The sequence below is a fragment of the Erinaceus europaeus genome, chromosome 9 (assembly GCF_950295315.1).
Source record: "Erinaceus europaeus chromosome 9, mEriEur2.1, whole genome shotgun sequence".
NCBI classification, from domain to species: Eukaryota; Metazoa; Chordata; class Mammalia; order Eulipotyphla; family Erinaceidae; genus Erinaceus; species Erinaceus europaeus.
Genome location: NC_080170.1, coordinates 103,300,942 through 103,373,030, shown reverse-complemented (window position 1 = coordinate 103,373,030; position 72,089 = coordinate 103,300,942). Strand labels below are relative to the sequence as shown.

General features: G+C 42.0%; 1 pseudogene; it reads right to left on the bottom strand.

Annotated features, from left to right (window-relative positions):
- Positions 1-54,031: 54,031 nt before the first annotated feature.
- Positions 54,032-54,170, bottom strand: LOC132540518 (U1 spliceosomal RNA; annotated as a pseudogene).
- Between the last annotated feature and the right edge of the window lie 17,919 nt (positions 54,171-72,089).

Below are 72,089 nucleotides of genomic sequence, written 5' to 3'. Positions count from 1 at the left end.
CCAGAAGGACAGAAATCACTAAAATTAGAGCAGAAATAAACAACATCGAAAAGAAGAGAACCATACAAAAGATCAATGAAGCCAAATGTTGGTTCTTTGAAAGATTAAACAAAATTGACAAACCCCTAGCTAGACTCACCAAACAAAAAAGAGAGAAGACTCAAATTAATAGAATTGTAAACAAAGGAGGAGATATCACAACTGACACCACAGAAATCCAGAGAATCATGTGAAACTTCTATGAAGAACTATACGCCACCAAGCTAGAGAATCTGGAAGAAATGGAACAATTCCTAGAAACATATGCCCTTCCAAAACTGAACCAAGAAGAACTACAAAACCTAAATGCACCAATCATGGACAAAGAAATTGAAACCATTATTAAGAATCTCCCCAACAACAAAAGTCCTGGACCAGATGGCTTCACAAATGAATTCTACAAAACTTTCAGGAAACAGTTAGTACCCATATTTCTTAAGCTTTTCCATAAAATTGAAGAAACAGGAATACTCCCTTCCACCTTCTATGAAGCCAACATCACCCTGATACCAAAAGCTGACAGGGACACAACAAAAAAAGGAAAACTACAGACCAATATCTCTGATGAACATAGAGGCCAAAATATTAAACAATATCTTGGCCAACCAGATACAGCAGCACATCAAAAAGATTGTTCATCACGACCAAGAGGGATTCATCCCAGGAATGCAAGGCTGGTTCAACATCCATAAGTCAATCAATGTCATTCACCACATCAATAAAAGCAAAGCCAAAAACCACATGATTATCTCAATAGATGCAGAGAAAGCCTTTGACAAAATCCAACTCCCATTCATGCTCAAAACTCTACAAAAAAGGGGAATAGATGGGAAATTCCTCAAGATAGTGGAATCTCTTTATAGCAAACCTACAGCCAACATCATACTCAATGGACAGAAGCTGAAAGCATTCCTCCTCAGATCGGGGACTAGACAAGGCTGTCCTGAACTGTCACCATTACTTTTCAACATAGTATTGGAAGTTCTTGCCATAGCAATCAGGCAAGAGAAAGAAATCAAAGGAATACAGATTGGAAGGGAAGATGTCAAGCTCTCACTATTTGCAGATGATATGATAGTATACATAGAAAAACCTAAAGGATCCAGCAGAAAACTACTGGAAGTTATTAGACAATATAGCAAGGTGTCAGGCTACAAAATCAATGTACAAAAATCAGTGGCATTTCTTTATGCAAATACTAAATCTGAAGAAGAAGACATCCAGAAATCACTCCCATTTACTGTTTCAGCAAAATCAATCAAATACCTAGGAATAAAGTTGACCAAAGAAGTGAAAGACTTGTATACTGAAAACTATGAGTCACTACTCAAGGAAATAGAAACTGATACCAAGAAATGGAAAGATATCCCATGCTCATGGATTGGAAGAATAAATATCATCAAAATGAATATTCTCCCCAGAGCCATATACAAATTTAATGCAATACCCATAAAAGTTCCACCAAGCTTCTTTAAGAGAATAGAACAAACACTACAGTCATTTATCTGGAACCTGAAAAAACCTAGAATTGCCAAAACCATCTTGAGGAAAAGAAACAGAAATGGAGGCATCACACTTCCAGATCTCAAACTATATTATAAAGCCATCATCATCAAAACAGCATGGTACTGGAACAAAAATAGGCACACAGACCAGTGGAACAGAATTGAAAGCCCAGAAATAAATCCCCACACCTATGGACATCTAATCTTTGATAGGGGGGCCCAAAGCATTAAATGGAAGAAGGAGGCTCTCTTCAATAAATGGTGCTGGGAAAACTGGGTTGTAACATGCAGAAGAATGAAATTAAACCACTTTATCTCATCAGAAACAAAAATCAACTCCAAATGGATCAAAGACCTGGATGTTAGACCAGAAACAATCAAATATTAGAGGAAAACATTGGTAAAACACTTTCCCACCTACACCTCAAGGACATCTTTGATGAAATAAACCCAATTGCAATAAAGACTAAAGCAGAAACAAACCAATGGAACTACATCAAATTGAAAAGCTTCTGCACATCCAAAGAAACTATTAAACAAACAGAGAGACCCCTCACAGAATGGGAGAAGATCTTCACATGCCATACATCAGACAAGAAACTAATCACCAAAATATGTAAAGAGCTCAGCGAACTTAGCAACAAAAAAGCAAATGACCCCATCCAAAAATGGGCAGAGGATATGAACAAACCATTCACTTCAGAGGAGATCCAAAAGGCTAACAAACATATAAAAAACTGCTCTAGGTCACTGATTGTCAAAGAAATGCAAATTAAGACAACATTGAGATACCACCTCACTCCTGTAAGAATGGCATACATCAAAAAGGACAGCAGCAACAAATGCTGGAGAGGCTGTGGGGACAGAGGAACCCTTTTGCATTGCTGGTGGGAATGTAAATTGGTCCAGCCTCTGGACCAATGTAAATTGGTCCTGCTGTGGAGAGCAGTCTGGAAAACTCTCACATGGCTAGACATGGACCTTCCATATGATCCAGTAATTCCTCTCCTGGGGTTATACCCCAAGGACTCCATAACACCCAACCAAAAAGAGGTGTGTACTCCTATGTTCATAGCAGCACAATTCATAATAGCTAAAACCTGGAAGCAACCCAGGTGCCCAACAACAGATGAGTGGCTGAGAAAGCTGTGGTATATATACACAATGGAATACTATACAGCTATCAAGAACAGTGAACCCACCTTCTCTGACCCATCTTGGACAGACCTAGAAGGAATTATGTTAAGTGAGCTAAGTCAGAAAGATAAAGATGAGTATGGGATGATCCCACTCATCAACAGAAGTTGAGAAAGAAGTTCTGAAAAGGAAACTAAAAGCAGGATCTGACTAAATTGAAAGTAGGGCGCCAAAGTAAAAACCCTGTGGTGAGGGGTATTCTGATCTACAATTGTATGTCTCGAAGTTTTAAAAACACAGACTGAGTTATTTTTAATATATAGTCTGTGTATTTGATATGCGGACTCTCTCAAAAGCCTAGACCAAGTAGATCAGAAGCTATCTATGGCACAGCTACATACAAGATACTGGGTACTATGCAGCAAACCCTAACAAAAGGACTTTTCAAAGTTAACCCAATTACCAAATAACGTGATGATGGCATTAACTATCCATTGTCTTTTTGAACCCTAAGACAGCAGGAACCTCACATCTCCACTATAGAGTCTATATTTCCCCCAGTCCTGGATCCTTAGGATAGGGCCCACTTTCCCGCATGCCTCTCCCAATCCATATCAAATAATATTGCATCAGCTGATCACAACCTAATCAACGCAACGATTGCCACCTCAACATGCTTCAGCTCAGACTGTGTCCAGAGACTTCAGGTGTGGAATGACAACCCTTCAGCTTCATTACTCGGGTGAGACCTTTCCTTTCATAGCATTCTCTAATTCCATCCCAGGTGGATCACTTTCTAACAAAGTCCCAAAACCTAGATATATACCAGGTTCTGTGAGAGAGAGCATATGTTCACACGTATCCATAAACAAGTGCAAAATATATACCTGAAAGCAGTAGTACACTAGAGTTTGCAGTGAGTACCCCCCCCAACACTTCCTCTCCACTATTCCAACCTATGGGTCCATGATTGCTCAACAATTTGTTTGGATTTGTATGTTAGCTCTCTTTTCAGCCACCAGGTTCCAGATGCCATCAGGATGCCAGCCAGGCTTCCCTGGACTGAAGACCCCACCAATGTGTCCTGGAGCTCCGCTTCCCCAGAGACTCACCTTACTAGGGAAAGAGAGAGGCAGACTGGGTGTATACCGATCAGTCAAGTCCATGTTCAGCGGGGAAACAATTACAGAAGCCAGACCTTCCACCCTCTGCAACCCACAACGACCCTGGGTCCATGCTCCCAGAGGGATAGAGAGTGGGAAAGCTATAAGGGGAGGGGATGGGATATGGAGATTGGGTGGTGGGAACTGTGTGGAGTTGTACCCCTCCTACCCTATGGTTTTGTTAATTATCCTTTCTTAAATAAATAAATAAATTAAAAAAACAAATATGATGTTGAATAAAGCCAGACACAAATGATTATATTATTCATGTTTCTTTTATTCACAATAGGGAAATAGACTAAGTTTTTCACTTAATAGAAATCAGGTTACAAAGGGTGTGATAACTGGAATTGGGTACTTTGGAAGTTGAACATCTCAGGAATGATGATATTTTACTTATTTATTTATTCATTGCCACCACAGTTATTGCTGGAACTTGATGGTTGTCATGCCAATTTTCTTACTTTTTTGATAAAGAAAAGGATAAAGAGAGAGAGAGAGAGAGAGAGAGAGAGAGAAATAGCACTACTCCACAACTTGTAAAGTTCCCCCTACCCCTGAAGGTGGGGCCTGGGGATTTGAACTAATTTTCTGGTGCATGATAACGTGTACATTCTACTGGGTGTGCCACCATCCAAAGCCTGTTTATTTTTCAAATATGTATTGATTTATTCTATGAGAGAAAGAGAAAAACAGATAAAGACACCAGGGATCTGCTTGACTCTACATAGTACCCAAGACTGAACCTAAGGGTTTCTTCATGCATGCAAAGCATGTACTCTCCCTACTAAGTTATTTCCCACCACCTCCTCAGCTGCAACCACCACTTCCTCTTTTTAAGTGTTATTTAATAAGCAAGAGAGAGAGAACTAGAGCATTAATCTGGTACAAGCAGTACTGGAGATCAAACTCGGGACCTCACATTTGCAAGTCCTATGCTCTATAACTGTGCCACCTCCCACATCACACAACATTCTCTTTATTGATATTATGACTGGCAGCAAGCATGTATTTATTTCGTGAAAATGTACAATTCTATGTGCTTATTGTATCAGTTAGCTAGTGCCATAAAAAAAAAATCTCAGAATTCAATGACAGACATTAAGTATTCATTCCCTACTAGCTGGTTGTAGGTAGGTTCAAGGCTGGGCTCTGCTGGTCTCAAAGCTATGCTGTGACTTAGCCCAGGGTTGCTCCTCATGTCTCTCATCCTTCAACTGGCAGCTCTCTAAATCATGTTCTTTTAAGGTGATAGGCTGGATTCTGAGTGGAGTGAAAGGACATACATTTTCTCAAGATTAAGATTTAGAATCAGTATCCCTAGTCTCTGCTCACATTCCACTGGTCAAAGCAAGTCACATGATCAGGTCCAACATCTGTGAGGTAGAGAAATGTGCTCTCCTCAAGGAGGTCAAGACAAGGAGTGGATATTTAACATACACAAATGTCATACAACATATTTATGATAGTTGCAACTTTCTTTGTGTACAATGGGTCCTCAAATAATGTCTCATTCATCATGGTTTCATGACACCCGTGATGAGAAAAAAGAAAATCCTGCCAAAGCTGAGTGAAATGTTACTACTTGAGGACCTGAAATCATTATGTGCTGTTTTGCTTGGAGTTTCTGTTTCCAAGAACTGCATTTCATTCAGAGATAGAGAGAGATAGAGATAGAGACAGAGACTGAGATATATCAAAGCACCTAAAATAAGACACAGGAATAGCTTTGTTCCTACATCTCGGCTTCTACCTGTCTGCAGCTGTATTGGAGAAGCCAAGTGTTTATGCTTCACCATACTTCCCAGTACAAGCAGAGGTAAGAAAGAAAGAATGGGAGTTTCCTAACACACAATGCATTTCCTGTCAGCTGTCCTAGAGAGAGAGAGAGACAGAGAGAGAGAGACAGAGAGATTTCCATGGTTTGCCAGCCAGCCCTATGGGAGGCTTGGCAGCAACAATCCAGTCTTTCCTGCACCTGCCATTGATGGGATTGCTCACAAATCCAGCCTGGGCTTTCCCAGGTCCTACTCTGTACCTCCAAAGTGCCTCCTATTATATCAGATAATACTAAATGAAACCTCTGCCATAGTCAAACTGCTCAACAAATGCCAAACATTTCTTCCATGAGAAGGAAGGGGCAGAATATTAAAAAATCTCAAGATTTCTGTAAGACTGAGGAAGCATTTTGTCTTATTAGTAGTTCTGAACCAGTTTCTTTTCTTCAAAGCAAAGGCTGCAGGTTCTTGAAGTGGCAACAGGCAGCCACAAGGACAGTATCCCAGCTTTGTGATCTCCTGTCACTGATAGACTGATGGGGAGACATGAGCCTTCCGAAAGGTCTGGCTCCCACAACACTGAAGAGGGGGGAAGTCTGGGGCAGGTGTTTCTCTGCTGCCTTTGTGAATGAGCTGACACTTAACACCTTCAAACCTCATCATCTTCCTCTTACCCCATACTTTCTAATCCACCTGGTCCTAAAAACTATGGTTTTTCCTTTTGTCCCCAAGAAAATAAAATGCACTTGATCTCCTAGTTCTCCTTGGTAGGTAGATACCAAGTAGGTAGATAGAATCTAAATGTATTCAGTGATAAGTTATCTAGCCCTCCAAGCTCTTCATCTTAGCCTGGTGTCAAGTACTGGCTCCATTATCTGTTTGTTGTGTGGCCTTGGACAAGTTACTTGGCCACTCCAGTCCCCTGTTTCTCCATCTCTTAAGAAATACAGGAATTTGCTTATGGATTCAATAAATCTTTCTCCCACTCTGTGTCAGGATAGGGTCTAGCAATTAAGTGACAGATAAGAAGGACACGGTTCTTCTTCCCAGAGTTTGTATGTGGGAAGGTAAAAAGTCAAATGTAGATCCACATGAACTCAAACACAGTCATGAAGAAAACAGTGGAAATGAACCTTGAATTGAGATCAAAAATAGTTAAGGAGTCAAGGAGGGTGTGCTGAGGTGAACCTCAAGGGAAGAGGAGGTAGCCAGGGAGGGTTTGTCAGGTAAGGACATATGCAAAGACCCAGGGGACTAGAGATTGCTGTGCACTGTCAAGACACTGAAGGAAAACCAGTGATGAGAGTCAGAGCTTGAGAGTATTTGAGCAACTGGAGAGTTAGACAAGAGTCATATTCTGCAGGAGTTGGTTGTTAGAAAGAATTTGGGCTGTATTCTAAGGACAATAGATAATTGTTGAGGTGTAAGATGCTCATACTAGCCCGTGTATGGAGGTTGTATGGGGGGGTTAAAAGTGAAATGGGGAGATCAGTCAGGAAGCTCCTGTGAGAGTCCCAGAGAGTAGAGATGGCAGAAAAGCACAGGGTTGAGCATGTTTGTGGGGATAGAGTCCCCAGGTCTTGTTAGTGGACTGAAAACTACTGAGCTTATAAGTGTGGGGGGCATTTGGCTGAGTCACTGAGTGGTTGTGGATGCTTACTGATATGGGACAGAACTGCTGGAGAACAGTTTGGGGGCAATCAGGATTTCTGACTAATAGTGTAATTTTTAGGATACTGGTAAGACAAGCAAACGAAGATACGATGACTAGAGTAGATATGAGTTGGCAAAGGTCGAATCTGGAGATTGCTGTGTGGGAGCTAGGGACTTATAAGCAGGAGCTTATGTACTGTCCTAGACTGTTCAGGCTGCTGTGACAAAATATCATGGATCCGATGACTCAAACAACAAGTTCTTCTTCATAGTTCAGGAGAACAGGAAGTGGAAAATCAAGGCACCAGCAGATTGGGTGTCTGGTGAGGTCCCACTCCCTGGGTCAAAGGCACTAAAAGGGTAAGAGAAAGCAGGTTGAGGGGAGAGGGAGAGTTCATTCATGAGGTCTTTACCCTAATGATCCATCTGACTCCCAAAAGTCCCATCTCTATATACGTTTACATAGATGTTCAGGTTCCACACAAGAATTTATTTAATTTTGGGGGGGGGAGGAAACAAATAATCATATTCATAGTTACAATGCTTTAGGAGATAAGCGCTTCCATCCTAGGACTAACAGCAACCAAGTACCATAAACTGGGTGGCTTGGAACAACAGAAATACATTCTCTTCCAGCTCTGGAGGCAGAAAGTCAGGTCAAGATGTTGGGGGAGGGGAGTCATGTCACACTCCCCTCAGGGCTCAAGGGAGCCTTCTTTGGCCCGGTGGCTGAACCCTTCTCTGGCTCTCTGTGGCTCTGTCACTTGCAGTTGTGTCACTCTCATATCTGCCTTGACCAGAACATGACCTTCTTCTCCTGTGTAAGTGTCTCCATGTGACCTTTTTAAAATTAGGACTTTGGTCATAGTGCTTAGGGCCCACAGCTTAACCTCAACTGCAGACATTTCTGCTGTTCTTCACCAACAGGACTTCATTGAGTTATCTGACCTGGGTGATGGTACCACTCTCAAGGCAAATCCTTTAGTTTTTTTCCTTTCCATTACAGATATAAACAGAGAAGTAGTGAGAGAGAGGAGAGGTGCCATTATGTGTGAAAAATCCAGTGCTCCCAAGGGGTGTGCTCTCCTGGGTGAGCTCCCAGGAGAGCACACCCCTTGTCCCATAAAAGACTTCTTTTTAACTATGTCCACATTCTCCTGTACCAATGGACATATGTGGGAGCTGGAAGCATGCCACTCAACCTAATATTACTGGGTAGGTGAAATTTTCACAACTACACACTTTTCTCTCACCCAGGTCTAGCCACTGACCCCCTCCCAACTCCCCATAAAGTGAAGGGTGGCCCTAGAGGCATGCTGAGCCCCCTCCAGTCCAAACATGCTGGATTTCCTTAGCAACTCCCAGGACACGCTCAGGCAGGGAGTAAGGCAGCAGGAGCAGGGCCTGAGACCCTTTGGAAACCCCTCACACCCATACAGACCAAGCCATGTTTGAACAACTCTGACATAATGGACTGCTAGGCCTCCAGGAGGGCCAAGAGTTGGGTCTTCATGAAGAGTAGGCTCAGGGCAAGTCACAGTGACTATAAGAATCATCACAAACAATCCTGGTTCTACCCAGCTTTTTCTGTCACCAAATTCAGAGGGTGTGTACAACCCCACACTCCTGCTGAAAGAGGAGTTAAGCAAACCAGATTTGGCACAGCAGAATCCGAGGGACATCTGAGGTCATGAACAAGCAAAGTGTGTCCCTGAAATTTGTTCCAGAGTTGCCTGGGAGGGGTAGAGGAAGAGGGGAAGAAGCAGAGAGTGGGTGGGGGGTGGGGGTTGTGGTAAAGAGTGGATTAAAGAACAGAGGAACTTTCTTCTGTATAAGCAGGTGGCAATAAAAGCAACAGTGACACTGTCCTCTATTCAGAACTTGCTTCTTCACAAATGGCTTTTGTGTTGTATCTTACTTGATATGATTGTCAAGATGATGAGAGGGCCCAGAAATGGCCTCAGCTTTGCAGATGAGGAGACTGAAGTCTCAGCACTGCCTGAGGATGCAGCTAGGTGCTTAGAGCTGTTCTTTGGGGACCATCAAACATAGTGGCTTTCCCAGCATCCTTTAGGGGAGACCCACTAGATCACTCTTCTTCAGCTCTGATTTATGGTAATGCTAGAGATTAAATTTAGGACCTTGCAGCCTCAGGCATGAAAATCTTTTTGTATAACTTTCTTTCCTTCTCTCTCTCTCTCTCTCTCTCTTTCTTTCTTCTTTACTTGTTCCTTTCTCTTTTGTTCTTTCTTTTATTTCTTCCATAGAGTTAGGTAAGAAGGGTTAGATAGATAGATTGATTGACAGATAGATATGTAGCCACAACTTCAGATTCCCTTCAATTTGGTGGGAGCTGGGCTCAAACCTGGGTCTCACACATGGCAAACAGTTACTATCCAAGTACACTATTTCACCATTTTTTGCATAACTCTATACTACCTTCCCAACCACATTCACATTTCCATACCCTCCAGCCACCCAACCACATGCTAAGGCAAGTTCCTTATCTCTCTGTGGACAACCTGCTTCCTCACCCTCATGTGACATGTGAGTTCATTAGTCTGGTCTGCACAGATACTGCTCTTTATTAATTGAAAATATGTGTGCTTACTGTGCAAACAAGATATAAGACAAGTCTAGAAGACCCCTTCTTATTCCCTGACCACTCCAGGTGAGCCTGACTTTAAGGAGGCAGATTATGTAGCCACAAGTACTGATTCTGCCAGAGAGGTCCCTGCAGGAGAGCATGGTCTGTGAAAAACAGTCTTATTCCTCCAAGACGAGCTCAGGCTCAGAGTGCTGCTGAGGACACCGTCCTGGGAACAACCCTGCCTGGGGAAGCACAGGGAACATGTCAGACTCCTGTTGGACTGGTTCACAGTGGGTGGAGCGGGTGCTGTGGCTGGCTGGTGAGTGGTTTGAGGATTTAGCCAATGAGGCAAATTAAGTCACTGCAGGGCCAGCAGGTAAATGTTTGGGTTTTCTTTGGGCTCTGCTTTAAACATAGAAAAGTCAGTAAATTTGATTTAGGAAAGTGGTACTTAATCCTCATAGGAGGAGTTAGGCATTGAGTCTGATCACCCCTGAGCTAAAACTAAAACAAAACAGTCCTATCTCTGTGGCATGAAGGCCTTGGACAGCAGGGACTCAAGCAAAACAAATCACAGACAGAGAAATCTGGATGTCAAAGAAACAAATAGAAAAAAGGAAAGGGATCCAGAGGCAGGGATTTGCCCAACTCATACAGGATGATTACACCATTAGGAGCAGAGACCATGTCTGTGCAGGACACCATTTTCACCACCCCCATGAAGCTGCCTGGCAGACAGGTGAGTGAAGGTGGGGGGTGGGGGGAGGTGTGAGCCACAGCCAAATGACTACTCAGGCCTTTTTCTGGCCCAGCTGTTAAATTCCTATGGGTCACCATAGGAATTTAACAAGAAAAAGGAAGTGGGGAGAGAGTCTGAGAGAAGCCCAGCCCCTTCCCCCTGTGTACATGAGACCAGGGGACATGGGGTCAGACCAGTCTCCAGACATCCTGGAACTCTTCTAGCTGAACTCTGAGTCCTGAGCATAGGTGTCCCTTGTGGACATAATGGTGTGGGCGCTAGAGTGAAGACCCACAGGGAGCATGTCTCACTGACCAAGGCTTCCTGGCAGGATATGCAAGAAATATTCAATATTCATATCAGAAACCCAAGATGTGTCATGGCTCTTTGGGTCTTATGGAAGGAAAATAATTTTCTCTCTACTTGTCTAAATTATTGACCAAGACAATCCTTTAATTTTTTTAAAATTATCTTTATTTATTTATTGGGTAAAGACAGCCAGGAATAGAGAGGAGATAGAGAGGGAAAGAGACACCTGCAGCACTGCTTCACCACTTGTAAAGCTTCCCCCCTGCAGGTGGGGACTGGGAGCTTGAACCCGTGTCCCTGCACATTGTAACATGTGTGTTCAACCAGGTGTGACACACCCCCCCAGCACTCCTTTAATAAAAGATTTATGGGAAACAAAACTAAATAAACAGAAGTTCAACAATGGTTTATCTCCTATATGCATACAAGGAACTCAGAAAAACTGATTAACACCCTAAAATTATCCAAGTCACTACCTAAAAAAACACACTATCTTTAACTGAAAACAAAGATGATTCTGGGGCAGGGTTGAGAGGTGGAGGGAGTGTATCCTGGAAAACCACTAGAAAAGCATAGTAAACAAGAATATGGTTGTTGACTTCTGGAGGTGTGGGCTACAGAGTAGCAGCAGCTGCATCTCTCTCCTCTCCCTGGTCAACTAAGAAAAACAAAGAAGATCACCTGAGAACACAACAAGACAAGACTCAGAATACTTTGGGAACCCACCAAGTCATGGGTGAGTGCAAACACATGTGGCTCATGGACAGAGAGGGGCCTAAGGAGAGATTCCTGGGGCTGAAAGCCCATATCTACTCGAGAGCAATAGGTAATAGTCTGGCAGTTTGCCAGTTGAGGCACCACCTCTGGGCTGAGTTTTATCAACAAATAAACTGCTGACAGGAGGAGAGGATCCCCTAAGCCTCACCAAATGTAGCTGTGAGTCTCCATTGCTACTGTCCCTTGGAGGCTGGAACAACATCAGGGAGGCTCTGTGTTGGCATGGGGTCAGAAACCTCATTGGGCAACTCAGGAGAAGACATACACTCCCAGTGGTCTGGAAGTGGGGTTGTATAGTGGCAGCCTTTCCATATTGTTCTCCTAATGAATTCAGAGACACACTGAATAATTGTCTCAGAACCCATAGAGTACAAACAGGATTTGTTTAGAAACTCACAGAGCCTAGGAGTGTTGCCCAGCTTGGTTCTAGCTGCTGACAAAGAAGCTGAATTATGCCTGGGGCTTTGGACCCTTAGGGCATGGGAGTCTCTTTGCATAACCACTGTGCTATTTCTCCCCCACCTTGTTTTATCTCTAGGTTAACAGTGAGTAATTAAGCTAAAAAAAAAAAACTACTTATAGTTAAAAAGTTCACAGGCTCCCATTGCCTACAGGGGAGATTAAGAACAAAAGAGGCTTTAACAGCCACCATGCTTCACCTCAAGGATTGAGACAACATTGAACCAACTGTTAATTTCCATAACTGTGAACCCTTTAAGTACCTTACTTAGATACAAGTCAATCCAGGCAAGTGGATTAATGGATTGAATAGTACTAAGAGAGGGACCTCATAACACACCATATACAATGGTTAAACCAAGACGAAACATTGGAGAAATGAACCAGAACAAAAGCCCAGATAAAAGCCCCACAAAAGTGGAGCACATAAGAATGAGGACAAGATCCAAACACTAATTGAGGCATTAGTCACAGGAGTGAGGAAGGAGTTTGCAAGCAATATCGTCAGAAATGGGGAAACAGCAAATGAGACTCTGAAAGAAAACACTCACTATCTCAAGGTAACTGGAGAGCTGAAAGATGAAATAGCTAAGAACACAACTAGCTGAACAAGATAATACAGTATCAGAATAGGGTAACAAAATAGCTGAGCTACAGAAAACAGAGGGAAGAGAGAATAGAATAAGTGGGGCAGAAAACAGAATTAGCAAGATCGAGGGTGAACAACTAAAAAAGAAGTATGAGATCTCAAAAATAGATTAAGAGATACTGAAAACAACAACAGAGACATGTAGGATGACTTTAAAAGAAGTAATATATGCATTATTGGATTTCCAGAGGAAGAAAAAGAGGGAGGGGAAGAAAGCATTCTATAAGATATAATAGATAAGAACTTCCCTACTTTAGACAACATAAAAGACATAAAGGTTCAAGAAGCCTAGAGGGTCCAAAACATAATTAACCCAGACTTAAAGACACCAAGATACATCATATTTAGAATGAAAAGGATAAATAAAGGATTCTGAAAGCTGCAAGTGAAAAACAAAGAGTCACCTACAGAGGAAAACACATAAAATTAGCAGCATATGGCAAGATATCTATTTAGCTCTCAATGATAAAGGTTTTCAACCAAGACTACTGTACCCTGCTAGACTGTCATTCAAACTTGACGAAGGAATAAAAACCTCCTCAGACAAGCAACATCTGAAGGAATCAACTATCATCAAGCCTTCCCTGAAAGATGTTCTGAAAGGTCTCATAAACAATCACATCATCATAAACATGTCATATATCAGAACACTCTAAAATGTTAGTATAATGGTGTTAAAATATCTTCATTCTATAATATCAGTAAGTCTCAATGGCTTTAATTTACCGATTAAAAGGCATAGAATAGGAAGATGGATCAGAAAAGACAACACAACCATATGTTGTCTGCAGGAATTCCTCCTAACTCAAACAAGACAAACACAGATTCAAAGTGAAAGGACGGAAAATTACTATTCAAGCCAGTGGGCCACAATAAAGGGCAGGAATAGCTGTTCCCAATCTGATGTGATAGACCTTACAATAAATAAAATTTAAAGAGATAGGGATGGATATTACTTAATGCCCAGAGGATCAGTCAATCAAAAGGTCTTAACTATTATTAACATTTATGCACCCAATGAGAGGCCATCTAAACATATCAAACATCTACTGAAAGGGCTATAGCAATATATTAACAACAACACAGTAGTAGTAGGGGATTTCAATATCCCTTGAATGTTAGACTAGAACTATCAAATACTTAGAAGAAAATATTGGTAGAACTCTTTTCCATCTAAATTTTAAAGGTACTGTCAATGAAACAAATCTAATTTCCAAAAAAAAAAAAAAAGTGAATAATAAACACAAAGCAGAATCTGGACTGGGTCTGTTGTATTGCACCAAAGTAAAGGACTCTGGGGTTGGGGTAAGTGGGAGGATTCAGGTCCTGGAAAATGATGGCAAAGGAGGACCTAGAGGGGCATTGAATTGTTATGTGGGAAACTGAGAAATGTTGCACATATACAAACTGCTACATTTTACAGTTGACTACAAACCATTAATCCCCCAATAAAGGGAAAACAAAACTAGATTAAGAAAGAAGAACTTAGTACTGGAGCTTGGTGGTGACCATATTGATTTATGAAATTATAAGGTAACATGGGTATGATTCCTGACTGTTCCCACTACCAGAGTTCTGTATCCCCATTCCTCCCATTGGAAGCTACAGTAGTTCTACCAAGGTTGTAGCTATGGGTTGACTATAATTTCTATGGCTGTCTATATTTATACATACTTGCCCATTTTTTCCTATGGTTCTGCCTTCTCTTCCTCTCTAAATCACATCTAATCCTGATGCAGTTGGAGTTTCTTCCCCTATGATTTCTCCCCTTCTGAGAGTATGTACCAAAATTATTTTTGAACTGCAGAAGATAGGAGTTCTGGCTTCTTTGATAGCTTCTTCACTTTTAATCTTTTTTTCAAGGCTTAGCCTTCGGATATATAGCAATGTTCTTGAGCTCAGAACATTGTCCCTTCATTGATTGAGCTTTCTATATTGTGCACTGGAGTAGCTGATATCCACACAGTTCTTATTCAAAGGAAATGAAAATGCCCAACGTGGCAATGAGAATTCTACCTCACCTAGGCAGTAAGATCTGCAAAGGGCACGAGTGAATAATATAGAGACAGTGTTTCATACTGCTTATCTGTGAATTTACATATACTATTTGGGGAAACAGAGTAACTCATGCTATAAATTTTCAGTTTTTTCTTTTCTCTTTGGGTTCCATTCCTGAATGCTAGTGAAACAGGAACTCCTTAGTACAGTTAAGAGAGGTCTGAGTGTTGGATTTTGGGCTTTGAACACTACTCCCCTTCTAGGGGACAGAAAGAACACATCAGCAATCTAATTCAAATTCCAGAGGTTGAAATTCACTTCTCTGTTTCATTTGAACTAGGTCAAAGGGCTTTGACAATGGTCAAGAAGTAATTGTTTTAAGAAGTCAGTAAGCAAACAACTTTGGTTTGAGAAGCCATTCCAGATCACGAGGACTGATGATTATGAGGGCTTTTTGCATAAACTCAGGGGCAGATGGTGGCGCACCTGGTTAAGTGCATGTATTACAATGTACAAGGACCTGGGTTCGAGCCCCCGGTCCCCACCTATAATAGGAAAGCTTTACGAGTGGTGAAGCAGGGCTGCAGGGGTCTCTTTGTCTTTCTCACTCTCTATCACCCCCTTCCTTCTTGATTTCTGGCTGTCTCTATCCAATAAATAAAGATAAGAAGAATTTAAAAAAAAGAAAGACTCAGTAACCAATTATATGTAGGCAATAATTATTTTTGCAGGGTTGGGACAGTGGCACACTCAGTTAAATGCACATATAACCATGTGCAAGGGTCTAGGTTTGAGCCCCCGCTCCCCACCTGTTTCCAGAAACTAGAGGCCAGGACAGAGGATCTGGCATCAGCAGGACCCTCTGCCCTGCACCTGAGGTCTCTTCTGCTATAACAAACCTTCTCCATCTCATACACTCCCACCCAAGGGCAGCCCAGAGAGTTCAGCAGCTCAGACCTCGAGGTTCAAACTATCATGGGTCTCCCCAGAAAACAGAAACTGCTGTTTCCATGGCTTCCCAGCTCCTCCAAATTGTCTGGGTTCTTATTTATTTATTCATTCATTCATTCATTCATTCACTCATTCATTCATTTATCTCCAGGGCTATTGCTTGGTTCGGTGCCTACACTATGAACCCACTGCTCCTGAAGGCCATTTTCCCCATTTTGTTGCCTTTTTGTGCTTATTGTAGTTGTTATTGCTATCATAGCTGCTGCTGTTCTTGGATAGAACAGAGAGAAGTGGAGAGAGGAGGGGAAGACAGGAGGAAAGATAGACACTTGCAGACCTGCTTCACTGCTTGCAAAGTGATCCCCTGCAGGTGGGGAGCTGGGGGCTCGAACCGGGATCCTTATGCCTGTCCTTGCGCTTTGCACCATGTGCACTTAACCCTCTGTGCTACCACCCAGCACCCTGTCTGGGTTCTGAGTGGCAGAAGGGTGAGGGAAAACAAAGGCAGAGAAGGGGCCTAGCTCTGCTCTCCCTCAGCCTCACTTATTAACCCAGGGAGTATGAAGGCTTTTACAGCTGCTGAAAACATTTCTCACCTTGACAGAACCCAGATGGCCAAAATCCATCCAAGGAAAACACAAGTGACTGATGATCAAGCCAAACATGTGCCTGTTTCTGCTATTCCCAAGGTAGAGAGAAGGAGAGACTCTAAAAAGCTGATATTTAAGCATGCTTCTGAGAAGATTCAATTTCACATTCTTACTGTTGTTTATTTACTACTTGTTTTCCTTTTTGTTTTCCTCATCTCCTAAGTAGTATTTTCGCACAGCTTAAGTTCCTGTATTGAAACTCTTAGGGAAAAAAAATAGGCAGTAACTAATTGTTTCTCTTTGCTGTACATGTGTGTGCATATGTATATATTTTGAAACTCATAGTCAACTTGGCTGAAGATAAACATTTGGTGAAAGAAGCACAGAACTTCCCAGAGAAACACTGAAGGGGATTGTAAAAGTCCAAGTCCTAGAGGCCAGCCTCCTTTCCCCCCACAAGTCCACCATGCTCTACATTCTCCTACACAGACCTGACACACTTGATAATAGGGGTCTGCGAGCCAGCAGGGTGAGCCCCTTCTCATGCCTCCCGCCTTCTGCCTGCAGCAGGCACAGGAACACGTAAACAGAGCCAGGGTGGGGGCGAGAGGCCTGGAGGGTGTGACCTGCAGTGTGAGTCTCTCTCTCTCTCTCTTTTTCCTTTAGATTTTACTTATTGAATAGAAACAGAGACAAATCAAGAGAGGTGGGAAAGGTAGCCAGGAAGAGAGACAGAGAGACACCTACAGCACTGCTTCATCTCTTGCAAAACTTTCCTCCTATAGGTGGGGACCAGGGAGTCCTTGTGCATTGTAACATGTGAGCTCAGCCAGGTGCATCACTGCCCAGCCTCTGATGTGTCCTCCATGAGGCACCAGGACTGACTCTCCATCCATGGCCTGTGACATGCTTCTGGCCTGCTCTTTCAAATTCTTGAGTCCTGGGGCCCCTCCCCACTCCAGCTCACACCCCATCCTTCATACCTTCCTCACCCCCTTGTGTTCCAGCCACAGCAGCCCACATGCCAGAGCTCTTTCCCTGCCAGTCCTTCACCTGCCTAAGATCAAGCCTGGTTCCCTGTCCAGTTCCCGAGTGGAGCCTCATCAGATCTTCTTTCCTCCAAGGGAGAATCTGGTGAGGCATCATCTGCTAGCCTCTCCTCCTCACCGGGCTTTTCAAGTGTTAGCGGTTTTTTGTTTGTTTGCTTGTTTCTTTTCTTTAATTTTTAAAATTTTATTTATTTTCCCTTTTGTTGCCCTTGTTGTTTTTCATTGTTGTTGTAGTTATTATTGTTGTCGTTGTTAGATAGGACAGAGAGAAATGGAGAGAGGAGGGGAAGACAGAGAAGGGGAGAGAAAGAAAGACACCTGCAGACCTGCCTCACCGCCTGTGAAGCGACTCCCCTGCAGGTGGGGAGCCGGGGGCTCGAACCGGGATCCTTATGGCGGTCCCTGTGCTTCACGCCACGTGCGCTTAACCCGCTGCGCTACAGCCGGACTCCCTCTTTTTGTTTTTTAAGAGGACAGATCCTGATAGCTGAAAGCATTTTTAAGCTTATTTTAAAAATATTTATTATTGAATAGAGGCAGAGAGAAATTGAGAGGAGAGGGGAAATAGGGAGAGAGACAGAGAGATACCTGCAGCCCTGCTTCACCACTTAGGAAGCTTTCCCCCTGCAGCTGGGGAGCAGGGGCTTGAATCTGGGGTCCTGCACGCTGTAACTCGAGCACTAAACCAGTTGTGCCACTACTGGGTCCTGTCAAGTGTTACCAAGTTTAACTGTTTGGCGTTTTATGTTTTTAAAAAATATATGCTGCTCTTTTCTTATTACAAAAGATGAAACCTTCATAAAGTATAACATGTAGCCACAGTAGCCAAAGATCTATGGGGAAAGGAGGAAGCACATCACACATAGCTGCAGGGTCAGGCAGGGAATGGCATGAGGAAGAGGCATGCTCCCCCCAGCCTTGGCACATGTCGTCAGTTCGACATTCCCTGCCTGATATTGTAGCTGTGTGTTACCCGTTCTCCACAGGTCTTTGGGTTCTGTGACCGTAATAGTTTCTAAAAATTCTACCACATATTAATTTTCTTGATTAAATGACCCACTGAGAGTATGAGACTCAGAACTGATGTAGTGAAGCATTTTCAGATCCACACAGAAGACTAGTTTTTTTTGTTTTGTTTTTTTTAATTTCACATGAAGGTCTGATGTCTTCTCTCTTTTTCAATTTTTTTTTCATTTTTTATTTGTAAAATGGAAATATTAACAAAACTATAGGGTAAGAGGGGTACATTTCCACACAGTGCCCACCCTCAGAGCTCCCTATCCAACCCCCTCCCTTCATAGCTTCCTTATTCTTTATTCCTCTGTGAGTATGGACCCAAGATCACTGCGGGGTGCAGAAGGTGGGGAGGTCTGGCTTCAGTAATTGCTTCTCCACTGAACATGGGCGTTGACAGGTCAATCCAAACTCCCAGCCTGTCTCTCTCTTTCCTTAAGTGGGTCAGGGACCTGGGGGAGGTGGGCTCCAAGAGACATGGTGGGGTCCTCTGCCCAAGGAAGTCTGGTTGGCATTATGGTATCATCTGAAACCTGGTGGCAGTGATTTGGTGGATTTCTGAAGTCATTCTAGTCCTGCCTTGTTGTGGTCCCAAATGATCTCCTTTGGTATTCCTAGTTGATAGTTGACCCGGGAGAGGAGAGGAGAGGAGAGGAGAGGAGAGGAGAGGAGAGGAGAGGAGAGGAGAGGAGAGGAGAGGAGAGGAGAGGAGAGGAGAGGAGAGGAGAGGAACACAGATGCTGCTGTTCCATAGCCCCACCTCCGAAGTCTCTGTCTTCTTTCATTTTTTTCTTCATTTCTTTGTTTGTGATTAATCGTGGATTACAAGACTGGAAGTTACAGTGTATAGTTCCACACCACACCCGCCACCAAAGTTCTGTGTCCATATCTTTCCACCTCCCAAATATAACCACCGTAGTTCTCACAAAGTCTGAAAACAGTTTGCCTGCTTCTTTTTTGTTTGTTTGTTTACAAGTTTGTGTGTACTAGTTCTCTAAAGTCCACACGTGAGTAAAACCATCCGGTAGTTGTCTTTCATCTCTTTACTTATTTTGCTGAGCATAATTACCTCTAGTTCCATCCATTTTGTCCCAAAGGACACAAAATCATTTTACTTGACTTAAAAGTGATGTGAACTCAGCTCACATATCCTCATCAGCCCCACCTCCTTTCAGGACCAACAATGATTATCACAACCCCACAGGTATACGTGCCACTGATCAGCTTATAGCCCAGTTCATGGACACCCTGGGAGTTATCCTTTTAAGAGATGAAGGAATGAGCTGGCAAGGTAGCCAATTTCTTTGCCATGCATGTAACTCAGGTTTCAACTCAGCCCCCACCACACTGAAGGAAGCGTCGTCGGTGCCATGGTGTCTTTCCCTTTCTCTCCCTTTCTCTCTGTTCCTGCTTCCATCTTTATATCTGAAAAAGGTGGTTCATATTGGCAGGGTCTGAGCTTGACAGCAGAGTGTAATGTCAAGGCCCATGCTTACACACAGGAACATAGACGCAACCTTTAAGTATGTATGCACTCCCTTTATATCCCAAGCACACCTAATCTAATTGAGTCTCACTCCTGAATCGTGTGTGTGTGTGGGGGTGGGGGGGAGGTGTTAATCTAATTGCAGTAAGGGAGAGAGTTGAACCTATTAGAGCACCAGTTACTGGCCTGTGGACTCCTGGTCACAGGTTCCATCCCTGGCACCATCTTATGCCAGAGCTTAGCTGTACACTGGTGACTTTCTCTCCCTTTCCTTCATCTCTCAATCTCTGTTCATATATGTAAGTAACTATTAAAATGGAATTTCCCCTAAGAGAGTGCTAGAAATTTATATCAGGGAATGGCAGTGTGGGGTCAGAGTAGGTGAAGGAAGTGTCTCCTTGAACCCTGATCACATTTCCTATTATTCTTTGTTGCTCCCCATGGTCTGGATAGTATTTATATGTACTAATAAGATTAATAAAATGTGTTTACATAATACTTCTATGCATTAACAAAAAAAATTGCTCACTGGCAGGACTGTGCTTAAAAAAAAACAAAAGTTTCAAAGTTAAGTGAAAATGGGTTCGAGCCCCCACTCCCCACCTGTAGGGGGGGGAACTTTCCCGAGTGGAGAAGCAGATCTGCAGGTGGCTCTCTTCCTCTCTCCCTCTCAGTCTCCCTCTCCTCTCTCAATTTATCTCTGTCTTATCTAATAAAATAGAAAAAAAGAAAAATGGCCACCAGGAGCAGTGGATTGTAGTGCTGGCACAGAGTCCCACCAAAATAACTTTGGTGACAATTTAAAAAATCATTTAAAGAAAAAGTTGAATGGAAATGACAAACCCTTTGCTCTTCAAGGCATTAGGAACCTTTGTTTTATCAAGTGCCCTGGCTGGTGGGGAGCTTTCCAATTCACACTGGATTGGAGCCTGTGTTTCCTGATTTCCCCAGCCCCAGAGTTCAGCTTTAGTGCCAAGCAAGCCCAGCCCCTTCCTGTGGTTTCCAGCCCAGCCTGCATGGTTGGGGGGGGGGGGGGGGAGAAGGGAGACTGAAGGCAGGGGGGGTGGGGGGAGAAAGAGAGAAGGAGAGGTGGAAATAGAGAGAAGGAGGGAGGGAAGGATGACGAGGGCAGGGAGGAAGATGGAAGGAGGGCTAAGGCTGGACTTCTCCATAGCCAGCCTCAACCCCACCAGCAGTGTTTTCTCTACTTTTCTCCTAGGGCCCAGAGGAGTTCAAAGGTCAGGAGTCTTCCAGGGCAGCATCTGAGCACAGGCTGCTTCCATCTTGCAGCCAGCTTTTTAATTAAGTTTCTGAAGGAGCACAAACAAATGCTCATGCATTATTCCCTCAGAGCAGAAGGTGGAGGGAGGCCCTCGTGTCCTGCGTACCCACTGTGTACCCACTTAGCAATGTCACTTTCATTCCTCCAAGCCACTCCCAGACAGCCTCACATAACCCTGCTCTAGATGCTTGGCCCCGCTAATAGACCAGCCAGAAGGCAGCTGGAACCCGTCTGCCCTGTGCTGGGAGAGAATTCATTAACCAGCTTCCAGCTTTTGTGTTCCCAAAGACCTGGACACAGTGGTACCCAGGCCTCGTGTGCTGAGTTGAACATACAGAATAGTCCTTGTGGTTCTATCAGAGAATCCCCCAGTACTGAGCCCATGCTCACTGTGCCATTTCCTCTGCAAACAAGCAGTCAGAGCATTTGGCTTTCTTCTCTGGCCACCTCCAGGGCATTATCAGGGCTGGGCCCTTGCCCGGTACATGTTTGCCTGGCTGGAGGGTGTTTGCTCATTTTGTCCAGGAAGCAAAAGCCTTTCTGCTCCCAGGTTAGATATCACCCCAAAAACAGCCTCTGAAATGCTATCTGCTCAGAAACCTCAGGCATCTAAATATTTACCGAGAATGTGACTGACAGTCGGTCCTTTGACACGCTAAGTGTTGGGAGGAGGGGTGCCCATGCAGACTCCTGTGCAGAAGGATCCCCCCAGAGATGGCAGTGCCTCTCTAGCCTCCAGCTCCCTCCTAGAAACACCTACTACGGGGGTCGCGAGCCTCAGTCACCTCATCCTTGCATGTGCTTTCGGCTGGCCTCTCCAACTACACCCCCACGTGGGTTTCCAGCCTCTGGCCTTGGAAGGTTTTTGGGAGCCCTTTCTCCAGATTGACTGCCTTGCCTGACATGGTCTCTTCAGGTGGTGTCTTTGGGTCACTGAGTCCCCTTGCCAATCAAGGGTCTATAATGGACATCCAGGTTCTACTGAGTGTGCACCCATGACAGGGGCACTGGGGTATGAGCACCATAGACTTGTTCTTAGTCTAGTCAACTATAACTGCCACTTCCTCTATGATCCCTTCTACTCCTCCAGGCTGAGTCTCCAAAGTCAGTGTGAGCTCTACCACCCTGAGTTCCTTTGCAGTCAAATCATGTCTCATTTTCCACTTCATGTTACAGTGATTTGAACAGCTGGTTCTCTCCATTGAACTGCTGGTCTCTGGTTTCCTTGGGGTGGTGACCAGCTTACTTATCTCTGAATACAACTAATCATGTGTTGAAAGTCAATGTAGACAAGGTGGCCAATGAAAGTTCTTTCTTTTATTTTTAATTTATGTATTTATTATTGGATAAGGACAGGGATATTGAGAGGGGAGGGGAGACAGAAAGGGAAAGGAACAGAGATACACCTGCAGCTCTTGTGCATTGTAGTATGTGCATTTAACCAGTTGTGCCACCACCTGACCCCATGAAAGTTCTTTCCTGGAGATGGCAGTAGACAGCAAATCACCTGGAATCCAGCAACCTGCCTGGCATAGTTTGCCAGGGTGTTGATTGATTCTAGACTCCAAGTTAAGGTGAGGAGACTGCTTCAAAGCAGGTACTGACTGGACCACTGGGGATCCAGGTGACTGGCAGGGGTGAGAGTAGATAGAAATAGTAGGGTTGCCCACTCACCTGTATAAACAGCCACAAATATAGATACCTGTTAAGATTACTCTAAGTGTGTTCTAAAGATGACATGGGCCATGCTTATGTTAAAGCTTTGTTTCTACTTAACTGAAATGCAAATCTGGGCATTTAGTATTTTAGTTTGTTAGATGTGGTGAGTCTAGATCATTATCTTGATGAGGACCTGACCTGTTTCCTTCATCATTGGACCCCCAGGGCTTTTGCACAGTTCTTAACGTAAAGTATATGCTTTATAGTTACTAAATAAGGAAAGAGCTTGTTGCTGCTGTGCTTTGTCCACTGTGGTTGGACTTAGCTCACTTACAGGGATAAACAGGAGTTGGCATCCAGCCTTTCCTTTGCAGAAGTCATCACAAATTTCCATTACCCAGCAAAATGCACAAGTGCATTAGGCTGGTTTAGACTGCAAATCAATTAATGCTCCTTCAGGGAATCTGGCTATTCCCTACTCCCAAAGTAAAATGAAACAGCAACTTCTTAAGTTAATTTATTTCCATTTAAAGAGTAATTAATACTCTCATCGATGTGTATTTAGAAATCCAAGGGAAGTACCATGAGAGGAGAGAGGGAGAAGAGTGCCCTCATAGGGTTCAAGTGGAGTTAGTGTGGTGACAGTCACACATGTGCCTTGTGGGACCTTACTGCTCTCTGTCCCTCTCCACTCAGTTGCTGAACACCTCTCTCCTTTTTGTCCTTAACAACCCCAAGTGGAGAATACAGCCTGACCCTAGATTGAGAGATCTGATCACAAGTAAGGGACTGTTGTCAAAAAGACTCTGTAGGATCATTTAAGTATGTGTGTGAGTAGGGGCAGACAGCAGGGATAAACACATATATCAAGGGCCTGGCTGGGGCCAGTAGTAGGTGCAAAGAGGTAACATCACAGAGCAGGAGGAGAGGACCCCAGTGCTATGGTATGAGAACCATAATGGCTCAGGCAGGAAAGATACTCAACTTTTTACATTTATTGTATTATTTATTGATTTAGGCACCAGGGTTATCACTGGGGCATATTTCTGGGACATAGTTAAAAGTAAGTATATAGTTAAAAGTAAGTCATAGAGAGGGAGAGAAAGAGAGGCAAGCTACTAAAGCACAAATTCACCATTTGTGAAGCTTCCCTCCTACAGATGGACTCTGGAGTCTTGGACCCCGATCCTTATGCATGGTAACATGTGTGTTCTACTGTGTGAGCTACTAGCTGGCCCTGATACTCAGCTTCTTGTCTCAGTAATTGGGATGATGGTGTAGATATCAAGTAGGACTCTGTTGCTAATCACAGAAACTTACTTTAGAGCTCTAAGAAGACAAGGGGGTCATTAAATGTATATTTGTTAGAATTTTATTGAACCAATGGGAAGCCTGGAAAACCAAGTCCAGGAAACTAGCTGGTTCAAGAAAGTCTGGGACCTATAACACACCACAGGAGCATCCTGGCCAAGTCATAGGCCGAGTATCCCATCTTCCACTGGGTGCTTTCTGATGAGATCAGGCGTGTTCAGGGTGGTATGGTCATAGACTACTGGGTATTTTCTGTACTTCCCCTCCTCCTTGGCTGCAGTGAATAACATTAGCCCCATGTAACTCTTAAGAATTCAAATCCATTTTGCATAAGTCATATGTGCATGCCTTACTCACTAGGAGCTAGTATGTGGGGGAATGTTTGATCCTTTTCAGATTCAAACTTAGTATAATTTCCTCCAAATGGTATAAGGGACCATGGAATAGGAAAGTCAACCCCCCTCTACACCTAAATCACCCCCAAAGTGGTCAGTATGGCAGTATTAAAACAAAAAGTTCTGCAGGAGGAAGAACAAATTTGCATAGGACAATGGGTTCAGATAGGGACACACTGAGAAGGAGACACAGATATCCATGCAGAGCTATGGAGAGGAGCTGACATTGAAGATGCTGATGTGTTTTCAAAGCTGGTCATCATCTTTGAAATGAAGATCATTGGTATAATATCTTGCCCACATTATACTGTGACTTCTCCAACCATCCTTGCATTCCTTATCTTTAACAATTGAAGTCTTCTGAGAAATTCAGAATACAAATCTGCTGGAAGAAAAGGTTTAATTGGGATCTCTATTCCCAGAGACCCAATTTTATTGAACTTCCAGGCACTAAAATTACTAGAAAATGAAAGAAGTTGAGTTCTGGGGTCAAGATATAAGGGCAGCTTTGACTACAGCTCATGAGAAATAAGCTCGAGTCACTTCTCTTTTTTAGGTTGATATAATTTAATTTCCAGGTTCATCTTATGCTTCAAAACCAAAAAAATTATCTAGTATTTTATAGAAGTTCTGGAATGTTTGAGGTCTTGGAGCATAGACGTTGCAAAGAGATGAAGATCATTTTGCTCAACTCCTAGTTGGACAAGGGCCCCAAGGCTCAGGGGACCCTATAATATCCAATATTTTTTCAAGTTTTCTGACTATGAAATAATGACACTACCTTTCACCCACACCTCAACCCCATCCTGCTGACCCTGGTGGCCACCTGAGAGGAAGGGAGGTCTCCTGTAGGATGCAGCTGGATGGAACACCTCCTCTTCCCCTGGAGGCAGTGACGTCTATCACTCCTAGGAGATGATTAAAATGTTGCTATTGTTAAATTTTGGCAAGTAGATTCTGGATTATTCTCCCTTGAGGACTGATCCTGAGTCACTACAGCACATCCTCAGGAAGAGTCTGGCTATTTCCGAAATAACCAGATTCTTCAGTGAATTTGGGGCCCAACAAACTTGGTGTATGAACTAGAGGCTGATGTGGTTGATCCTATAATGTGTGTGTGTGTGTGTGTGTGTGTGTGTGTGTGTGTGTGTGTGGTGATATCAAGGAGAGACCAGAAATCCACTTTTGGTGTTGACATCACAGAGTCCTCCTTTAACAGGTGAAGTTCTTAGTGTCACAGTGAAAGACTAAATGCAGATGTGGTGGGGGGAGGCATCACAGGTGCCTGTACAGAGAAGTTATCAGCAAAAGCCTATTGGCTTTTCTTTTTCTTTCTTTTTCTCCTCCAGGGTTATCACTGGGGTTCAGTGCTGGCACTATGAATCTACTGCTCCTGGAAACCATTTTTTACCCATTTTATTGGATAGGACAGAGAGAAATTGAGAGAAAATGGGGAGATAGAGAGGGAGAGAGAAAGATAGACACTCGCAGACTTGCTTCACCACTTGTGAAGGTCCACCCTAAAGGTGGGAAGCCAGGGACTCAAACCCAATCCCTGAACACCTTGACCATTCCCTAAGTTCAGTTTTTTCTTTTTCTTTCTTTCTCTTTCTCTCTTTTTTTAATAGAAGGTGAAAGACAGAGAGAAGAGACACCTGTAGCACTGCTCCACAGCTAGTGAAGCTCAACAGCTAGTGAAGCTTTTTACATGTAGGTGGGGGTCTGAGGCTTGAATATGGTAATGTTTGCACTCTACCAAGTGAGCCACCACCTAACCCCAGGTGCTTACTATCTCTTTGCCCTTTGAAGATGCCCAAATTCCTGCCTTATTTGTATAAGATTGCTTGAGTGATGTTGGTAACAAAAAAGTCTGTTTAGAAATGGAATGATCATTTTATGGAATAATCAGGGCCTCAGAGTGAAAAGTAGTCTTAGAATGGGAGCTGCCTTCTTAGGCTGAGGAAAAGTGGAATAGAATCAAATGGAAATGAATGAAAAAAAACCAGTCTAGGGCCCAGGATGAGGCTAAAGGGGCAGGGAGACTTGTCCTTGGCTATGTGCTGGGGATAAAGAAATAACCCAAAAAGGAGAGAAAGAGAGAGAATAGAGAGGCAGAAATAATCAGTTTAAGCAGTTCCCCTAGAATTGAAACACATAAATTTATATATTAGAAGTGCTCACTAAATAACCAGTAAAACAGAAAAAAAGTTACACTCATGACAGATACATCACCGTGAAATTTCAGAATGATGAAGATAAGAGAAGCTCTTATCAATACAAGCTTACAGGTTAAAGGTGGGACTGATTCTGTTCAAAGATACAAAAATTAGAATCAAATACATTGAAACTCACAAACACTAAACTGGCATCATGACAAGAGAATAACAGCTTTATAATGGAAAGCCCTGGGGAGGTGGCTCAGTGGAGCATTACCTGTATGTCCCATATTGGAGGCTTCGGGGTCAATCCCTAGTATCACACCCCCACTACAAAATTAAAAAAAAATGATCCCAAATTGAGGGACAATATTTTGTCATTTGAATCTATACATTAAGTAAGTGTGAGAATAAACAATAAACTTCAGAGGTACAAGGGCCAAAATAAGAAATGATTCCTATGTATACGCTTTCTTAGAAAAGTCAAGTATGCACTCTACCCAAATGATTGAACAAACTGAAAAAGAAGAGTATGTGAAACTTGAAACAAAGAAAATCTATTTCTTTTTTATTTTTTATATTTATTTATTTATCCCCTTTTATTGCCCTTGTTGTTTTATTGTTTTTAGTAATTATTATTTCTGTTGTTGTTGTTGGATAAGACAGAGAGAAATGGAGAGAGGAGGGGAAAAGAAAGATAGACACCTGCAGACCTGCTTCACTGCTTGTGAAGCGACTCCCCGACAGGTGGGGAGCCAGGGGCTTGAACCGGAATCGTTACACCGTTCCTTGCACTTTGTGCCACGTGCGTTCAACCCACTGCGCTACCACCAGACTCCCAAGAATCTATTTCTAGGGAAAGATAAAGGGACTCTGGGGGTGATTGAGAAGGAAGTTTCCCAGACTGGATCAGGTCACTAAACAATTTAATCAGGAAAATGAAATTGACAGAACACATTGTGTTTGAATGTATTGAAAGAAAATTCACACTCAGGAGAGAGTTTAAATTAGTGTGAGTACATAGAAAACTCAGCAAATTAAAAAAAAAGGTAATTATTAACTTCAGGATAAACAAAAAGTTGAGTGAGAAAGGAAAAGGGACCATGGCACACAGCATGGTTCAGCTATAAATAGCATTTACAAGTCAGAACAGTGTACACAGTGGAGATGGGTCTCATCTAAGCCACTTCTGCCTGTGGCGGTGCCTCTGTCCTCATCATTAACTGGTTCCAGAAGACTTGATGAGTGGTGGAAGAGATGAGAACTGAACACATTTTTCCCATAAGGAAGTTGTGAAAATTGACACGACCTATTTCTGAATTCAAGAAATTTACCTGGCAATTTAAAAATTGGTGGATATATATACATATATATACATATATATAATGCATGACTGATATTGAACATATATATGTTTAAGGATATACATTTATGAATGTTCAAAGATATATGTTTATATATAAATATGTTTAAGGAGGTATATGTCCTTTATATATGGTGTAAAAAGGACATATATATTTATATAATCATGTAATATATACAATTATACAATATATTATTTAATATATATTTATATATAAATATATTTAAGGATATATAAATATATATCCATAAAACTAGACAGACATAAATTAAAAACCAGTATTTAGATAAAATGGAATTTAACTTCACTTTACTTGGACTGAAATAAGGCTGATGCGGTGGTGACAAGTAACTTTTTTTTTTTTTTTGGACAGGTAACTATTTTAACACTATCCAAGGTGGTAACATTGGCTAGCTATGAAATGATTTGAGGTTATTGCAACACAAACACATAAATAAACAATAATACTTTTTTTTGCTATTTAAATCAATTTGGTTTGAAAAGTATGCATTAAAAAAGATATTTTACCAACTGTGATTAAACCAGCAAGCAAATGCTCAGAGAATGCAAAACCTTTTTTTTTTTCAATTTGTGATTAATAGTAGGTTACAAGATTGGAAGACTACAGTCCCACAGCACAAACACCACCAAAGTTCTGTATCCTCACCCTCTACCTCCCAAAGATAACTGCTATAGTTCTTACAAGTCTTAGAAACAGTTTTCTTATTTTTTTTTAAGTTCACGTGTATCAGATCTCTAGATTCCATATATGAGTGAGACCATTCAGTAGTTATGGTATTGCAGGATCATAAGCTAATTCTATTTTTATTTGTTTGAGGGTTCTCCATACCGACTTCTAGAAGGGCTGTGCTAGTTTGCGTTCCCACCGGCAGTGATGCTGAGTTCCTTTTTGTCCACAACCTCCTCAATACCTACCATTTCCTGATTTGCTGATGAAAGCTATTTTCTCAGCTGTGAGATGATATCTCAGTGTAATTTTAATGTGCATTTCTCTAATAATAAATGGAGTATTTATTCATGTGTCTGTGGGCCATGTGTATCTTCTCTTAAAAATTGTTTAGTTCCTTGGCTCAATTTTTTATTGGTTTATTTATTTATTTTTGCCTCCAGGGTTATTGCTGGGGCTCAGTGCCTGCACCATGAATCCACTGCTCCTGGAGGCCATTTTTCCCCCTTTTGTTGCCCTTGTTGTTGTAGCCTTGTTGTGATTATTATTGTTATTGTTGATGTCGTTCGTTCATTGTTGGGTAGGACAGAGAGAAATGGAGAGAGGAGGGGAAGACAGGGGGAGAGAAAGGCAGACACCTGCAGACCTGCTTCACCACCTGTGAAGTGACTCCCCTGCAGTTGGGGAGCCGGGGGCTCTAACCAGGATCATTACTCTGGTCCTTGTGCTTTGTGCCACACGTGCTTAAACCGCTGCGCTAACGCCCAACACCCATTGGGTTATTTTTGCTTCTTTTGTAGATCTGTACTAATTCTGTATAGATGTTCAATATCAGTCACTGATAAGTGACTTACAGATATCTTCTTCCATTTGCTGGGTTGCCTGTTATCTTTGTGTAGTCTGCTTTCAATATGTAGAAGCTTTTCCATTTAGTGTAATCCCATTTATTTACTCTTGTTTTCATTTCCATGGAGTTGAATCTTCAAATACATTTTTGACATGAAGATCCTGCAAAGTTCCATTAATGTTTTCTTCTAAAAATTTTAGGGTTTATGATCTAATATCTAGATGTTTGTTCATTTTGATTTGACTTTGGTGTATGGTGTATGGTCTAGATTCAGTTTTCTACATGTGGCTGTCCATTTGTTGAAGAGAACTTCTTTACTCCAGTGAATGATTCTGACCCTTTCGTCATATACTTGGTGGTTGTATATGTGCAAGCTCATTTCTAGGCTTTTGACTCTCCCACCGATCTAAGTATTTTTATTTCAGTATTGTGGTGTTTTGATTATATTGCTTTGTAGTATAAACCCAAACTGGGGAGTGTGGTACCTCCATATTTTCCTTATTTTCTCAAAATTGCTTTGACAATTTGTGTTTTTTTAAAGACACTTTATTTATTTATTTTGGATACAGACTGAACACCGAAATAAACTGAGAAAGGAGGGGAGGTAAAGAAGGAGAGAGAAAGAGACCCACATGTGCCATTGCTTCACCACTGGTGAAGCTTACCCTCTGTAGCTTACCCAGGGGCTTGAACCTGGGTCCTTGCAAACTGTAATGTGGGTGCTCAACTAGTGTGCAGCCACCTGGCCCTGACAATTTGTGGTGTGTGTGTGTGTGTGTGTGTGTGTGTGAGAGAGAGAGAGAGAGAGAGAGAGAGAAAGGGAGAGAGATTCTACACAATATTTTGAACAAGTTGTTCAATTTTCTTGAAAAATGGTGTCTTGGTAGAAATTGCACTGAAATTGTTTATTATTTGGTAAAATGGCCATAAAAGACTTCATTCGGCTGGTTTTGGGTCATCATTTAAACAAATGGGAGGTTTATTACATCGCTGTTACATAGGTGCAGCAAAATAGGCAAAGGGGCAAATGTCTGTTAGTTATTATGGCAGAAGAGAGTCTTTTAAGCTAAGTTTACCAGAGCTTTGTTGCACGTATTCAGGTCCTGGGAGACATAGCAAGGAGGTCTTGGGAGAGCTCACAGGAATAGCTAGCTGCATCTTAATTTGGAGGAACAGATAGTTCCAGCAGGCAGGAGTTTAAATCACTTCTGACACACTCACAACCCCTTGTGGGTTTTAGTAAGTCTGTCAACCTGAAGTCAGCCATATGCTAATTATGTTTGTCGGTCATATGCTAATTATGCTTGTCAGTCATATGCTAATTATGTTTGTGTTCCAACAATTCCCCACTTCTAGTATAAACATGGACAAGATGCTCAGAGTCTGTGTTGGAGTCCCAACAGCCATGTTAATGTTTATTCTTCTAATCCAAGATCAAGTAATTTCTTTCATTTTTGTGTATCCTTTTCTATTTTCTCTTAACATTGTCCTTTGCTTTAAATTGTAGAGGTCCTTCACTTCCTTTTTGAAATTTACCTCAAGATTATTTTGGGTTTGATTGTAAATGAATTTGAGTCTTTTATTTCTCTTTCCTCTGACTTTTTGTTTGTACTTTGATATCTATTTCTTGTCTGATTGTAGTGTCAAGGACCTAGAGGATTATATTGAATATTTGTGGAGATAGTAGACATCCTGTCTGGTCCCCAATTTTGGGGTGAAAGCTTTCAGCTTTTCCCCATTGAAAATTATATTAGCTGTGGGTCTGCTGTAAACGCTGTAAACGTTCTTTATTATACTGAGGAATTGACCTTCTATTCCCAGTTTCTGGAGGACCTTTATCATAAATGGGCATTGGGTTTTGTCAAATGCTATCTTGACATCAATTGATATGACCAAGTGAATTTTTATCTTTTTGTTCATTTATATGATGAATTACATTGACTGACTTGCAGATGTTGAACCAACTCTGCTTCCCAGGGATGAATTCCACTTGGTCTCAGTGAATTATTCTCTTGATACATGTGGATTCAGTTTTCCAAGATCTTTTTCAGGATGCTTGCACCAGTGTTCATCAGGGGTATAAGTCTGTAGTTTTTCCTGGTAGAGTCATTTCCTGCTTTGGGGATCAAAGTAATCTTCGCTTCATAGAACATGTTTGGTAGTGCTTTCCCCTCTTTAATTGTCTGGAAGAGGTGGAGGAGAATCAGTGTTAATTCTTTAAAAGTGTTCTAGAAGTCATTAGTAAAGGGCTGGACTAGAGGTCTATTTAACTATTTTTCTGCTCTTCTCTTACCTTGTTTTCCCTTGCAATCATTACATTCAATTTCTCCATTAGATTCTGCACCCCAAAGTATACACTAGTTTATTCAAGGGACAGGTAGCAGTGACAACCCAGATCTCCTCCCTGCCCTAGACCTTAATGCCTGGGACTCTGAGTACCACCTTTCCTATCCCCCAGCAACTGCACCCCAGAGCTGAACAGGTACCCAGAGGGGCCCCTGCAGTAACTCTACTGCTCCGGTACTCAGTGCATCCTCCCAACCAAGCTGAAGTGGTAGATGAACATTCTGGAAATAATGTAGCTTAAACTATATGAGAAAAAATGCCTATAAATAAAATTGGATAGAGCCCCAGTAAACCAGTGTAAGTAATTATATCAGCTTGATGATGGTAATTATTTTTCATAGGACTTGGTTACTTTCCACCTCCAATAAATCTACCCTGTGATAATTCTATAATATGTATTCATTGTGCATAAACCAGGAATCATTACCAAGTGTGCTATGAATATGCACAGAATTGCATGCCTTCTCCAAAGGCCTTGAATAGCTTGTAGTTCATGCAGGTCTCTGGCACATACTGAGGCCTCTTTGGCAGGGGCCAGGATTTGTGGCATGGGGTGGTACTAACCATATGTATATATATATGGTTTATTTACTGGATAAAGACAGAGAGAAATCAAGAGGGGAGGGGATTATAAAGAGAAACCTACAACATTGCTTTAGTACTCATGAGGTTTCCCCTCTGCAACTGGCAACTGGGGCTTGAATCTGGATCCCTGTGTACTATAACCTGTGCCCAACCAAGTGTGCCACCTCCCAGCCCACTACTTACCTTTTAATACCTCTGGGCTATGCTAAGAACTGATGGTATGAAAGGAGAATAGCTTCATATGGTATATTAGTCACACACAGTACAATGGGGACTTGTAGGAAGTAGGCCAAATCAAGTACTCTTCCATTCTCTCCTTGACTTCCCCGCTCAGGGACAGGGGAAGTTGCCCCTTTGCCTAGAGCAACATTGCTGCTGCATCCTGGCCCCATCCTTTCCTGTCAGTGCTGTGTAGCCTTGAGAAGTTTCACCTCTAGTTCTTGATCTGTAAAGATAAGGACTAGACCATTTTACTTTTTAATTTCCACATTTACTTTTTTTACTTTTTTATTAGTGATTTAATAATAATGAACACTGTTGTAAGATAACAAAGATATAATTCCATACAGTTTCCACCAGTGTCGACCCAGGTCCCATCCCCTCCATTGGAAACGTCCCTATTCTTTATCCTCCCTGGGAATATGGAGCAGAATTCTTTATGGGGTACAGAAGGTGGGAGTTCTGGTTTCTGTAATTTCTTCTCTGCTGGACATGGACATTGGCATGTTGATCCATATTCCAGCCTGTTTCTGTCTTTCCCTAGTTAGGTAGGATTCTGGAGAGGTGAGACTTTGGAACACATTGGTGAGATCATCTGCTGGGGGAAGTCAGGATGGAATCATAGTAGCATCTGCAACTTGGTGGTTGAAAGATGGTAAGATATGAAGCAAGACAAATTGTTTAATAAACAGTAACCCAAAGATAGACAAAGAACAGGTGAAATTAGGGGGTCTTTGGATGTGAAGAAGCTAGGAAGTCTATTTTAGGTATGTTCCACAGGACCCATAACTTTAGTAATTTTTACCAGAGCCTGATAGCTAGCACTCAGATGGATTAAAAATATTGTCTGGGAAGATAGTGTCAGAGTTGAGAATAAAGCTAGAAAGCCAGATTAGGGAAGAGAGTAGCTCCCAAACATGAGGAAAGTATATAAATACCATTAACTTCAAAATTTACTTTTATGAGAGAGCGAGAGGTACTCCAGCGCCATTTGTTCTGGCCTACATGATGCCAGGGCTGGGACCTGGGGCTCACATATGCCAGTTCTGTGCTTTATCTGTGACACATCTCAGACTGCAGTCATGTCATTTATATGTTAGTGCTGACAGATCTTCCCAAATGTCTCTTCTGTGCTGAGAAAGAAGACAACACCACAGGGCTTGAGACTGGCCTGGTCTTCATCTAGCTTCTAACCTAGTGGGGAATATATTGAGCTGGTAATAACAGATCTGTCAATGATTATGATGGGGAAAATGGAACAGAATCAAATCCATCTTGGGGTGTGTGTGTGTGTGTGTGTGTGTGTGTGTGTGTATGGGGGGTACTAGGGAGGGCTTCCTGGAGATGGTGACACTTATGCTGAAGTAGATGCAGAAAGGAGCCATCCTCCTGCTGGGAGACTAGAAGGTGGTCTTCCCCATAGGCCCTAGGGTGTCTGCCTGTTCTCCTGGGGTCAGACCAGGCTGGAGGACACTCCATGTCCCCCCAGCAGTCACACACACATCCAGAGCTGCCCGAAACTCATTCAGGGTGCAGGTCTGGTAACACTACAGCATGCATTTTCACCTTAATTGGTGATGTAGCATCAGCTGAAAAGTCCCAGTTATAAACACATGATACTGATTCAAAACAAAAACAAACAAACAAAGGATGTCCTTTCTCTGCTCAAGTTTAAGTCAGCTGTACCTAGCACACTTGAGACCATTTCTATTTTGATTTGAATGTTGTTTTGGAGGAAGCTCTACCCCCCCCATCTTTTGTCTTTTTTCCCCATCAATCCATTATACTTAAAGACCCTCACCTCCACCACCACCCCAATCTGCTCAAGAACAGAGTGTTATTTGAAACAGGAGATATAATGCAGGAAGGAGGACTCGTGTTTTTTCTCCACATGACACACAAATTCTAGACAGGCTGTGACTGTGGCCCCACTTCCCTTTCTCTACAATTCTCAATAAACCTACTGACCCTACTGACACACTCAGTCCACTTCACTGTACCAGCTACAGGACTATTGTGGCCTCAGGTCTGATGAGAAGAGAAAAGACATTGAAGCCGACTTGGTAGTTGAAGGTGGTAGGGTATTAGAAAATCCTGGTTGAAAGCCAAAGTTAGTAGAAACTGCTGTGTTTATGATTGAAGCAAGATAGTCAGACAGTGAATTCTACTATTAAAGGCATGAAAGGCCATCAGGGTAGACACAAGGCACTTGAGCCAGAATCACTGAAGACTCTAGTTGGACGGGGGAGAGGGGCAGAGGGAGGCACACCCTGTTAAGCGTACATACTACAATGCGCAAGGACCTGGGTTCAAGCCCCTGATCCCCATCTGCAGGGGGGATGCTTCATGAATAGTGAATCAGGGCTGCAGGTATCTCTGTCTCTCTCCCTCTGTATCTCCCCCCACTTCTCAATTTCTCTCTGTCTCTATCTAATAATAAATAAATATGTAATAAAAAATTTTTAAAAGACCTTAGTTGGATTTGTTGGTGCTAGGGAGGTAGAAAATGACTCACATGTGTGAGGTCCTGAGTTCTACCCTCAACATTGCATAACAGCAAGATGGAACCAACTTTTGCATGAATGCAGCTTGGAGCCCAGCCTCTACATCAATGAAAGAAGTTATGTGATAGTCTCTCTCTCTCTCCTTGAAATAACTGCTATAGAGCAAAAGAGCCTCAGTGATGACAAAAAAGTGTGAGAGAGAAATAAACAAAGATAGAAGAAGCATTCAAAATCAATGCACACAGATGGCCAAATTGTTACATTGAAAGGGTTGGAAACACCTGCTAATCTTTTACTTGGGAGCAACAGGTCAAGAATGAGCCAGACTCTTATGTGGACTGTTTAAGCCATAGTAAGAATTAGAGTTTGGAGTTTAGACTTCAGTAAAGTGATTGCAAAGCTTTTCTTCACAGAGATGTGAGTCTTTCAAGGCTCAGGGCTTAATGGTCAGCATAGGATCCTGCGCCCACCCCAATGGTCAGTCACTGGCAAACAGAATGTGCTCTGGAGATAGTCACACAAAAGAAGGAATGAGATCAAATCAGGACTCAACCTGCAAAACACCTCATCTCCAACAGCTCTGTTGTATTTTCCTAAACCACAGGGAAGGGATGTGGACAGGTAGGGATACAATGAAAGGCTAGGAGGGAAGGGACCAGGCATGATTGCTCTCAACCTTAAATGTGAGGGTCATGCTCTGAGCACTCACAGGTGCCCTTTTAACATGTTGCAGACTTAACTCCTGGATCTTCACAAGTGCCAACTCTCTGAGTAACAGACTAAGATTCTTTCCTTCCTAAGTAGCAGTATTCTATTTTGTTATATATATAATTTTTCCTTCAAGGTTATCACTGTGGCTTGGTGCCTGTATTACAAATCCACTGCTTCTGAAGGCCTTTTTTATTTTTTTATTTTTTTTTTATGGGATAGGACAGAGAGAAACTAAGAGGAGGTGGAGATATAGGAAAGAGAAGATAGTCACTTACAGACCTGCTTCATTGCTTGTGAAGCGACCGCCACCTCCTCCCACCCCCTCCCCACAGGTGGGGAGCCAGGCTCTGGAACCAGGATCCTTTGTGCGGGTCCCTGTCCTACTATGCGCACTTTACCTGGTGTGCTACCTCCTGCCCCCCTTTTATGTTATTATTGATACGTTTGGGTTTAGGCTTAGCATTTTGCTCTTTGCTTTCTGTTTATGTCATCTGATCTTCCTTCTCTGTTCTTTTCTACCTTCTTTAGTGTCAGTTAAATATTTGCTAGAACCCCATTTTAATTTTTCTATTGACTTTTAATTTTTAATTTTTAATTTATTTATTTAAGAAAGGAGACATTAACAAAACCATAGAATAAGAGGGGTACAATTCTGCACAGTTCCCACAACCCGATCTCCACATCCCATCCCCTCCCCTGACTTTTAAAGTGACTGCTCTAAATATTTCAGCACATAGCCTTAGCTATACACAATCTGCTTAGAGTTAATCCCATACCACTTCACTTAGTGGGTTTTCATTTTCTTTTCTTTTTCTTTTTGCCTCCAAGGTTATTGATGAGTCTCAGTGCCAGCACTATACAAATCCACTGGCAAAGGTTATTTCCATTTTATTGGATAGGACAGAGAAAACTTCAGAGGGGTGAGGGAGATAGGGGGACACATCTGCTTCTTCGCTGCTTGTGAAGTGTCTCCCCTGCATGTTGGAGAGTAGGGGCTCCAACCCATATTCTTGCAAGGGTCCTTGTGCTTAGTGCTATGTCCATTTAACCAGGTGCGCCACTCCCCTGACCCTCCACACCACTTCACTTATAATGTGAGAAACTTCTACCTCCATACTCACTTTAAGCCCCATCATTTATGTAGTGGTTGTGGTAAATATTACATTTGCATACTCCATAGTTGCTGGAATACAATGCTTTAACTTTTTTAAAAAATATTTTATTTATTTATTAATGAGAAAGGAGGAGAGACAGAAAGAACCAGACATCACTCGGTATATGTGCTTCCGGGGACTGAATTTTAGGACCTCATCATGAGAGTCTAATGTCTTTCCACTGCTCCATATCCCAGCCTACAATGCTTTAACTTTTGTTTTAAACTGTAAGATGTACTTTATACCACCCAAGGAAGATGGGTCCTGAAATTGGTGCAGCCTGGAATGTTCCTAGCTGTGACCATGGAATATGAGCTCAGACCTACAGGGATGCAGAGGTTACATAGGCTCCTGTGCTGAACATGGGCACCAGATCAGATCAATGGGGTTTACAGTTGACAATATTTACGTACTTTTCCCATATTTGGGAACTACTCTCTTCCTTGATCCAGCTTTCTGGTCCTTTTTCTAACTATGACACCATCCCCCCAGATAATAGCTTAGTTCACCTGCACATTAAATGTCAGGCACAGTCAAAAACTAGTTAGGTCATGGCCCCTTCAAATGTACCTAAGATAGACCTACTAGCTTTTTCCAAAATGGAGACCCCAAATCTCCATCTGCAATATTCTTACTATCTACCATCTTTCTAACTTTTTTTTTTGCTCACTACATATTTTTTTGTTTCACTTCTCTTTATTTTTTAAACTTCCCCTTTTTTCCAGCTTTTTAAAAAATATTTTATGATTTCATTTTATCTCCTCTTTTAGCATACTAAAAAGTATACTAAAGTATACTTAGCTTGCCCTAAGACTTACTACTTAGTATAAAGTATTCCTAAATATTTACATATTTAAATAACAATATCCCACTTTACATATAGTGAGCTTATCACAGAGTACTCACAATTATTTTCTTCCATCCCCTTCGGCATTGCTGTTGTTGATTTCATTTATTCATAAGCTATACTCATTGAATATGTTATTATTGCTAGGGCTTAATCTTTTATAACAGAAATAAGAAAAAATAAATTATTTATATTTAAGTTTTTGTTTTATCTTCATTTATTTCTTCCTCGGTGCTTTTCTTTAATTTATGTGAGTCTGAGTCTTTGATCTATATAATTTTCTTTCTCCCTAAATAATTTCACCGAGTATTTCTTTAAGCATGTTGCTGGTGATAAATTCATTCAGTTTTATTTCTCAGAGAAATTTCATTTTATCTTCATTTTTGAATAATTATTTCATTGAATATGGAATCCTGAGATGCTTTTATTTCAGTCTTTCAAACATGTCTCACCACTCTCTTTTCATTTGTATGAGTTTGACAAGAAGTAAGACATTTGATGAAATTCTTTTTTTTTTTTATAGGACAGAGAGAAACGGAAAGAGGAGGGGAAGACAGAGTGGGGGAGAGAAAGTTAGACACCTGCAGACCTGCTTCACTGCCTGTGAAGCGACTCCCCTGCAGGTGGGGAGCCGGGGGCTCGAACCGGGATCCTTACGCCGGTTCCTAGGCTTCGCGCCACATGCGCTCAACCCACTGCCACCGCCCGACCCCCATTTGCTGAAATTCTTATCCTTGGTCCCCAGTAGGAGAGATTGCCCACCCCCTCCCATTCTTTAAAGATTGTCTTTCTTTGGTTACTTACAGTTTGAATAGGACGGCTTGATTATATTTTTATTTATTTATCCTAGTGTTCTCTAAAGGAAAGCTTTTGGGATCTGTGCTTTGGTGTCTCATTAATTTTGAAAGTTCTCAGTCATTGTACATAAAACAAATATGTATTCTACTCTATTCTGTCTTTTCCTTCTGGTATTCCAGTAATATATACAACACTTTTGTAATTGTACTATATAGTTCTTGGTTGTTATACTCTGCTTCCTGTTCATTATTTTTCTCTTTGCATTTTAACTATTGACATCTTTCAGCTCACCAGTTCTTTCATTATTGATGTACAGTCTATCATTCTATTCCTTGTATTTTGCCTTGATTCTTTCTTAGAGTGTCTATCTCTCTGTTTACATTATTCACTTCTTGTACTTTTTTCGTTAGAATTCTCAACATCTCAATCAGTCATTTAAATGCAAATTCCCTATCTGGTAGCTCCAACATTGGTGTCATATCTGGATTTAGCTCTGATACTTCTTTTATTTCTTCAGACTTTGCTTTTTCTTGATTTTTAGCATACCCTCTAATATATTGTTACTGAAAGTCACATATGCCATATTGAATAATAAAAAAGACAGAGATAAACAGGTCTTTAGTGTGAGGGCTTTGCTTTTGTTAATTTGGTTATAAGATGAACTACTTTAATATTTTCTATAGCTATGAAAGTCATCAGTTTCAAACTGCCCCATGTCCTAAGAATCTGTGTCTTATAACTCTGTCATCTATAATCATCATGCTGGAGTCCTTTTCAGTATGGTGAGAGATTAGAGGGAAATGAAGTATTCTATAATCATATACTCAGTCATCTCTTAATGGGCATATGTCTCTGGACTACGGCTTTCACACATGCTTCCTAGCTATTCAGCCACAACCACTGTCTGAGGTGAAATAAGAGTCCATAGTAGGAAAAATGTCTTTCACCAAGGTGGATTAAAGCTTTAATGAAGTCTTTCCACTTTGAATAAGTCTTTGTTATGGAAAAAAACTATTTTCTATATTTGTTACTCTTCCTCCCATCCTTGCTACTAAAGTTGGGATGGTATCTTTGTTAACTCTTCACCATGAGAACCCAATAAATTCCTAGAGTAAAACCAACAACAGCATGGGGAATCTTCTAAGCCTATATCATCTAGAATTTTCTCTTTCTCCCACTAGTCCACTCAGTCTCCAGAGTACTTATACCTATTAGTGGATCCATTGGCTTCTGCTCCAGGTAAACAGGTCTTATCAATATATGTAGATTCCTGACTCCTTAGACTTCATGGTGGAAGTTTTGTCTTACAACCTGTCTCATGACTGGTCCATAAGAAGTTATTGGTTTTTAGTTTCTCCAATTTTTCTTGTAAAGTTGGTTGTATAACTTCTGGTTCTTCACATGTTCATGTTAAAATTATATATATTGAGCACTTTATTTTTTTCTGATAAGACATCAACCATAGCCTAGATCTCTAACATATCTCATTCTCCACCATCACTGGTCAACTCCATCAGGAACAACATCATAAACATTCTTGTGGGCCTCTATAGGATATTCCCTTCAATGTAGAACCAGTGGTAGAAATTTCCCTACTCTCTGAAGGAAGAGTAGGTCAGAATACTCTGCCACTCAAGGAAGAGTAGTCCTGAAATGAGTACAGCCTAGAATGTTCCTAGCTGTGACCACGAAATACAAGCTCAGACTAACAGGGATGCACAGGTTACATATGTTCTTGTACTAAATATGAATAAACATGGGCCCTAGGTCATATCAATGGGGTTTACAGTTAATGGTATTTACATACTTTTCCCATATTTGGGAGCTTCTCTGCCCTTATCCAGCTTTCTAGTCCTATCCTCAACTCTGAGACCATCTTCCCAGACAATACTCCTAGCCCATTTTCATGTTAGCTGTTGGGCTCAGTCAAAAATTAGTAAAGTCACGGACCCCTTGGAATATACCTAAAGTAGATATCCTAGCTCCTTCCAACAACTAGGAAATTCATCTGCTATACTTTTATCTTTAGGTTCCTGTTCTCCTTTATATCTTTTTAAAAATAATTTTATTTATTTATTTATTTTCCCTTTGTTGCCCTTGCTGTTGTTTGTTGTTGTTATAGTTATTGTTGTTGTTATTGCTGTCATCTTTGTTAGATAGGACAGAGAGAAATGGAGAGAGGAGGGGAAGATAGAGAGGGGGAGAAAGACCCGCTTCACTGTCTGTGAAGTGACACCCCTGCAGGTGAGGAGCTCTAACTGGGATCCTTATGCAGGTTCTTGCACTTCGCGCCACGTGCGCTTAACCCGCTGTGCTACCTCAGACTCCCTCTGCTTTATATTTTAATGCTTTTCAGCCACCAAGTTGCAGATGCTACCTGACTTCCTTGGGTAGACAACCTCACTAATGCATCTTGGATCATCACACCTCCAGAGCTCTGGCCCACAGAGGAAGGATAGAAACAGGCTGGGGTTATGGATTGACCTGTCAATGCCTATGTCCAGCAAAGAAGCAATTACAGAAGCCAGATGTTCCATCTTCTGCACCCCATATATGATCTTTGGTCCATACTCTCAGAGGGATAAAGAACAGAGAAACTTCCAGTGGAGGGGAGGGGATATGGAACTCTTATGGTGAGAACTGTACCCCTCTTATACCACAATCTTGTCAATCATTATTAAATCATTAATAAAAAGTAAATAATAATAACGGTCATTTGCTTATAATAAATCATTTCTTTTTTTTTCTCTGATTGTTTTCAAAAGATATTTTTTTCTTTTGATTTTCAGCAGTTTGAGTTTGATGTATCCAGGTATGGTTTATTTTTTTATTTGGGAGGGAGGGGAAAGGAAATTTCTTTGAACTCCTAGAAATTATAAATAGTAAATGGTGCAGTGAAACATTAATGTTTTCCTGTATGTTATGAATGAGTCTATCATGGACATATAACTCTATTTTAGAATGGAAAGGGTTTAAACCTATAATTATTCCCATATTTGGAGATTTTCCAAACTAAGCCTAGGCAGGTTTATCTTCCTTTTGTGAAGGGGTTTATAAACTGGCAAGGTTCTAATAAACTCTTGGGAAAAGGAGGCATCATAAGCAATCTTTGACACTCTTCTTTTGAAAATTCCACATTATTAGAAGTTCTCGTATGATCTTAGATGTTTGGGTTTGGGGCCATCTGGCAAGTAGGATTCTAAGTTGATCCATCTCCTCTTCTTTGATCCCCATGAACCCAATAAGCACTGGATGTATAGTGAGGGCCTTAACCCTTCCTTAAGTATGCAGTACCTTCTCCATCCCTGGCCCCACTGGTTAGTATGAAATACTTCTCTCAAACCTGGTGGTTTGTCTTGACTTCTCCTTTTGCAATCCATACTGGAACTTTTCAGACTGACAGAGCGTGACCATGCTAGGTCCTGAGGTGGATGGGACTCCCTGCAAACTTGTCTGTGGGCATGGCTAAAATGATTAGTTTGACTATTACAGGCAGATGTAACCACATTTGTCTTCCAAGCTAGTATAACGGGGTTTCTGTAGAGTAGGGATCAAGGCATTTTCAAAATCAAAGCATGTTATCAACATATTCCTCATTAGCCAAACATACACCCAGACACCCCTACATCAAGAGCACATATTTGTATTCCTACTTCCCTTTCTCCATGCCTACCAGTTCTACCAAATTCTCCTGTTCCAGGTAGAGAAGTAGGTGGGAACCGTAAGTCAATGCAGAGACTTGGTAAAGGTGCACCCCTGTAAAGTGTATATTACATATATTACCATGCATGAGAGCCAGGATTCAAGCTCCGGTCCCTACAGTAGGAAAGCTCATGAGTAGTACAGCAGTACTGTAGATATCTCTCTTATGCTCCTTCTATTTTCTCCTCTTTTTTCCTCCCTATCTGTCTCTGTCTCTGTAATAAAAAGGAAAGGACAAGAGAAGAGAAAAGAAAGGAAGAGAAAAGGAAAGGAAAAGAAAGAAGAGAAAAGAAATGGAATGGAAAAAGGAAAAGAAAAGAAAAAGGGTTGCCACCAGGAGTGGTAGAGTCATGTAGGCATCAAGCCCCAGCATCAACTCTGGTGGCAATAAACAAATCAATCAATAAATAAAATTAAGTTAAGCCAGTGTGAGAAAAAAAACAGAAAACATCTCTAGAGTTTTGAACTCAGGTTCCCTCACTTGGCTTCTGTTCACCAAACCCCTTTAGATGAGACTGGGTGTGTTCTAGGTGGTATGGCCATAGACAACAAACTCCTTCATTCCTTTAGTTCTCCTTAGTAAAGGAAATTAAGGACCAAACACCTGTTGTTGCTGTTGTTAATCTTGTTCTGGTAATATAGCTCACTTGAGTAGTATGCTGCTTTGCCATGTCTTTATGTTTGTTACTCAGGTTTGAACCCAGCATTCACTGCACTGAAGGAAGCTTTGATGCTGTGGTGTGTGTGTGTGTGTGTGTGTGTGTGTGTGTGTGTGTGTGTGTGTCTCCCTCTGTACATTTCTGTCTATCTTAAAAAAAATTTTTTTTTTTGCTTCAAATAAGACTGAACTCTCTTTCATAGAGTGACCCAAGAGTAAGGATTATTCATTTCCCTGAGTTTATTGGGTTTTATATTAGGGCTGTAAGCCAGGACACATGTTTTAAGTGAAATTACACACTCAGAATGTTTGTGTAGTCCACTTTCATCTGGAAAAAACCAATGACTGCTACACAGTTTTTTGTTTTTTTTTTCTTAATTCCAACGTAGTAAGGTATTTGGAGCTCAGTTGCTCAAGGATGTGAATTAAGATCCCAACTTCATTATTTTAACTATTTCTGATGAACATCATTGTAATGTAATTATGAACCTATTTCAACAAAGAGAAGGCTCCAACAGTCCACCTTGGACAAAGCAGAGCCTGGAATTTGAGTCCTGGCAAGAGCCTCTATCATCACGAACTTTCCATGACTATGAACTGGAGAAGGTTTGTTGTTTATCGTGGGAAGACTATCAACCAAAAGTAAATGCTATCGACACATTATCTGCTTGTGCTGGAGCAAAATAGCACAAGAGGCACAAGTTTCTGCTGCCCTGCTGCTAGCATCACGGTTTCGTTCTGAAGCCAGACAGAGTATCTAGAAATAAATTTCAACAAGCTGCTTGATGTTCTGCTATAGAGTTTGGCTTGGCACCATATCACAGTATGAAATCCAAAGTCAAGCTCCCCTACCAACCAAAACTGCCAACTTCTCAACAGCCTAATTGTACCTACAGAGACAAGTGCCATAGCCAACAGCTCCTCATGGCATAGAAAGGCACCAAGAAAATGTCCTGTGGAAACCAGAAAGTGCTCTAGGGTGAACAAGACTCACCTGTAGATACACCAACAAAGAACTCTCCATCCTTTTCCCAGATAGACCTGAAGAATGGCTCTACTAAAATACTGCACTTCACATTCTCTGAATAATTGGACTTCCTGACAGACATTCTTCTCAGAGCTGCAGAGGAAGTTGGACTCAGCTTAGTTCTGTGGCCATGTGATGACCTGAGCACATACCAAAGGCGGGAAGGACCTAGGCAAGAGAGTAGAGGGCAGCCCCAGTTCCTACACAGATGGCCATTCCTGGGGGCAGGGGCAGAGGGCTAGAGAGTAGAAAAGAGTTGGACAAGGATTCATTGAAAGTCAAGGTCATTGATCTGATCCAGTCACTCCTTCCTGGAAAGAGTGTTTTTGTGCTTAACCTCATGTCCTCTAGTTTCCAGAATGTTGCTGGCTCTCTGGGTCTCTCTGGGGCCTGCTCATTTACCAAGCGTGTAGGTCCAGGAACAGAAGGATGTGATAGGAAATTACTCAAGTGGGACACAAACAGAAATTAAAAGCAAGAGCAAACCATAACAAAAGGACTTTTCAAAGTTAACCCAATTACCAAATAATGTGATGATAACATTAACTATCCATTGTCTTTTGGAGCCCTAAGACTGCAGGAACCTCACATCTCCACTATAGAACCACTACTTCCCCCAGCCCTGGAACCCTTGGATAGGGCCCACTTTCCCATATGCCTCTCCCATTCCATATAAAATAATATTGTATCTGCCGATCACAACCTAATGAACACAACGATGGCCACCTCAACATGCTTCACTTCATACTGTGTCCAGAGACTTCACGTGTGGAATGACAACCCTTCAGCTTCATTACTCGGGTGAGACCTTTCCTTTCATAGTATACTCTAATTCCATCTCAGGTGGTTCACTTTCTAACAAAGTCCCAAACCTAGATATACACCAGTTTCTGTGAGAGAGAGCATATGTTCACACGTATCCATAAACTACTGCAAAATATATAACTGAAAGCAGAAGTATACTAGAGTTTGCAGTGAGTATCCCCCTAACACTTCCTCTCCACTATTTCAAGATTTGGGTCCATGATTGCTCAACAATTTATTTGGCTTTGTATGTTAACTTTCTTTTCAGCCACCAGATTCCAGATGTCATCAGGATGCTGGCTAGGCTTCCCTGGACTGAAGACCCCACCAATGTGTCCTGGAGCTCCGCTTCCCCAGAGACTCACCCTACTAGGGAAAGAGAGAGGCAGACTGGGAGTATGGACTGACCAGTCAACGCCCATGTTCAGCGGGGAAGCAATTACAGAAGCCAGACCTTCCAACCTCTGCAACCCACAATGACCCTGGGTCCATGCTCCCAGAGGGATAGAGAGTGGGAAAGCTATCAGGGGAGGGGGTGGGATATGGAGATTGGGTGGTGGGAATTGTGTGGAATTGTACCCCTCCTACCCTATGGTTTTGTTAATTTATCCTTTCTTAAATAAAAAAAAAAGAAATTAAAAGCAAAGCAAAAGGATTTTTAAAAATGCTGCTCACATACACCTAACCATGGAAATTACTATCAACTAAGCAGTTGCCGTATTTTTATTGCCTAGTCCAATCTAAAAGTTTATTGTGGGAATTTTCATTTTTTCCTCCAAAATAATGTCATTTGGAGAATGTTCAAAATGATGAAGTAGAGATAGGAGAGCAAATATTAAAACTTCTAGGAGAATTAATTTAACCTTTTGCAAACCTATCCCTGAATATGTCTAAAGACATTCAAAAAAATTTTTTTGCCAATAAGGTAATTACTAGGGCTCTGGGTCTATACAATAGCACTGCTCCTGGCAATGTCTCTTTTTTTTCCTTTCTCCTTTTTTAAGATAGTGAACGAAAGACAGAGAAGAAGAGATATAGAGATAGAGACATAGAGAAAACAGACACCACAATACTGTTTCTTCACTCATGAAGCTCCCTTCAGGCAGCAGGTGCTCCCATGAAGTGGCTGGGGCTTGACTCTGGGTCAAAAGCTTGGTCAAATATGTACTCTACAAGGTAGGCCATCCCTGGCCCTCTTACATTTTTCATATCAAGGAGAGGACAATCCGGGTTCAAGTCCCTAGTCCCCACCTGCTGTGGGAATGCTTCACAAATAGTGAAACACTGTTTCAGATGTCTCTCTCTCCCTCTATATTCCCCCTTCCTTCTCAAATTCTCTCTGTTTCTATTCAAAATAAATAAATACGTAAATAAATATCATTTTAAAAAGGAGAGGACAGGATGTCTTCAAGGAAAGTTTGTGGTTTTCACCTAGTCATTGTTGGCTCTTTAGGCTCCATCTAGGCTGTGTTTTAATGCAGTGCTTTATTTCAATGGCATCTTTTCAAAACTTAATCCTTGTGAGAACCGCTTAATACACAGCAACATCTTCCCAGTCTCTCCCAGACTATGGCAGAAACATGTCTCTAGGGGCCGGGTGGTGGTACAGCTGGTTTAGCGCACATATTACATTGCACAAGGACCCGGGTTCGAGCCTCCAGTCCCCACCTGCAGGGGGAAAACTTTTTGAGTGGTGAAGCAGTGCCACAGTTGTCTCTCTGTCTCTCTCTCTCTCTCTCTGTGTCTATCTCCCCTCCTCCTCCCAATTTCTGGCTGTCTCTATCCAATAAATAAAGATAATTTAAAAAATTTTTTAAAAAGCAACATGTCTCTAGAATGATGTTCTCTTATCAGACTATTTCCCAGCCTCCCTTGCAACTAAGAGAGGCCCATGTTGTTAACTTTCACAAGTAAGATCACAGAAGTGATGCTTTTCACTTTGTGTCACGATGAAGAAGTAGATGTATCTTCTCCATGGTCTTTTTAATCACCCGTACCAGCTTAGTAACAAGGTCTTCAGAGAGGGAAAATTTCAAGATAGAAAAAACCAAGATTGTGACAGCTGCCTAAAAACCTTTCATAAAAGGAGAGTGCATTTGTTAGGGTACATCACTGGAATTTTGAGATTATCATATCAGCTAGATGACCACAATTCAATGACACTTGCAATTCGATATATGCAATCACTTAGAGCTGCAGGAATAAATTGAGGGTCAGAGACTCCCTAAAAGTGCCTGGTTCAAAGAAGAAACTCAATAAGACCTTGGCCGATAAATGAATCAAAATCCTCTGGGTCCCCAACTCTTGAGAAGAGCTCTTGTCATTGCTTTTTATTACAGTTAAGCCTAACATTTTTCTGTATTAGTTAGCTTAGGGTCTCCAGTAAGTTTCCAGATGATTTTGAGAGGTTTATTTAATTTTTATTTAATTTTTATTTATAAAAAGGGAACACTGACAAAAACCATAGGATAAGAGGGATACAACTCCACACAATTCTCACCACCAGAACTTCGTATCCCATCTCCTCTCCTAATAGCTTTCCTATTCTTTATCCCTCTGGGAGTATGGACCCAGGGTCATTATGGGGTGCAGAAGGTGGAAGGTCTGGCTTCTGTAATTGCTTCCCCGCTGAACATGGGCGTTGACAAGTCAATCCATATCCCCAGCTAGTCTCTCTCTTTCCCTAGTGGGGTGGGGTTCTGAGGAAGCAGGGCTCCAGGACACATTGGTGGAGTAGTCTGTCCAGGGAAGTCCAGTTGTCATCATGTTAGCTTCTGGAACCTGGTGGCTGAAAGAAGAGTTAACATATAAAGCCAAACAAATTGTTGGCTAAACATGAACCTAAAGGCTGGAATAGTTTAGATGATGAGTTGGGGGATCTCCGTTTTGTAGATAGCTAGTAGGCCTGTTTTAGTTAAATTCTGAAGGGCCCATGACTGTACTAGTCTTTTTTTCTCCCTGAGCCTGAAGCCTGATATGCAGGTGGATCCAATTTATTAACTGGGGAGGTTTTATTTCATTTTGGGTATCAGGAATCAAACCCAGAACTCCATATATGTAAAACGTGTGCTGCACCCGACCCTGAAAGGGTCTCTGAAAAGGAGCCATTCTCAACCTGGCAAATAGTGCACTTGGATAGTGTGTGGTACTCTGCCACATGCGTAGACCAGCTTCTAGACCAGCCCCCACTGTACTGAAGGAAGCTTTGGTGTTATGGTCTCTTTCTGTGTCTCAAAAAAAAAAAAATCATTACTTCCCCTCTGAGGTATGTAGCCTCAAATTATATGCTACTTTTAGGAAAGGGAATGAGATGGTGAAGATTATCCTAAGTAAGCCCCTCAGAGAGGGAGAAGGGCACAGATACACAAGTCTGAGGTACAAAGTTCCCAACTACAATCTTGCTTTTCTTTTTTTGTCTTTGATGGAACTTCACTGCCATAGCTCTACCATTTTTTCTTTCTTTTAGATAAAAAAGAAACAGAGCACACACACTTAAGTCATATGACTCAAGGAAATGAATTCTGCGTGATATGAGGACTCCCGCAGCTGTCATCAGTGTGCCCATGCTCTCTGCAATGGTATACAGCCGGTTCAGGAACCAGTTTCTCACTCACGACTAATGGAGAGTTGTGGTTCCACCTACACTTTGTTTTCCCACTCAATTTCTACTTTAATAAAATTGATTATTTTCTTAAAAAGAGAGAGAGAGAGACAGAGGAGAGAGGCAGATCACAGCACCAAAGCTTCCCCCAGTGCTATGGGGGCTGGGGATTTGAACCCGGATTATGCGCATGGTAAAGCTGTCCCTTCCCAGGTGAGCCATCTTACTTGGCCCCTTGTAGTGGCTGTTATGGTCCTCCTTAGAGAAGATTCCCACTGCCAATAGATCTAGCTGTCTCTCTGACAACATGACTGCCAGCTGCACAGTCAGTTTCATGTCACAAACATTTAGTGATAACTATAGTTGCCTCATGCCAAGTGCCAAGACGGCATCAATAACAGACATGGTCCTTGCCTTAAGGAACACGCAGATGAGAAGTATAAGCACTTAGCTCCAGAGAGACTGAGGATCGCTGACTTGTGCTAACATGCTGGAAAAAGTATTACTCCTAAACTAAGAATAAGAAAAAAATCTAGCTGAACTTCAAAATGATAAACTTTTCTTGAAGCCAACAGGGAGTAAAGGGTACTGAAAGGCAACCAAGTAAGGAGACTCTCCGAAAGGAGACAGTATGTGAGCGCCGTTTCACTTGTGCAGTGTGGGGAAGCAAGACATAGCAGGTGTAGGACAGAGTCAGCTAGATGCTCATCTCTAGCAGGCTTGTTTGTTTTCTTATGATAAACAGAGAGAAGCCAGAGTACAATATGACATATGCGGTGCTAGCAATAGAAGCTGGTGTCTCAGCATGCAAGTCCTGTGCTCTGACACTGGCTTAGTCAGGACAACAGAGAGCACTTCTGTACCTGCCACCAGCTTATCATTCAGGTTAAGCGGCACCAGATCACCAGGAACCAAAATCTATTGCTGAGGGCACCAGTCTATCATTCAGGTTAAGCGGCACCAGCTCACCAGGAACCAAAATCTGTTGCTGAGGGAGGAGTAAGATTAAGGTAAGCAGAGAAGGCTGACAACTGAGATATGGAATACGAACACTAAGAACCATACCACCTCTCTCCCCTAGCACAAAATATAGCTGAGAATTTTGAATCCAGGTTTGGACTGAATCACCATAATAACAAGACTCATAGGCAGCTCAGTTTCTGATTGGTATAGCTCACACCCTAAGCAGAAAAGTGGTGCATCTATCTCCAGGAAAAATAATATTTACCTTCTTTACTGCCCTAAGCAGATTACTCAGTAATTCATAAAAAAAAAAAAATGATGAAACCTACAAAGAAGCATAGAAAAAGTACTTGTCAAGAAACAATCAACAGGCCAGACACAGAGATTACTCAGATGTTGGTCTTGCCAGGCAAAGAATTTCAAATAACTATGATTAATAATTTGGGGGCTCTGATTTACAAAGTGAACATGAAGAAAAAAAAAGAAATTTTTTTGTAAAGACATGGAAATCTAAGAAATAACCAGCTGAATTCCCAAACAGACTTGATGGGCCAAGACCTCAAATAAATCCCTCTCTCCATTGTTACCGGTCATTTCTATCAGGAACAACAAAATAGACCCCTTTGTGGGCCCCTATAATAGGACCTTGCCCTCAACTTGAATCAACAATGGTAGAGAATGTTCCATCCTCTGAAGGCAGAATGGACAACATACTCTATGCTACACCTGAGGAACATGGGTCGATATTGGGGCAGCTTGGAATGTGCCTACTCATGACCACAGAATGTGAGCTCAGATCTACAGGGATGCAGAGGTCACACAGGCTCCTAAACTGAATATGAGATCCAGATTAGATCAAATCGATAGGGTTTACAGTCAACAATATTTATACCCCTTCCCCATATTAGGGAGCTACTCTCTTCCCTGATCCAGCTTTCTGGTCCTTTTACCAGCCATGACATCATCTCCCCAGACAATACCTTGGATTCACCGGCATATCAGATTTCAGGCTTAGGAGCAAAAAGAAAAAGGGATAGAAAAACTAGTATAGCCATAAGTCCTTTGGAATTTAACTAAAATATGCCTTCTTCTTCTTCTAGCGTTTGCCCTTCTTCCGTAGCCAGTCAACAGCGTCAGGTTGAGCCTGATGTAAAGTTTCAAGACCTCCTTTGAATCTGGAGAGGTGGCAGTCGTTGACTATGTGGGTCATAGTCTGTCTGTAGCCGCAGGGGCAGTTCGGGTGGTCTCTGGCTCCCCAGCGATGGAACATAGCGGCGCACCGGCCATGGCCTGTTCGATAGCGATTGAGGAGGGCCCAATCATAACGTGCTAGGTCAAAGCCGGGTTGACACTTGCAGGGGTCTGTGATGAGATGTTTGTTCTTTACCTCAGCTGACTGCCAACTCTGTTTCCAAGAGTCTGGAACAGAGAAGTTCAGTGTAGGCGTAGGGGACCAGATTGGGTGACGAGACGTCAAGCGTTGGACCGGGTGGGCGAAGATATCCGCGTATATTGGCGGGTCCGGTCGAGCGTAGACGTGGGAAATGAACTTAGATGATGCCGCATCCCGATGAATATCTGGTGTGGCAGTGTTGCTGAGAACTGGCAGCCATGGAAGCGGGGCGGAACGGATGGTTCCAGAAATTATCCTCATGGAGGAATATAATTTGGAATCGACCAAGTGGACATGGGGGCTACAGAACCATACTGGGGCACAGTATTCTGCAGTGGAATAGCATAATGCTCACGCCCCATGAGGAGCTGGCCAGTCTTGCAATGATGTTATTCCTCGCGCCCACCTTTGCTGCAGTTTTTATGAGATGTTCATGAAATGACAGGGTGCGATCGAGAGTAATGCCAAGATAGACTGGCTGGGCTTCGTGCCGGATTCTTGTATAGTCAAGCTGCACATTAAGCTCACACGAGGCCGAGGCATGGTGTAGATGGAAAACAGATGATACTGTTTTTGCAGTGCTAGGGATTAGTCGCCATTTTTTACAGTAATCAGATATCAGAGACATGTCTTTCGTGAGTGTTTCCTCGAGGATGTCGAACTTGGATGCCTGAGTTGCACAGCAGATGTCATCGGCGTAGATGAACTTCCTTGAAGAAGTTTCTGGGAGGTCATTGATGTAAATATTAAATAGCGTAGGAGCCAGAACAGAGCCCTGGGGGAGGCCACTTGAGACAAGTCTCCATCTGCTAGACTTGTCACCCAGATGCACCCGGAATCTTCTGTTTTGGAGAAGAAACGATATAGTGTTGGCCACCCATGGAGGCAGGCATCTTGAGATCTTGACTAGGAGAAACGGTGCCAGACCGTGTCATAGGCTGCTGTGAGATCAACAAAGACAGCACCCGTCTTTAAATTCTTCTGGAATCCATTTTCAATGTAAGTTGAGAGGGCCAGGATATTAGAATTCAGGCTCAGGGGCAAAACAAAAAAGGAAAAAAGAAAAAAAAAAACTAGCATAGCTACAGGCCCTTTGGAATTTAACTAAAATATGCCTACTAGCTATCTATAAAATGGAGGACCCCCCCCCAACTCTTCATCTGCACTATTCCAGCCATTAGGTCCATGATTGGTCAGCAATTTGTTTGGCTTTGTATGTTAACTCTCTTTTCAGCCACCAGGATCCAGATGCTAGCAGGATGCCAACCAGACTTTCCTGGACAGACAACCCCACCAATGTGTCCTGGAGCTCTGCTTCCCCAGAGCCCTTCCACACTAGGGAAAGAGAGAGACAGGTTGGGAGTATGGATCAACCTATCAATGCCCATGTTCAGCAGGGAAGCAATTACAGAAGCCAGACCTTCAACCTTCTGCATCCCACAATGACCTTGGGTCCATACTCCCAGAGTGTTAAAGAATAGGAAAGCTATCAGGGGAGAGGATGGGATACAGAGTTCTGGTGGTGGGAACTGTGCGAAGCTGTATGACTCTTATTCTATGGTTTTGTCAATGTTTCCTTTTTATAAATAAAAAATTTAAAAAATAAATAACCAGCTGAAAAGTGCTTTAAAGAACTTTGGTGGTAGGTGGAGTGTGGAACTATAACCTTATAATCTTACAATGTTCTAAACCATTATTAAAATACTAATAAAAATGTTTTTAAAAAATCCTGTAAAGAAGCTGTAACATAGCAGAGATGAAAGGTACCTTCTACAGCTCTTCAATAGACTAGACATAGCCTAGGAAAATATCAGTGAACCTGAACATAGGACAATATAAATTAACTAGAATGAAACAGAAAAAAAAAGTTAACAGTTTAAAAAAAAAATCATCCTCGGTTATAGATGAGTTTCAGATGATTTATCTTAGAGAAAGAGAAATTAAAGAGCAGAGGTAATATTTGAAGATATAGCCAAAAATCTTCTAAAAATAATAAAATGCACTTAACTATTATTTTTAAAAGGTTTTCTCTTCATGTATAGAGTTCTGAATGGACAGTTTTATATTCAGCACTTTGAAGATGCCACTGCACTTCCAACTTATGTAGTTTTGGTGAGTGAGCTATTGTGCTTGTTATACTTGTTCCTCTTTACCTAATGTACCTCCTTTATTCCCCTGGCTTACTTAAATATATTCTCTTTATCTTTAGTTTTCAATAAGGTGGAGGGAGAAAAAGCAATCATTTTTCTTATTCATGCATTAAAATTTAAGTACTTGTACATAAGTTAAGTGTTATCCCCACAACAGCAGAGAAATTGACAAATGAGGTATGGATAGACTTAGTAATGTGTAGAGGTTCCCAATAAACAAAAGTATAAGGTGTGTGTGTGTGTGTGTGTGTGTGTGTGTGTGTGTGTGTGTGTGTGTGTAAGAAATATAGGTATCTTAATTCTGTATTAGGAGTTCAAACCTTCTATTTTGAAAAAAAGATAATCCAATCAAAAGATATATTTGTCTTCATCAGGCAAATAGGTTTAGGAGGGTGATAAGACAATCACAATGTATTGAGATATTTGCTCAGTTGAGAAATTAATAAAGGGTCCTTCCATAGGTACAGCTGGATAGCTGTGGTGGTTAAACACATTTAAATAAATGACAGAAAGTTCTTCAGCTAGCTGGGGTTTTTTGTTTGTTTGTTTCTGTTTAGAACACAGGAGACTATAAGGTACTAAATGTTAAATCTCAGGAGCAGGTATGGTGGTACAGAGCAATACTGCTTTGTCAGGTTCTACTTAGGAACTATCTGAAAGACAAGAATTAATTCCCCAAGCTTTGTTAGGATAATAAGAGGGAGGATTTTTTAAATTTAATATGGATCACACTCTTTTTAAAAAAATTTTTTTATTTATTATTGGATAGAGGCAGAGAGAAATTGAGAGGGAAAGGGAGAGAGAGAGAGAGAGACACCTGTAGCCCTGCTTCACTACTCATGAAGCTTTGGCCCTGCAAGTAGGGACCAGGGGCTTGCTTGATCCTGGACCATTGTGCACTGTAATAGGAGCACTTAACCAGGTGCACCACTGCCTGGTCCCCACTCTTTTTTTTTTTGTTGTTTGTTTGTTTGTTTTTAAACAGGGGAGAGTATGAACACAGTCCTCCACTACCACAAGTTATGCAGTCGAGTTGTCAGCACATCCAGAGTGCAATGGATAAGCCTTGCCCTGGGAAAACCACCTTCGTGATCATGGTATCTCCATTGCCAGGTAAGTATCCCACACTCTTTAAAAAAAAAAATTATTGGTGATTTAATAATTATTTAAAAGATTGTAAGACAACAAGGGTACAATTCCACACAGTTCCCACCACCAGAGTTCTGTGTCCCATCCCCTCCATTGGCGGCCTCCCTATTTTTGTCCCTCTTTGGGAGTATAGACTAAATTCTTTATGGGGTACAGAATGATGGGCAGTCTGGCTTCAGTAACTGTTTTTTGTTTTTACCAGAGCACTGGTCAGCTCTAGTTTATGGTAGTGCAAGGGACTGCACCTGGGACTTTGGAGCCTCAGGCACAAGAGTCTCTTTGCATAACCATTATGCTACCTACCTACCCTGGCTTCAGTAATTGAGTTACACTTTTGTCATAACAGAGTGGATCCACAATGGCTTAGCTTTGGAGCATCACACATTCTTTCTTTAAGGTTTTCCATCTCCTGGTGGCCTGTTTTATTTGGAATTGGAGATGATCAGTATCACTAAACTCTCCTGGTTATAAAAGTTATAAAAGTCAAGTCCCAAAGACATGGTAAGGGGTACCATGTCTTGTTTTAATTCCAGGTCGGTAGATGTCTCATGTTTCATAGAGAGAGGAACTAGGAGGAGGGCATTAATAGTAGCACAAAATACACATAGGTCAGTAGATCTTACTATTTAATAAAAACAGACCAAGGAGTAGGTAAAGAGTGTGGATATAAGTTTACAAAAAAAATAATAAATACCAGTAAGTACAGGAAGACATTCCACCTCACTCATAGATAAATGCAAATTTAAATAACACCACCATTGCTTATTTGATACCTCTTTATGGAGAGGGAGGCAATGATTCACAAGATAGTTATTATCGCATGCGTGTAGCCTTATTTCCCTATGATACACTCAATGCCGCCAACTGAAACACTTCTCCACCATAGGACACAAGATCCCTAATTCCCTTCTGCCCTGTCCTTGGCTCTGCTGTAATAGATCACTGCTAGTCTAAATGTCTCCTGTGTTTTCCCTTTCTTTGTTTCTTATGTTCCTCCTGTGAGGAATTGTACCACTGTTATCTTACAGTCTTGTTAATCATTATTAAATCACTAATAATTTTTTAAAAAAAAATTCCAAATAGCCAGAGTGGCATTTAAAGAAGGTGACAGCTTCACTTAGTCATTTGATCATCAGAGTTTCTATGTCCCTAGTCCAGCAGTGTGACAGTGATACAGAACTTTAGTCAAAGGCCCCTTCTAAGAAGACCAGAGAAGGCAAAAGAGACAGTCTGCTTTCTGCATTCTGGAGATTCTCTCCTCTCAAAAGCAACCCCAGCAGAACACCACAGAAAAGCCAACAGCAGAAAGTGATCTGACTTCTAGGCAAGATGAAAATTATTTAGCCAAATGGCCTCCAGGCTAATATGAAATTCCTGTTTCCACCGTGGCAGATTTTGTTTGAAACCCAAATGGAAATGCAGAAGTTTTAGTGCACTTCTCCTCCTGCCATTCTGGGAGGAGACAGGAAGTGACACGAGTGCTTTAACTAGTGTCCTAGGATGCTCTCAAGTTTATGAAGCCAACTCTGAAATTTTCTAGTATCCAGACACTGTCTATAAGTGAACTATGCGCACAGTTCATTCTCAAGCTTTGATTTAACAAAAATATTTCTCTTTTTCTCTCTCTCTCTCTCCTTCTTTCTTTTTTGTAGCCACCGGGGTTATAGCTGGGGCTCAGTGCTGGCACTATGGATCCACCACTCTCAGCAGCCATTTTCTTTCTTTCCATTTCTTTCTTTCTAATTTGATAGGACAGAGAGAGACTGAGAAGAGAGGGCGAGATAGAGAGACACCTGCAGACCTACTTCACTGATCATAAAGCGCCCCCCCACAGGTGGGAGCAGGGGCTTGAACCCCAGGTCCTAGCATATGGTAGCGTGTGCACTCAATGGTGCACCACTGCCTGACTCTGATTTAACAGAAGTTTTAACCTTCAAAACAAAGGATTTGAAGCAATTGCCTAAAAGTTCTTTCCATTATGTAAAATAAGATTATATGAGTTTCTTTTCCAGATAAACAGTAAATTCCCACTCCATTAAGAAAGAAAAACTTCTTGGAACTCTGCATTAATAAGAAAAATGTTAGGTAGCTTCAGCTTCTAGTGATCTTGCCTGGAGGCAATGAAAGTCAGGAAATGAAGCAATTTACTCTCCTGAGGAGAGTAACAGCTGCCCCTGGGCCACAGACTATAGCTACACATCTGAGCCTGCAGGGGTGAAGCCGGCTAGACGTGCGGACAACAGCAGATCATGGAACATGTCTGTTTCCTCCTGACTTTCTTATTTGCATAGACACAACCTTGACTATTTTATGTGGACCCAGGTCCTACCCTAAATCTTAAAGACTGTAATAAGGCCCAGTTGATTTCTTCTACAGGAGAAAGTCCAACACTCTTAACTTCCATAAAATGAGGCTTAACTTTTCAGACTGGTAGAGAATGTAGGCTTAACTTTAGACAGATATGAATTGGAATCCTGACTTTGCCTGCTATGGTTTTATTGTTTATTTTATTTGTTTGTTTGTTTGAGACAGAAAGACAAAGAAAGAAGCAGAGAGAATGAAAGAGACCAGAGTATCAAAGCTTCCTTCAATGCAGCGGAGGCCAGACTCAACTTTGCACCTTACACATGGCAAAGCAGCTCATTATTAAAAGTGAGGTATATTGCCAGCCCTGCGATGGCTCTAGACAAATTATTTTACCTCTGTAAGTCTCTGTTAGTTCATCCATTCACAGCCTAAAACCTGCCTTACACATAAGTGCCTAACAGCAGCTTGAAGGGGGCTGTGATCAGGTTTGAGGCTTGAAGAGCTTGAAGAGCTTGAACACGCAGTTATCAAGGTTGCTGAAGCTGAGACAGGAAGTAGCTCAGAGAATCTGCAGGCCTGAGTGGTTCCTGATTTGACCTCCAGCACTGCATATACTGGAGTGATGTTCTAACTTTTCTCTATGTATGCATCTCAATATGTATGCATATAAAATGAGTGCAAAATAAATAAAATAAACCTTTCTAAAAACTTTCTGGGGTAGAGTAGAGGTTGAGTCAATATTTAACTGTCATTGTACTCAGATAAGGACCCTATCACTGGTGGCTTAGTTCCAGAGGAGTTGTCTCCAGCTCCATAAAATGAGACCGGTATTCTTCAAGGGCCTCCAATAAGTAGGTGGTTATTGCTGAGTCTCTAGCAGGATTAACTAAATAGATGATCCTAGCTCTGATTTCAGGAGTGCAGGGTTCTGCTGGAGCACTTAGCATCTGGGTATGAAAGCCCTGAAGAACCCCTCACCCCAGCTGATTTGGCCTGCAGGTGTAGTTAGCTCTCCATCAGTGAAGGTCTTCCAGGGGAAGCTAGACAGCTACTTGCTGGGACTAGAATTGAAAAGACTCAGACACCAACAGGGGTTCAAACAACATGAAGTTTGAGGCCAAGAGGTGACCCAAAATTCTCACATTTAAAAGAAAAGGAAATCACATGTTTTAAACTCCCTGGTAATCTGTTTTTGTTGTTAGAACCAAGTGGTCCTTTAGAAAAAAACTGAGTCAGTTTGTGTCTGTTTGTCTATTCAGACTAAGGAAATATTTCTACCAAATCAAACCAGTTCTGGTTCTTACAGGCAGGAGAATGGGGGAAGAAGCAGGTCAAATGCTTTTACAAATGCTTTTTCCTCTCCCTGAGACACCTGGCTACCTCAACTGGAATTCACTGTGTAATTTCAGGTCTAGGATAGGGACTGTGGGAAAAAGACCCAGAAGACTGGTTTGATGGTGAGAAGACAAAAGAACGGATAAAAAGTACAGGGCTGATTATCTCATTTACAAGTGGTTTCCAATTCTCAGAAATGCTAATCAAATTTGGGTGTTCTTAATTTTTTCCTAGTTTGGTTTTTCATAAAGAACAGAGGGACCCTTTGGCATCATCAGTGGGGACAAGCCAGGGTCTCATTTGTCAGCATATCAGTGTTGAAGCCTTGCCTTTAGCAATGGCCTGGCCATCAAGTTTCATCAGCTACACGACTTTTGGGAAATTGTCAACACTACAGTAATGTCTGGTACCCGCCTCTGCCCATGCTGTTCCTTCTTGCCTCCCTTTTTTGTCCCTCCCTCCCTTCTCTCTCTTCCTTTTTCTTTCTCTCTCTTTATTTCTTTTTCCCTTTATTTCTTTCCCCCCTTCCCTCACTTTCTTCCTTTCTTCTTTTATCAGATCACCACTCAGCTCTGAATTGTGGTAGTTCTGTGGCTTGAACCTGGGACCTTGGATCCTCAAGCATGAGAGTCTCTTGCATAGATCCTGTGCTATCTCCTCTCACCCTATGTGGTTTTGATCAGATTTTTCTCTCATTTCTTCATAAGCTTTGCAGAAATCCCTTAATGAATTCTCACTGTGGTTAGTTTCTATGATCTCCTCCCTACCATCAATTTATTTTTTTTCCTGGCAGGGAAACAGGCCCAAGGGTGGCTGGCTCAGAGTTGCATAAACTTTTTCCAACTTATGTCAGTGAATGTTTTTGTACTGGGCTGAAATAACACAGTAAATACTGAGCTTAGCATTGAAAGTCTTGGATTCAAATCTTACTTGCTATCTGTGTGATTATATGAGTTATGTATATATGTGTATGTGTGTTTTTCCATGAAGTTCTGGGAGTGAAACACAGGGCTTCTCACATGTGAGGCAAGCGCTCTGTAGCTGACTCACCTCCTATCCCTGGCCCTGTCTTTGTGATTGTAGACAGATGACTTAACCTCTCTGTGGTTCAGTTACTGTAATTAGTAAACTGGATGACCACAGAAACCAAGTCACAATATTGTCGGGAGGATTAAAACATGTTAATGACAGACAGAGCTCAAACAATGCCTGGGTGTGGTGGGCGTTGGGGAGTCACACTTGTTCCTATCCAGGTGCCCACACCACCCCACACTTAGATGTCCTGGGTCAAGCAGGAAAAAGTGCCTTTGTAAATAGAAAGGATGAAGATTCCTGCTTTCTCCCACCTCCCCATCCCCTGGAAGAAGTGGCTCACAGACCAGCTTTCTGTTTCAATTTCCAGGTCTGTTCACCATTCACATTGCTGCTTTCCATCCTCATAGCTGCTCCTTGCTCTTCCTCAGCTTCCATCAGACTGTTCTGAGATCCAGTATCTGCTGGAACAGGGATATTTCAAGGCAAACAAGAAAGCAAAGGAAGCTGGAGGCAGGGACTCAGAGATGCTAGTCCCCTGGGGGAAGCGTAACTCACAAGGTTTCCTATGTTCCTCCCGTCTGACAAATGCCCTTGGCTTCTCCAGCCCCTTTAACTGCCAAGAGGCAATTTTGGTCTGAGTTATACATTCTATCCTGGAAAATGTCCGAAGCCTAGTCTTTCCAGGGATTACTAATGACCACTGGGATGGGGAGACAGTCCAGAAAACATCATGCATCACCCCAGGCTCTCCTGCAGACAATTAGGCTTCAGCCATCTCTGAGAGATGAGCTAGACTCCCGCACACATGGTGGTGCTTCTCTGTCCTGAGCCACCCCACCTCCAGTGGTGGAGGGGTTTACTGGTCTGCTGGAAGCCTAGTTCCCAGCCCACACTAACAGCTTTCTAGGCTGGCCCACATGCACTATTCCAGCATGGTTAGCAGAGGCAGGGAGAGGGAGGTGGGTGAAGGACAGGCTTACTGCTCTCAGAACAGCCTGAGGAGCAGATCCAACAAGTATTCATTTAACAGACTGCGATGTAAGATACATCACTTGGAAACCAAGATGGGGATATAGCCTTCTACTGTACAGATCATCTCAAAAGGTTTTCTTGTAGAGGGAGTTGGATACTGTCTGGCCAGATTGGGACCTGCAGGTATGGTGTGTGAGAAGGTCCTGCAGGTTTCAGGAACAAAGAGTCAGGAATGTTCTAGAAGGCAGGCATGCAACATTCAGGCAGGGATGTGGACTGGAGAGATGTTGTAAGAGCTGCTCCTCAGTCAGTAGCAAAGTCAAGCAGTGGCGATGAAGAGGCAATAAGCTAAATGCAGGAAGGTCATAGCTGCCCTAGACTGAAAGTACTAGAATTCCATGGGGCCTTTCCTAAGTTTATATATTCTCAAAAAATTGACACTAGAAACAGAACAGCATTCACAAGAGAGAGGTACTCAAACTGGAGACCAGAGGGCACCCTATCCCTGGAACATGCCGGCCCAGCCGCCTACCCCACAGTCTTCCAAAAAGAAGAACTTGGTGGAAGTCTATGTTACTGGATTGCCTAGACTTTTCCTCCTGTGTCTAGACAATCAGCATCCCACTCACTTCTGCCTGTGAGGCCTCTATAGCCCCCACTTTAAATGAGAACAACTATTTCTCACCCAGAATGGAAGCAACTATTTATATATATTTTTATTTCCACCGTGGTTATCATTAAACTCAGTGCCTGCATGGCTTCACTGTTTCTGGCAGCCTTTATATTTTTCCTTTTTCTTTATTCTTGATTAGACAGTGAGAGGCAGAGAGAGATAGAAAAGAGAGAATTTGAGAGAAGGAGAGATGCCCACAGCACTGCTCTACCACCAGTTTCCGCATAACTGCCCATGTTGAATCCCTCTTCAGGCATCACAATTTTACACTGAGTAAAGAATCACTTCTCATTTGCTTATACCATTTCTTTGTTCTGGGCTATATCAGTCAAATAGGGAGGAATCTGGAAGTTATTTGTTGAGCAATGCTTTCTTTTGAAATTTGGAAAATTTTAACTAGGGAGTGAAGTGGACTGGTCAGAATTTGTCCAAGTCAGTGGAATGAGGTCTCCTGATTCCACCTTAGTTCTCTCTCCATGCTTCTGAAAAGGCATTTATCAACCTTTCATTACAGTGAAATTTCACATTATTCAAGGTCTCTGGTCATTTTATTTTAGATTTTTGTGAGAGTTTTTACCTGTAAAAAATAATAAATGCATACCTATTAATGTCAGTCTTCATATCAATGTATGTTACTATTTTGAGCAATTGGGGAACAACATTCCAACTGTATTAATAATATGTCTTAGTTTCTCTCCCTCTCTCTTTCTCCTCTTTTTCTCTCTCTTTCACCTTCCTATGCACTTTTCCCTATAATCCCACTGTTTCATATTTACCTCTGAAAAAGGACTTGGATTCATCAGATTCTTTTCTCAGTCTTGGACATGACATTAATCACTGTTTGAACGAAGTAATTAGATTCTTTTAATTCCCCCATAGTTGTGGGGTAGGGTGATAGGGGATGGGATGAGACAGAGAGAGAGAGAGAGAGAGAGAGAGAGAGAGAGAGAGAATATCTAGCTTTTCCAGGGTGATACGGCTATAAAAGAGATAGATAAAGGCAGAAATGAAGAATCAAGTAAAACAAAGAAGAGCAGGCATCCTGGGCAGTTTCAAAATGGCGCCCTCTCTCAGAATGAAGAACAGAATGGTGATAGGTTCCCTGAGGTTCTGAGGCAGAGGAGGGGGGAGTTGCTCTGAAACAGGGTTCCTGATTTCCTCTTCTGGGGCGCCAAACCACACTGGAGAACATATGAGAGAAGAGCTGTCCTGAAACGATGGTATGGATCCAACCTGAGGTTCGACTGAAAAATCTCTCACCTTATTTCTCTGCAGTGTTCATACTTACTCACTCATGTGGACTCATATGTTTCTTTGCCTGTTTTCTCGTGTAACTAATTCTCCTATATCATTTGGTTTTCTAGTCTCTCTGTTCTATTTCAAATTCACATACAACCTCCCTTTATCCTGTCTTCCCTCTTGGTATTTATCTCCATTTGTGCATCTTTGGTGCTGAAAATTGTATGGTACCAAACTGACTCAATTCAGAGCAGAGGCCTTCTACTGCCTTCTGTGGTGTCTGCTGTTAGCCTCTGAGCTGCCCTGCAGCTGGACTTGTATACTCTTTGTGTTGTCTGGTTTTACTCTCTCAAAGGTTTTAAACGTTTCAGGAAAAATTTGTCTTGCCTCCTCAGTTTTGTTGTAAGAGTCTGAAGGATTAGGCTTATAGGCCCTGGGGGGCAGCTCTTCCTCCCAGCATCTCATCCTGGCTCCCACTGCCAGGCTTTCTACCTGCAGGGCCTCAGCAAGTGAGGATGGAGAGGCTGATATCTTCTCCCATTACCATAGGTTTCCAACCACACTGCCTGGAAGAAGGCCTTCAGTCTGGGCAACAGCACAGCCAAGAGGGACTTGAGCAGATTTTACCCCCAAGTAATCTGTACGTTCATCCCACAGAAAAATACACCTTTTAGTAAACATTATTAGCTCAAAACAAATCAATCACTAGCCATTCTCACCCTTCCCCAGTAGTTTTCCACCCAAATCTCTCCTAAGCAGAAATTCTAGGTTGTTTTCTGGACTAAGATCTTTTCCTCCATTCTTCAATTATTTACACTAAATATTCATCAAGAACAAACAAAAAACCCACTTTTTATATTTGGAGTTATGATTAAACATCAAACATGTAGTTAGGAGCTAGGAATACAAGAAGAATACCCTAGCATTAACTGGAGAAATTAATGCCTTGGGGCTGGGGAGACGGCATGATGGTTACACATACGACTCTCATCATACCTGAGGCTCTGAGGTCTCAAGTTCCATTCTGAGCATCACCATAGGCCAGAGCTGGGCAGTGCTCTGATGTCTCTCTTTCTCTGTCTTTCTTTCTGTATCTCTCTCATGAAAAGTAAATAAATAGGGGCTGAAGAGTAGCACATACACAGTTAAGTGCACATAATATGAAGTGCAAGGACCCACACAAGGATCTGGGTTTGAGCCCCCACTCCCCACCTGCAAGAGGGATGCTTCACAAGTGGTGAAGCAGGTCTGCAGGTCTCTCTTCCTCCTTCCCTTCTTTCTCCCTCTCCCCTCTCAATTTCTCTCTGGCCTACCCAAAAAAATGGAAAAACTGGCCTTGAGGAGCTGTGGATTTGTAGTGCTAGCACTGAGTCCCAGAGATAATCTTGGAGACAAAAGTAATAAATAAATAGATCTATTTCTAAAGGAATTAATTTCTGGAACTGAGAACAATAGGTATGCAAACATCATTAAATAGATATTTGCTTTAACATCTGTTTTAGTGGGGTTGGGCAGTGGCACATCTGGTTAAGTGCACATGTTACAGTGAACAAGGATGTGGGTTCAAGCCCCCTGGTCCCCACCTTCTAGGGAAAAGCTTCAGAATTGGTGAAGCAGTGCTACAGGTCTCTCTCTCTCTCTCTCCCTTCCTCTCTATCATCCCCTTCCTTCTTAATTTCCCTCCATCTTTATCCAATGAAAAATATTATAAAAATAAGTAAAATATATATTGGTAAGCACATGCTGTGTGTCAAGCACTGTTAGAGGTAATGGAGCCATAACAGATAACTATAGTAGGGAAAAAAATCCCTGGTGGAAGGGATTACCATATATACCCACTATTGTAGGTTTGGTTCTCCAAGGAAGCCAACTATGAGTAGAATTTAGTGTGCAGGAGTTTATTAGGAAATGAAAGTCAAAGAAATTCCAGCTGAAGAGAGAGAGAAATCCAGCTACAAAGCAGATTCAATAACAGTTTGGCCAATCCCATTAGGCTCTAATCCCATTAAGAGCTAACGTCAGAACTATCCTAGGTGGATCAAAACAATAAGGTCACTATGTTACCTTTGCCTGGATCAGTCACTGGATGCAAGTCACTTTAGGAGAGACATGACCTTGGGCAAGGTGGTGCCTTAGAGAGTGGTTCCTGAAGGGGCTGACAGTTAAAACAGTCATCAGTTAGCCTTTCCTGCATCTGCTGCAACAGGGCTTCATTAGAATGAGTACTGGTGTGTGCCTATCACCATACTCTCAGCACAGGGATGAAGGGAGTATGCAGTCATTACTCCCACTGTCTGTGCCTTCTTTTCTTTTTGGAGTACCTCTACATGTAATTTTTCAAGAGTTCTTGTACCTAGTGAGGTCGTGAGACTAGTTTTTATCAGTGGACAAATGCTCACAGTCTTGCCCTAAAAACTTCCTATAATCTTCCCTCATCTGCCAGTTAGAGACTATATTCTAAGACTCAAGAGACAGCTCATTATTATAGCACAGGATTTGCATGTCCAAGGCCCCAGATTCAATCCATAGACCCATTATATGCCAAAACTAAGCAGTGCTCAGCTCTTTTACTTATTCACATATCTAAGTCAATAAAAATTTTATTAATTATTTTTTTGTTTATTGGGTAGAAGCAGAGAGAAACTGAGAGGGACAGGAGGGATAGAGAGGGAGAGAAAGAGAGACACCTGCAGCATAGCTTCATAGCTCATGAAGCTCCTACCCTGCTGGTGGGTACTGGGAGTTTCAACCAGGTTTCCTACACATTGTAACATGTACACTATCCTGGATATGCCACTGTCTGGCCCCAATAATTTTTGTGTATATAAAGTAAAATAGATTCCAGATTCCAGTGCCCTAAAACATACTTGAGCCACACAAAGGCACCCAAGGAGGGACAGCAAGCTTGGGGACATTCTCTAGTACCAGGATTCTGTTCATGTTTTTTTTAAAAAGCTTTGTCTATGTGTCAATTGTGTTGGAAGAGGCCTCTGTGTTTCTTGGGTTCCCTGAAACATCTTGTGGTGATCTGTCCAGGATCTTCTTTTATCGAACATAAATAAACTCAAGGTTTCTAAAATGGTTGAGCCCTGGCCAAGCAACTTCAACCCCAACTCTAAGGACCTTGCCTTCCAATTTGAGATTCAAAGACTGCTGGGACACAGCTACAGATGGTTAAATGCCTTAGAAGGCCAACAAATGTCTCCTCTTCTGACATGATGCTTGCTATGGGGTTGAGGGTAGGTGGCTTGGGTTGTCAGCTTCATGGTTGATCGTGTCCTTGTAGGGACAGTGGCAAGAGTATATGGGAGCTGCTTTTATAAATGGTCATGGCCATGGCCTGGGTGAGCACAGTGTCTGTTTGAGTGTCTGGTCTGGAGAATCCATCAAGGCTGTGCTATGATGCCTGTGGCTGAGAATGTGCCCTCATGGCCCTGGGTGCCCTCCTTACTGCCTGCTGGGGCTGCCTTCAGGAGCCATGCAAGCTGAGATGGAAATCAGTCTGTCCCTGGTGCAGCTATGGGAAGGCTGTTTTATGATGACTCATTATGGGGGCAGGGCTGCTAGTGCCCAAGAATTTAAAAAACCTGATGCTACAGTAATTTTCCAATCCTCCTAATGCTCCTTAGAGGAAATACCCAAATCAAGGTGTCACCCTCCTGTAGATGGGTTTCTTCTCTTGTCTGACACCTAACTCACACCATGATTCCAAAATAGCCTTGTGACTCTTGTGGTTAGAATGGAGAACTCAGAGCTTGAAGTCTCTCTGCTTTGGCACAAGGTCTCTGAGCTCAGTGACCAATTTCTGTCTCCAAAGATCCAGGAATCTCAGGTGGGAGGAAGCCAACAGGTCACCTGGCTGATTCTGACCCACTGTCTACTGTCCTCCACAATGGCATCTATCTTTCACTCAACATTCACTAAATGCCAGGCACTGATGTGCTGGCTTTCCATGGAGTGTTTCACCTAAGTCTTTGTAGCAACAGGGTCAGGTAGTGGTTGTTAATTCTGTTTTTAGATGAGAAAATAGAACTCAGAGAGGCCGAGTCATTGACATTGTTCACTGTCACACTGTCACTAAAAAAGCATTGACAAGGATTCCACTCCATAGTCATCGGATTCCAAATGCCATACTCTTCCTGTTTTTTCATGCTGCTTCTCACTGCTCACACCCCCAGCTCTGGGCCAAAACTTCTCCAGTGATCGTGAACTCACTTCACATTGGAGGTACTCATTCTCTGTCTCTGGCCTCTTTAGACTTCAGCTGAAGTCTTCCTAAAGGTCCCACCACCTGTTCCTAATTGAAGCCCTGGGTCTCAACAAGCAAATGTAGGCTATCCAGTCTCATGGCAGCCTACCCTGCTTGATGAAGGCCCTCAGTCCTGATCAGACTTCTCGCCTCTAGACTGACCTGTCTCCATGCAACTCCTGTTCCCCATTACACTATTGCCATTCACATAATTTGAGAGAAAACCAGTGGAATAGATAAGCCATTCACAACTGAGGTGGAACAGAATAAATTAGAGAGTTTCTAAAGTTTTGGGGGGGCCTGGGCATCCACAAGTAAAAGTGGTAAACATTCAAAATTGTGAATCACTAGAATGAACTACCAATAAGGGTTGCTGTTGTTAAGTATTATTATTATTATTATTATTATTATTATTAGTAGTAGTAGTAGTAGTAGTAGTAGTAGTAGTAGTAGTAATTTAACAGGGTTTTACAAAATGATAGAATTTCAGGAGTATAATTTTACACCTATACATGTTAAGGTATTGCCAGAGCACTGCTCAGCTCTAGCTTATATTTTATGCTAGGGTTTGAATCTGAGACCTTTGGTTCCTCAGGCATGAAAGTCTGTTGTATAAGCAAACCACTGACTATTTTTTTCTGCCTCCACTCTTCCTACATCTTGCTTTTGTAATCATAGCCCATCACTGTAGTATCAGCATCACCTGACAAACTGTTAAAAAATACAGACCTGCCACAGCAACAAGGGCACCAAAAGGCGGGGGGAATGGCCTCCAGGAATAGTGGATTCATGGTGCAGGCACTGAGCCCCAGCAATAACCTTGGAGGCATAAAAAAAAATACAGACCTTCCACAGATGCTTTGAATAAGAATCTGCATTTAAACAAGTCCTTAGTCTTGACTATACATTATGTGGTGTATCTGGCTGTGACCTCCAGAGTTTAACAGATTTGAACTTGAACCTAAACTCTGACACTTAACTAATTCATGAGCACATTAGAGAAATGGTTTTAAGAGTCATTGGCACAATGGCTCGTCAGTGATGAACACTCAATATATAGTATCTCTTTCCTCATTTACTTCTTCAAAGATTCTTTCCCTGTCTGAGAATCATGCAGTAATGTTTCTCCTAGGCCTCCATTTCTTTCCTGTGTCTAAAGCTTAAAGATTAATCACACTCTTTGATCTCACCCTCCCCCCCCCCACCATACTTAGAGCTGCACCAGCAAGATGCTGTCTTTAGCACTGTCTTAACTGATGGCTTCTGGTCTCTCTTGTAAAGCCTACTAGCAAAATGCTTTTGATATGTAAGTGTCTTTGAAGTCAACCCAATCTATGCTCTAGAGTTAAAAAGATGTTCCACATCACAGCTCTTTCTTCTGTCAACAAGGAGTGTCAGGTGGAAAGACAGCTGTGTGTCCTGCTCTGCTGGTTCTCTCTCAGCTCCCTATAGAAATGTAGGATATAGATTCTGTGTCAGAAGATGATGACACCATCCAGTGGTTGCCATTTAAGTTGAGAACATCTTTGACTCCCCATCAACTCCTTCTTATGACTCCCACAGTGAAATTCTGTCTGCATTTTCCTTTTTTTAACTTTCCCTCATTCCCCCTACTTCTCCTCAAGCCTAGGTTACAGATGGGGCATTCTGTCTCTGTTTTACAACTGAAGAGACACGTACAGAGAGACTGGAACACTTTTCAGAGAAAACACACACACATACACACACACACACACATGCAAAGGATTCCCGATTCCCAAGTCTTCTTAACCAGATCCAGTGCCCCGAGACAGGAGGCAATTAATTAATCAGGCAATACTCCTTCCTTGAGGCTTCACAGCATTTAGGAGTCTCTATACGCTGCTGATGAAAACAAGCCACCAGGTGGCCCTCCCTGGAGAAAGCATTGTTCTCTCTCTCTCTCTCTCTTCTTTCCTCCCTCCCTCCTCCCCTTTCTCTCTCTCTCTCTCACCTGCACTAACTCTGGGACACTTCCCTTCCCAACCCACCAGCACTGGGAGCTCTCACATGAAGGAGAGATCACCTATCAGAGTTGCTGAAATTGCTCACGTATTAGTGTGCTCTCTGTCTGTTTCTGTCTCTCATAAACACAGGGTGTACATCCTAGAAAGTCTTTCAACAGCTCTTGGGTGGGACTAGATGGCTCTCCTCTTGGTGAAAGGTTAACGAGGGCAAGCTATTGCACACTGGACTGGAGTGTTGTTTGCAAGTCTTCTAGGATCACATAAATCTCCGGGTGGGGAATGGAGTCTTGCTAACTGTTATATTCTATTGAGTAGATCTGGGTGGGGGCTGAGATGCTGCATTTCTACTAGCATCCCTGGGGATGCTCAAGCAGCTGGCCCATAGACTGCACTGTGGGTGGCAAGAAATGAGAAAGACCTCCCTCCCTCCCTCCCTAGCCAGCAGGGTTCTTCATGAGGAAGCAGGAACAGCCAGGGAGGGGCCCTTGTGTCTGCTTCAAATTGTAGCACTACATCTAATGGATCCATTTAAAAGATGGCTACTGAAGGAATAAATTTAATTTATTCAGCAGAGTATATCAATAAGTTAAAGGAAAAACTACATAGTTATCTCAGTAGGTACTGGCTAAAATATCTGATAAAATTCTATCTGCAACCTCCCCAAAAGGGTTAGGGTTAGGGTTGTAGAGCAAGAATACCTTTCTGAAGCCAACTTCAAGTATAATATCTAATGGCAAGACACCTAGAAGCAGTTTTATTAATGCCAAGGACAGAGAAGGATATCTCTTCACTGTTAATGTACTATGAATGTTAAAATTTTGAAATGAGGCACATGAACCAGAAATAAGTTGTATAGGTGTTGAAAAGGAAGAGAAGACACAGTCATAACTTGCAGATGGTATAATTTTAGTCTAACACATTTTAAGAATCCTTTAAAAGTTTCAACTTTAATAAGAAAGCTCAATAAAGCAGTGGATATAAAGAACTAAGATTCATGCACACCACTCCAATAATACTAGAAGATATGTAGAATATTTTTTTAAAAAAATTATTTATTTAAAAAAGGAGACATTAACAAAACCATAAGATAAGAGGAATACAACTCCACACAATTCCCACCACCAGAACTCCATATGCCATCCCTTCCCCTGATAGTTTTCCTATTCTTTATCCTTCTGGGAGTATGGACCCAAGGTCATTGTGGGATGCAGAAGGTGGAAGGTTTGGCTTCTGTAATTGCTTCCCTGCAGAATATTTCTTTTTCAAATAAGATGACAAAAAAATGTAGAAAGTAACTTAGTGCTTAATGGGCAAGTCATTAACAAAATATAAAATCTTAACAAAATATAAAATATATTCGCCTATCCTGGAGATTAGTGGGGGAAGAAGGCTAGAGGTTGTTTAATATTCCACCTCAAAACTTCCACACACTCCTGTTTTCTTTTCATTTTTTTCTTTTTCTTTTCACTCCTATTTTCAAGGCAGCACTTCCATCTGCTACCAGCCAGATTTAAGACTCCCTAGTGCGGTACCCTCTGCATTCAATTACCCTTGCCAAAGATGAAGCCCTAGTTGTTAGGAAGGATACAGAGCTCACAGGTGTCTGGTTCATGGAGTCAGGCCTATTTGTTTGTCAGAAAAACAGCTCACCTGGGTAGTGCCCCTGATTTGTCATGTGCATAACCCAGATTTGAGCCCAGACTCCAATGAACTAGAGGAAACTGTTTCATCTTTCTCTCCGTGTGTCTGTCTGTGTGTGTGTGTGTGTGTATGTGTGTGTGTGTGTGTATGTGTGTGTGTGTGTGTCTGTGTGTCTGTGTGTCTGTGTATCTGCAAATGTTGACTTGAAGCAGTGAAACCCCAGAGACAACAACAACATAATGAATAGATAGAAGACAGGTAGATAGATAGATAGATAGATAGATAGATAAAAACTTTCAGCCAAACCCCCTCTTTTGCTGTCACTTTCAGAAGTACTAGGTGCTCCTAGTACACTGAGTAACACACAGAATCCCCAAAACTTTGCCTTCCAACTCTCCCACTACTGGCTTAGCATTCAGTTTTGCTGTGCAGTTTCCTCTTGCCCAGCTGTTTTTCAGCTTCCAATTTTATTGCCTTTGTTTCCTCTGGGCTATCTGTGCATTCACATCCTTTTTAAAATCCAATATGTTTCCAGGAATGTTACCAGTTAGCAAGCAACCCAGGGTCCAAATGGGTGGTGGTGGTGGTGGTAGGATTAACTAGATATCTAAGAGTACAAATCCATTTCCAAGGAAAAAAGTAAGAGATCATAGGAGGAGCACCTCATTGAGGGTACAGAAGAATGGGGCATGCCTTGTTTTTTCTCTTAAAACAACATCTTATGAGTGGCAAATAAATATTTGTCCTTAGCAGAGTAAGCTGGCACTAAATGTACGCTAGAGTCCTGAATGTTCGCCAAAGTCTATGATCGTGAAAAAGTGGAGAAAATTTGAATATCCAACAGTAGTGGGCTGTGTAAGGATCTTACAAAGCATCCACTTAGTGAAATACAAGGTACAAGCATTTGAAGTGATGTTTATTAAGAACAATAATGAGGGAATGTTTACACTAAGCAAACAATCAAAGTTAAATTAAATATGTACTATCCTTAGAAGTGATAAAATAATATGTTAGAAATTTTACCTTGAAAAAGAATGGAAGAAAATGCTCAAAATGTAAGCATTAAGGAAAGTTTCTTCTTTTCCTTCCTTTTGACTTTTCTGTAATGAGCAACTACTTCTCTCTCTCTTTTTTATTATTAGGGATATTAATGGTTTACAGTCAACAGTACAATGCAGTAGTTTGTATATGTGTAACATTTCTCAGTTTTCCACATAACAATTCAACTCCCTCTAGGTCCTCCTCTGCCATCACGTTCCAGGAACTGAACCCCCCACCCTAGAGTCTTTTACTTTGGTGCAATACACCAAACCCAGTCCAAGTTCAACTACTTCCCCTCTTTATGAAAAGCTTTTAAGAAAAAAGAGAGAGAGATAATTGAAATACCATGCAACTCAGCCACCTAAAGTGTATGACACAATATTTTAGCATCTTTGCACATATATGCAGCAATTACCATAATGTTAGCATATTTGCATTACATCAGAAAGACAGGAAAACAAGGTCTGAACTTAACCAATCAAATTCACCCACCCCAAGTATGAGCCAGATCTGATAAGAAACACAGAGTGGCTAACACTGAAAACATTCTAGCAATGGCAGATTCTATGGCTGTGATTGCCAGTGTTGGGGGGATGGGGTGACAGGCATGGCAGAGCCAGCAGTAATGAGAGCTAGGTGTCCAGGACGTTATGGCAGTGAGTGGCAAAGATGCTTCTGAGGCTTTGAGTGTCCCAGTAGATGTGACAACAGTACCTTTCCCAGTCAGGTTCTGAGCTAGTTTGTCTGTGACGGAGACCTGCTGGCTTTCTCTATTCTGGATCACTTCCTAAACTCATCAGTTCCTTCAGTACCTTTCCCAGTCAGGTTCTGAGCTAGTTTGTCTGTGACGGAGGCCTGCTGGCTTTCTCTATTCTGAATGACTTCCTAAACTCATCAGTTCCTTCTTTGTTCACATGAGCAAATTGTGCTCTACTTGGGCAACTGAGAAGCTTGGCTAGCCAAAGTTGGTGGCTCTTTTCCTGAGAAGTGCTTCTTATAATGAACTCACATGTGATAAGGCATGCAGCTTATAATGAGATAACAACAACCCGGGACTGGGTTCTGTGAGAGACCCTCAGACAGATGGTGTGATTTGACTGGTCCCAGCAAAGCACTCTATTTGTGGATGCAGCCCCCCTGCAGGCGCCAACACATAATAACCACACAGACAAAACCAGGACAGTAAAGCTTTACTATTTTATAGAATGAACACAAAGAAGTCAAAGAGAATCTGTCTAAAGTGGAACAAAGCCCTGATTTATGAACTCAAAACATGACCCTTCTGGTACCAGAAAAAAAAATATATAGTTCCAGGGCCCAGTTAGCCCAATGCTGGTATTGACAGGCGCACCACAGGTAGGCAGCACTGCCCAGTGCTCTGTGGGAGTCTGCTTTGTTTACTGACTTAGGACAT